This window comes from Solanum lycopersicum, chromosome 5 (genome assembly GCF_036512215.1).
Source record: "Solanum lycopersicum chromosome 5, SLM_r2.1".
Classification (NCBI taxonomy): Eukaryota; Viridiplantae; Streptophyta; class Magnoliopsida; order Solanales; family Solanaceae; genus Solanum; species Solanum lycopersicum.
Window position 1 is genome coordinate 10,042,698 of NC_090804.1, and position 72,089 is coordinate 10,114,786.

The window sequence follows — 72,089 nt, forward strand, 5'->3', positions numbered from 1 at the left end:
AATATTACCAACGAAGTATATATCGGTTGGTAAATATGACAAAAAATTGTTTATATAATTTATTAACATATTACCAATGAATTATTAACCAAACATTTACTAACGACAAGATTGTATTGCTAAATTTACCAACCAAATATAAATGTGTTGGTAAATTAGTAACAAAATGTGTTTTGTTGATAAACTTGCCAACCAATATCAAATTAGTTAAAAATTTTGCAGACGAATAAAGATTGTAGTTAGTAAATTACTAACATCATTAAAATAGTTGATAATACACCAACCGATCACTAATCCGTTTGTAAAATTTACCAACATATTAATTATTAGTTTGTAATATTACATATGAATGTTTATTTGAATAGTAACTATTACCAACTCTGATAAAATTTATTGGTAAATTATTAATTACTAACTTATATTTTAATAGTTGGTAAATTACCAATTGAAGTTAATTTTTTTGGTAAATCAACGTCTAGTGTTGAGACTTTCATATTTAATTTGTGTCATTGGGCGTTTTAACTTTAAAATTTTAACCAAAACTTCATTTTGTTGAATATTTTTTGTAAACGTGCTCAGATTAGAACTCTGTCAATGTCATTAGCTTCAAAAGGTCGTTTTTTTATCTAAAGGAAAGGTTGGTTCACGTTTTGAGGCTTTCATACTTGTTTGTGTCGTTATGTGTTTAAATTTTATGTTTAGGCCAAAATTTGACTTTGCTCAATATTTTTGTGAACGTGCTTAGATGAGAATTTTGTTAGCGTAATTAACTCCAAAGGTCATTTTTTATCTAGTAGGATGGTTGGTTTGAGTTTTGAGACTTTCATTTTTACTGTGTGCCGTTAGGTATTTCACATATAAATTTTAGCAAAAATTTAACTTTGGTCAATATATTTAATAACGTACTCAGATAAGCGAAAAATTATTTTTGATGTAATAAGATGGAGGGTTCGGATTTTGAGGCTTCCGTTTTTATTTTATGTCATTGGGCATTTTAGCTTTTATGTTTTGACCAAAATTTCACTTTAGTATTTTTGGTAATCGTGCTTGAATTGAAATTGTGTCACCACAGTTAGCCGTATAAGTTCAGTTTTGATCTCATAAGATGGTTGGTTCGGGATATGAGACTTATTTTCAATTTGGCTAAAATTGGAATTAGGTCAATTTTTTGGGAAACATCCTCAAATTAGAATTTCGTCAGCGCGGTTAGCTATGGAAGGTAATTTTTTGCTTTATAGGATGGTTGGCTTGGATGTTAAGGTTTTCATAGTCAGTTTATACCGTTAGGCAATTTAACTTTTAACTTTTGCCAAAACTTTGATTTTGCTTAGAAATTTTTGTAAATGTGCTCTGATGAAAATTCTGTCAGTTTGATTAGCTTCGAAAAGTCATTTTTATATCAAACAAGATGGTTGTTTCTATAATGCCCCAAGCTACCCCCGAGACGCGGACACGGAACCTAGGACCAAAACTGATCCCAAGCTAACCCTTCTAGCATGATCATGAGCATACTAAAGATAATAAACTGTTGCGGAAGCTAAATCATACATAAAATGAAAAGATGGGGAATACCCCCATATTCTATAACTGAGATATTTGAAAACAATGAGTTTAATACAAAAGAGATATTAACTCAATACTAAGCTGAATCTAACTATGTTTGGAAATAGCCTCTAAACTAGACTAGAAATACTGGGACAAGCCCCACCTAAATCTAGCAAAAACTGAAACTAAATGACTAAAGAGTGAAATGAAACTCATGACTGTTGTCCTCGGAGAATGAGGACTCACCACTGAATCTGCTGAACTGGAGATCGAGAGGACTCACCACTGAATTTGCTGAACTGGAGATCGAGAAATCGATCTATGTGTGATCTGGATGCTGAGAACCTGAAACTACATCACGAGATGATGTAGCACACGTATGTGTTAGTACTTGAAAGGTACTGAGCATGTAGGATAGAGTAAAGCTGAAATAAAACATAACTGAACAAGCACAAAAACAAGTACAATAATATGAACGTGATGTTCTTATTTCTGAGCTAACTGGATGCAATGACCAATTTATAACATGCTGAAACTGAATACTGAATATACTGATAAATGGTCAATGCAGAGAGTCTGACTGAACTGTGGGAGCTACTAATAACCGATAATAAAACTACATGAGCTAAATGTGGAGTCCGATGTATACGCCCCATTGATAGGACCCAATATACCCTCCCAAAGGTATAAAGAAATGTTGGCGTGATCACTAAATTGATTACCCACATAGGAGACTTACAACCTACATGGCTAGTAGTTCTGGGACTATTGGGTACGCTAAACCATAGTCCAACTTGGTATTATGCTAATCCCAATGAATTCTGTAAATTAACTGATTATATCTGAATTTCTGTAAATATTGGATAGCTCGAAACTGAACATGCAAACTGAGAATGCAACAATTAATTTGGTAATTATGCATTTATAACTGAAGCGTGTATAACTAAAGTGTCTGAAATATATGACCTAGCATGTGTAATTCAAGAACTAAAGAAATACAAAGCTAGAGTTCTGAAATTCATGTGATAATCTGAATAATAACATGATAATCTGATTTGGAACATATATTTAATAATTTCATGAAGTTATATCAAAGTTCTAGAAACCCTAGGTTTAATAATGATAAGAGAATCAAGAACTGACTGAAACTACTTATGTTTCAGGGCATGAACTGCCAAAGCTTGTGGTGTTCTTGAACTAGGGTTCTTGAGATTTTTTCTCCTCTCTTGCTTCTAATTTTCTATGTTTTGATTTAATGATTTGACTTGGATATGTTTTAATTATGTTTCTAGGCTTAAACTGACTAAAATCTGATGATTTAGGGTCAAAACAACATAACTTAGGTTTTAAACGGAGTGGGAAAGGTCGAAAAGACCCCTGGGAAGGTTGGTGTTGGGCCTCACGACTGCCACGACTGACGGTCTGTTGTGCGCCCGATGCCCCGTCGTTGGGTCCGTCATGAGGGCCTATTCGACAGTCCTTTACTAAAATAGGCATAACGTTTTACTCGGAGGTCTGATTTTAGCAAGGTTAGTGGATATGAAAAGATAATTCAATTATCTATATGTGGGTAGGTCATGGGAGACCTAATTCATTTTGTGCTAAGAGTTATTATCAATTTAAGTTGACCCAACTGCATTTCCCCTTAACTGGTTGTAAATTTTCCACCTACGAACCATACTGGTCATCCATGATCTTGTCAGAGAGTGGTTGAAGGGAGTATTAATCGACGGTCACAGACTACGGACCATCGTTTGACCTACGGACCGTAAGTCCGTCCATCATCCAAGACTTAACCAATTTTTCTAGTCTGAAATTTTTGGGAGTTTCTGATCCCATCGACAGTTGTGCAGGACGGACCGTGGTTCAGACTACGATCCGTCGATGCCGCTGTTGGTAGCACTTGCAGATTTTTCTAAAAAACTAATTTTTGATTTGTTTTGATTATGGGGTGTTACATTATCTCCCCCTTGGGAACATTCATCCTCGAATGAAGACTAAACTAGCTGAAATAGAGGGGGAGAGATGCAAACCCCAATACTAAACAATGAGAACTGAATTCTGACTAAATTGAGTTATGAGTACATGCAATTACGCTAAAAATGAAAGTAAAAACTGAGGGAACATGATTCTAAAACTGAATTTACTCATGACTGACTGTAAAACTAAAGAGGAACTATAACCTCAAGCTGGAGTAGAATTTGAAGAAAAAAGGTAAGGATACTTGGCTTTCATGGCTGCTTATGCTTCAAAAGTAGCTCCCTCTACGGACTGAATCCTTCACAAAACCTTGACTGAAGCGATTTCATTGTTTCTCAATTCTAACCTGATGGCCAAGAATCTCAACTGGTACATCCTTATAAGAAATACTATCTTTCACCGCCACACTCTCTAATGGCACTATAGAGGCTGGGTCACCCACGCACTTCTTCAAGAGTGAGATGTGGAAGACCGGATGCATTGCTGCTATTTTGCTGGCAACTCTTACTCATATTCCACCTTGCCAATCCTTTTCAAGATCTTGTATGAGCCTACATATCTAGGACTGAGCTTCCCTTTATTTCCAGATCTCATCACCTCTTTCATAGGTGAGACATTCAGAAAAAACCGATCATCAACTTGAAACTCTAGTTCCCTTCTCCTTACATCTGCATAAGATTTCTGACGACTTTGGGCTGTCTTAAGTCTATCTCTAATAAGTTGCACTTTCTCCATAGCATAAACGACTGAATCTGGCCCTATCAAAGTTGCTTCACCTACTCCAAACCAACCAACAATAGATCTACATCTACACCCATATAAAGCCTCATAAGGGGCCATCTGAATGCTGGAATGGTAGCTATTATTGTAGGAAAACTCAATAAGAGGAAGGAGATCATCCCAACTACCTTTAAAATCGATCACACAAGCTCTCAACAAATCCTCTAAGGTTTGAATGGTACGCTCTGTCTGCTCATTCGTCTGCAGATGAAATGTTGTAGTAAGGTTAACTTGAGTACCAAGACCTTTTTGAAATGACTTCCAGAAATGAGAGGTAAACTAAGGACCTCTATCTGAGATGATAGACAAAGGAACCCCATGCAACTTCACAATTTCAGTATGGTAAAACTTGGCATAGTCATCTACCGAATATGTAGTCTTGACCGCCAAAAAGCAAGAAGACTTAGTCATCCTAACAACTATCACCCAAATTGAGTTATGTTGTCTGCGAGTAGAGGTAACCCTGTGATGAAATCCATATGGATCACATCCCAGATCCAAGTAGGAATATCGATCTCTTGAGTCATACCTCCTGGTTTCTGATTTTCTACCTTGACTTGTTGTCCATTGGGGCACTTACTCATAAAGTCTGCTATATCCCTCTTCATGCCATTCCACCAATAGACTTCCCGCAGATCGTTGTACATCTTAGTGGCACCTGGATGAATAGAATACCTGGAGTTATGAGCTTCTGCAAGAATATGCTGCCTCAACTCTCCCACATTAGGAACGCACAATCTACCTTGGTAGCGAAGTACACCATCTCCCCCTTGGGAGAAAACCTCCACTCTCTGATTGTTGACTGCACCCTTTAGTTCAAGCGAGATAGGATCACTCTCTTGCTTTTCCATAACCTCTACTACCAAAGACGATTCTTCCCCATTCTGAACAGTTACACTGCTGTCTGATATGCTCATAAGGCGAACTCCCAAGTGAGAAAGCCTGTGAACATCCTTCACTAGCTCCTTTATTTTTTCCTCAACATGGGATACACTACCCATAGATAATATACTAAGAGCATCGGCCACTACATTCGCCTTTCCAGGATGATAATGCACACTCATATCATAATCCTTAGGAACTCAAGCCATCTCCTCTGGTGAAGATTCAACTCTTTCTGGGTGAACACATACCGAAGGCTCTTATGATCAGTGAACACATCTACATGGACACCATACAAGTAGTGTCTCCACATCTTGAGTGCAAACACCATTGCTGCAAGCTCTAGGTCATGAGTTGGATAGTTCTTCTCATGCACCTTAAGCTTTCTAGAGGCATAAGATATAACCTTATCTCTTTGCATCAACACACAACCAAGGCCAACTCTGGATGCATCGTAATAGATCACATAACTATCTGAACCCTCTAGTAGAGTCAAGAAAGGAGGTGTATTCAATCTAGTTTTCAATTATGCGAAGCTTTTCTCACAATCTTCTGACCATTGGAAGTTGACCATCTTCTGAGTCAACCTAGTCAATGGTGAGGCTATGGATGAAAATCCTTCCACAAACCTTCTGTAATAACTTGCTAGACCTAAGAAACTTCTGATATTTGTAGCAGAGGTAGGTCTGGGCCATTGTTTCACTGCTTCCATCTTTTGTGAATCTACGTGGATCCCTTCGCTAGATACAATGTGACCAAGAAAAGCAACGGATTCCAACCAAAACTCACATTTAGTAAACTTAGAGAATAACTGGAGATCTTTAAGAGTCTGCAGAAAAACTCTCAAATGACTTGCATTTTCTTCCTCACTCCTAGAGTAAATGAGGATATCATCAATGAAGACGATAACGAACAAGTCTAAGTACTGTTTGAACACTCTGTTCATCAAATCCATGAAAGCTGCAGGAGCATTGGTTAGTCCAAACGACATAACTACAATTCATAATGACCATACCGAGTTCTGAACGCTATTTTTGGAATGTCACTATCTCTGACTCTTAGCTGATGATGACCAGGTCAGAGGTCTATCACTAGCACCCTGAAGTTGTTCAAACAAGTCATTAATCCTGGCGATGGGATACTTATTCTTGATAGTGACCTTGTTCAACATTCTATAGTCAATGCACATTCTGCGAGAACTATCTTTCTTTCTTACGAACAATACTGGTGCACCCCATGGTGAAATACTAGGTCTGATAAAACTCTTATCTAGAAGGTCCTTCAACTGCACTTTCAATTCCTTACGCTCTGCTGGAGCCATTCTGTAAGGAGGAATAGAAATATGTTGGGTATCTGGAAGAAGATCAATTCTAAAGTTGATTTCTCTTTCGGGAGGAACCATAGGAAGATCTTTTGGAAATACTTTTGGAAATTCAAAGAATACTGGAACTGACTTAAGAGATGGGGTTCAAGTCTAGAATCCTTAACCTGAACTAGATGATAGAGATAACCATTAGATATCATCTTTCTGGCCTTAAGGTAATAAATAAATCGAACCATAGGAGTTAGGCTACTACCCTTCCATTCTAAGATTGGTTCATCTGGAAACTGAAAACGAACAATCCTAGCTCTACAATCAACTAAGGCATAACATGAGTGTAACTAATCCATGCCTAGAATGACATCGAATTCTACCATTTCAAACTCTACTAGATCTGCTGAGGTGACTTTCTAAGAGACTATGACAGGGCAATTTTTGTATACCCGTCTAGTTATAAATGGGTCACCGACTGGAGTAGAGACTGAGAAGGGTTCTGATAGAGTTTCTGGACTGACACTGAATTGGACTGCTATATAAGGAGTTAAAAAAGAAAGAGTCACGTCTGTTGTCTTTTCACTAAGTGAACCATATGTGAGTCACATACTTGAGTTTGTAAGATGTCAATATCAACTATAACTACCAGTTACTGACATCACACCAATTATTTTCTTGACCTCATCAATGATCTTCTGTAGGTCCTTACCAACTTGCGATCCTAAAAACTTAGGCGGATTCATCCTAACAAAATCACAAACTTTGGCTGCCACTAATTAGTCATTTCTTTTAGTAGAAACTAGAACCTGCTTATTATTCTGGTTGGTCATATTCTGAGCCAAAAGCTTAATTGGCGTTTTGAAACTATGCATTTGAACTTCCTTATCTGGTACTAGAGGAACTTTGTTAGCTTTGCGTGCATTAGCATTCCATGCCTAAGCTCTACGAGAAGGCATGATCTAAGCGCTCAACGTTGAGTTAGAATGAAATTAGATCATACTTACGCACGATAAGAGTAATAAGAAAGTAAATTTTTTCCTAAAACACTTCATAACCTCCTTCTCATTAGATGGGGTCCACTTCACACCCATGAAATGGACTCTACTTAGTGCGGCTTTTTCAGACATCCTAGGACACTTGAACGTTGTGCTCTTATACCAAGTTTTGTCACGCCCCGAGCTACCCCCGAGACGTGGACACGGAACCTAGGACCAAAAGTGATCCTAGCTAACCCTACTAGCATGATCATGAGAATACTAAAGATGATAAATTGTTGCGAAAGCTAAATCATACTTAAAATGAAAAGATGGGGAACATCCCCATATTCTATAACTGAGATATTTGAAAACAATGAGTTTAATACAAAAGAAATATTAACTCAATACTAAGCTGAATCTAACTATGTCTGGAAATAGCCTCTAAACTAGACTAGAAATACTGGGACAAGCCCCACCTAAATCTAGCAAAAACTGAAACTAAATGACTAAAGACTGAAATGAAACTCATGATTGTTGTCCTCGGAGAATGAGGACTCACCACTGAATTTTCTAAACTGGAGATCGAGAAATCGATCTATGCGTGATCTGGATGCTGAGAACCTAAACCTACATCACGAGATGATGTAGCACACGTATGTGTTAGTACTTTAAAGGTACTGAGCATGTAGGATAGAGTAAAGCTGAAATAAAACATAACTGAACAAGCACAAAAACAAGTATAATAATATGAACGTGATGTGCTTATTTCTGAGCTAACTAGATGCAATGACCAATTTATAACATGCTGAAACTGAATACTGAATATACTGATAAATGGTCAATGCAGAGAGTCTGACTGAACTGTGAGAGCTACTAATAACCGATAATAAAACTACATGAGCTAAATGTGGAGTCCGATGTATACGCCCCACTGAGAGGACCCAATATACCCAAACAAAGGTATAAAGGAATATTGGCGTGATTACTAAGCTGTTGCCCACAAAGGAGACCTACAACCTACATGGCTAGTAGTTCTGGGACTATTGGGTACGCTAAACCCTAGTCCAACTTGGTATAATGTTACTCCCAATAAGATCTGTAAATTAACTGATAAATACTGGATAGCTCAAAACTGAACATGTAACAATTAATCTAGTAATTATGCATTTATAACTAAGGCATATATCTGAAGTGTCTGAAATATATGACCTAGCATGTGTAATTCAAGAACTAAAGAAATACAAAGCTAGGGTTCTGAAATTCATGCGATAATCTGAGTAACAACATGATAATCTGATTTGGAACATATATTTAATAAATTCATGAAGTTATATCAAAGTTCTAGAAACCCTAGGTTTAATCATGATAAGAGAATCAAGAATCAAACTAAAACTAAAGACCCAATGGGTGAAAGGAACCTACTAGTGAAATCCCACATACCTGGTGATGAAATCCACGGAAAAATACTTAAGTTTCGGGGCTGAAACTGCTGGAGCTTGTGGCGTTCTTGAACTAGGGTTCTTGAGCTTTTTTCTCCTCTCTTGCTTCTAATTTTATAAGTTTTTATTTAATAATTTGACTTGGATATGTTTTAATTATGTTTCTAGGCTTAATCTGACTAAAATCTGATGATTTAGGGTCAAAACGACGTAACTTAGGGTTTAAACGGAGTGGGAAAGGTCAAAAACACCCCAGGGAAGGTTGTTGTCCGGCCTCACGACGGCCAGGACTGACGGTCCTTTGTGAGCCCGACGAACCGTCGTTGGGTCCGTCGTGAGGGCCTGTTCGACAAGCCTTTACTAAAATGGGAAAAACATTTTACTCGGAGGTCTAAGCAAGGTCGGTGGATATGGAAAGATAATTCAATTATCTATCTGTGGGTAGATCATGGGAGACCGTACTCATTTTGTGATATGAGTTATGATCATTTTAAGTTGACCAAACTGCATATCCTCTTAACTGGCTGCAAATTTTCCACCTAAGGACCGTGGGTCCAACTACGAACCATGATGATCATCCATAGCTCTTTTCAGAGAGTGGTTGAAGGGAGTCTTGATCGACGGTCACAGATTACGAATCGTCGTTTGACCTACAGATCGTAAGTCCGTCAGTCGTCCAAGACTTCACCAATTTTTCTAGTCTGAAATTTTTGGAAGTTTCTGATTCCATCAACGGTTGTGCAGGACGGACCGTGGTTCAGGCTACGGTTCGTCGATGCCACCGTTGGTAGCACCTGCAGATTTTTCTGAAAAACTAGTTTTTGGTCTGTTTTGGCTACGGGGTGTTACAGTTTCAAGTTTTGAGACTTTCATTGTTCAGTTTGTGTTGTTAGGGGTTTTGACTTTTGGCCAAAATTTATACTTGGTCAATTTGTTTTTGTAAACATGCTCAAATTGAATTTTTTGATATAATGATTTGTATCATATTGAGATTAATTTAACTTGTTATCATAAATTTTGCATTGTTTCATTCAAATATGATTTATAAAATTGATTAATATTTTTGAACTTATATTCTTGTTCTTAGATTTTTAAATGCAATAAATTAATAATAATAATTATTCAGTTAATAATATATTGAACATTTTGTCAATCAATTACTAAGATAACAATGAACTTGAATGATATATTACCAATAAACTAACAATCAATTAGTAAATTTATAAGAAAAATAAACAATCATACTAAAGTATTTTAAATTTATTACAAATAAGGGTTGTGGTGTAGTAGTAAGTACTCCTGAATCTTTAACCAATAGGTCTTAGGTTCGATTCCCACTGGGTACATAATCGTCTTTGTTAGGGATCGCTTTAACACCTAATGTGGGACTTTCCGGGTGAATCCATATTTACTTGGGCTCTAATGTGGGTACTTAACACTGGACGGAAACTTAACACTGGACGGAAAACCAAAAAAATATTTAAAATTTTATTGGTAAATTACCGACACAAATTTTTTGTTACTAAAATTACCAACCAATTATCAATGTATGAATCAAAAATTGAAGAAAAAAATTTACTAACTCCTTTTCAATTTTTTAGTAAAGGTACTAACGATATACTAACAAAACATTTTTGTTGGTAAATTTACCAACGGAAATTTCAGGGTCATATTTCAAAATTTTGTAACAACATCCTTGGGAGTTTACTAACTGATTTTTGGTTGGTAAGTTTACCAACAAATTAAATTCAGTTAGTAATATTTATTGACGAGCATTTTAGTAACAAATTAATATAAGTTGGCATTTGGTTGGTAACTCAAATTGCCAACCGATTTGATCAATTTACCAACTAATTTTTTTGTTGATAATTGAGGTTCCTTTTGTAGTGTGTTATCTATCACACGGGGACTTGATCATGCTTCGTTTGGTCCTTAAAGTAATTGCTAAAGAATCAATCTTCCTCCGATTTATTATACATGTTCTCTCTATTATTCAAATGTAACATTATCTCTTGATCTGTCAAAATAATATTATGAAAATTGTTTTGGAATGATGATCGAATATGAAGATTAATAAATTTCACATCTATTATACATAATAACATTAAATAAGGGGTAGTAAATTCATAATCATTAAGTAAAAATATATTCTCTAACTACTAATGTTTTTGTTTCATTTATATGGCACTGAATAATCATTTCACAATATGTTTTGATGTCACTACGTGCTTTTTATTGGAACACCAATGAGGTTTAACCTTTAAAATGCAACATAGACATCAATATATTTTTTTTCTTTGAATATCGATGAACTATGTTGTGAAATAATATAATACTAACTAAGTACATCATACTATAAATTAATACGGAGATTGTCAATACTATAAAGAAAGGTCCAAAAAATATAAGAAAAGTATTATAAGTTGTAAGTTTTCTCAAATATTGATCAGGGTTTGTATAATTTATTTTAATTTGAAGAAATGAAAAATATCGCACAAATTGAGATTTGTACCTTTTTCGAGTTTCTATGAATTCTGAAAATAATTTTGTATTTGATGTTGTATCTCTCTTCATACCAAATTATTATTAAAGCACTCGTGAATCTTTTTCTGCAATAAAGACACGTTAGCTTACCTAGCTTCTACAATTGTAATGATAGAAAACATGAATAATTAAGGAGTATGAAAAAACGAACGAAAATTAATATATGTAAGAGCTGTAGAGAAAAATTATTTTATAAATCAATAGAGAAATAGTAACAGTTGTTGGAAACTTTCAAGCTTCTTCCATAAAGTTTGTAGCAATTGATTGTGGGTTCAGTATTATTTTGTTAGTAACTTTTAGCATTCTTCAAGTGCATTTAAAATATATTTTTATTCGATGCATTTGTTAAGTTGCAAGTATTTTTGGGTATTTAACAAACAAGATAAAGCAAATAATAGGGGGAAAATAAAAAATATTAAAAATAAACAAATAAAAATCCTTAACTTTTAAGAGTGTGTATTTATGTTTTTGTCCATAAACACAAAATAATGTTGAATATAATGTTACACAATTAATGTGTATTTACATTTTTGTCCATAAACATTATAGTTTACAAGGACATTTTCATAATTCAACTTTTAACTTGGGTGCTTCCCACTTATAATAATAATAATAATAATAATAATAATATATATATATATAAATATATAAATATATATATATATATATATATATATATATATATATATATATATATATAATATATGATTCATTCAATATATATCCATAATAGATATATCAAGCTTCATCATCGATCTATGTAGTCCGAGTTTAGTACTCTTATACACATAAGTTTCGAATTTCTAAAAGCTTACGAATACTAAACAAGTTAATGAAGAAAACCTATGATTTTCACATAACTACTAAAATTTATACACTAAATGTGTTGCATGCTCTTGCCTCTATTAGCATGTAACAAGCATTAAATCTAGTTGAATGAAAATTATTTCTTGGGCATATGCATATATAGTAGAAAAGTTTGTTGACATTTCAAGCTTCAACAAACTTTAATAATTAGTAAAGTAAATCTGCATCTCAGTAAAAATATTAAAAAATCATACTATTTGAGCATTCTTCAATTCAAATTGATAATATCATATTCGTTACACATTGTACATTCAAATTAATAGAGTCCTATAAGTCCAAGTCCTTTTTCCCCCATCGTACATGGTAATTCTCTTCATCACAATGACTATTGCACGGTTTTTTTCAATCTCGTGTCTCATTCAAACTCTTTTGTGCTTTTATCATAATATTTGTAAGAGAGAAACAAGAATTGACCATTAATTCACCAAAAAAGTGAAAGAAAGAAAATGATTGTCAAAAAGAGAATTGATTGTGTGCATGTACAAACACATTGAAAAAAATGATAATTGTATAAAAGTCATGTGACTCATCAAAGTCGTTGAAAGTAACAATGATTTTATATTAATAGTGTAACTCATTGAGTACATTGAAAATAATAACAACTTTATTACTACATCATGTAACTCATCAAATACATTGAAAACAGTAATAGTTTTATATTTATCATGTAACTCATCAACCACATTGAAAATAATGATAATTTTGTATACTATTCATCATGTAATCCATCAAGAACATTGAAAATAACAACAATTCTATATTCATAAGGTAACTAATCAACCATACTGAAAATAATGACAATTATATATGTATCATGTAATTCATCAAGCACATCAAAATTAACAATTATTGTATATTCATTAGGAAACTTATCAATTACATTGAAAATAAAGATAATTTTGCATTCACCATGTAACTCATTATACATACTGAAAATAATGGAATTTCATATTCATGAAATACATTAAAAATAACAAAATTTTATATTCATCGTGTAACTCATAAAGCACATTGAAAATAAAGATAATTTTATATTCTTTGAGTAATCATCAAGCACATTAAAATTAACGATAATTATATATCTATTATGTAACTGAATAAGCACATTTAAAAAGAAAATTTTATATTCATCATGAAACTCCGCAAACATATTAAAAAAATAACGATATTTTTTATAGCAAATCAAACTCCATGTAATTTCTGTCAATATTTTACATTTTCGAATCTAAATACATAATGAAATCCAATCTACGGCAAAAGAATGTTGACTACTATAATAAAAAAAATTTACAAAAAAAACATATCAAATAACATAGTAGAGACTTCGCTCTGTAGAACATTTGGTCGTTATAGTGAAATGTTGATATAGAAGAGGCATAACAAGCCCGAACATTAAGACTTATTACATGCCATATCTTCAGCTAGTTGCACCAAGTCCTGGATCCCGAAAAGAGAAGCAGTAGCACCTCAAAAGAAAAGCTTGAACTCTTAAATCTTTGATTGGTGTAATTTCAACTAGCTAAAACTATCTGAAAAACTAGAAAAGTTTTTTGTGCAATATATGCACTTCTTCTCTTCATCATCATCTTCCACTCGCTTGTGGAATTCAATCATCCTCATGGTATCCATGTATCCCCAGGGAATTTATTGTTTAAGATTTCTCTAGTGATCACAAAGGGCCACAATTTGCAAACAGGACTGAAATTGAGATAATCTTCAATCAAATCTATGTGTATAACTAGTAGAACCAATAGATCATGTTGAAGCTCCAATCAATTTGCCCTTTTTTCAATTTGAACCTCTAGCTAAAAAAAGGATTAACCGAATCTTCATTTTGAAACATACCTGAATTGGAAATGAGCTAGTTCAATAGTATCAAGGTAACAATGTCCAGAGCCAATCTACGAGTCACTAATGGAACTCCTTGGTAGACCCCTAAAAAGCTAGAGAAAAAGGATCCTACTTGTTTTTCAAAGAAATCAAGGGATTCATTAGCAAACTGATTTATTTGGGAAGGGAGATTCTTTTTTTCTTCCATGGTAGATGTGCCAAACGACACAGATGAATGATGAAGATGAATGAGGTAGATGAATGATTCCTTAGGGTTTTATAATTGAAACAATTACTAGGATGGTCCTTTTTCAGGATTTTTATTCAAAATTAACCTGTATTTAAAGGATATGTTCATTTTAATCTTTTAAATATAGTCGTATGCATATTTACTCCCCCATCTTTGTTAAACAAATATAAAGGACCTAAAACCAATAATGATTACAACAAAACACACGACAAAACCAACCAACTCAGCCGATTTGATCCAAAATTAGGAATTAAAGATGCTAAGATATTTTTTGAAGGCCAAGTAGATCACTGAGACATTTTAAACTTAAATCTATTGAGGTATATTATTATACAAGTAGAGAAATTCCACACCATGATATACAAAGTTATTAAAAAAACTATAACAAATAAAAAATGACTTTTAACGGACGGATTAAGTTATTCAAATAGGGAGAGTATATTACATGTGTTTTGTTGTGTATGATATGGTTTCGATAAAAAGAGCAGTTTTGGTGCTAAAACAAATATTTTGATGTCTGAGAAGAAATCTACGAAATTTAATCTAGATTGAGTTCAGAGGTTGAGGACCAAGTATGTACTGAAAAATTGAAGAAAATTGATGCTGAGAAAAATAATTTGGACCCTATAGCGACATGAAAAATGAGGTAGTATAGTTTCTTGTAAAATCAGTCTTCCGTTATGTGAAGCATGTAGCAACGGTTTATTTTGAATCGATTTCCTATCTCATCTATTAAGAGTAGCTTGGTCCGAAAAATACATTTAACTAGTATAAACATCTCAAATATTATTTTGAGGGGACTTTGGATGCGTACAAGATTGAGAGGGCAACTAAAAGATGAGGACACTAGAGATTCATTACTTTACATCATCAAGCATCGATTCAATGCACAAGTTTGTATCGATAGTTGATTGCAGTGATTTCCAGTATTCATTTTTTCTTGACATGTGTTATCATTCGATTATAAATTAGTTTTTCCTTAGGGTATTTTTATATATGATGTATTTAGATTTACTTTTGGAGCAACTTCAAAAAATAGAAGTTCTGAAAATCTCTCTAACTGAGAGCAACATTTATTATATTATTTTTTATTTCAAAAAATTAATCAAATTGCTCAATTTAGAGTGACTCATAACACTCAAATTACTCAAAATATAATTAAGTAAATAAGTGATAGCTAGCAAGTTAAATACTCAATAATAGAGTCTGGAACAAATCTCAGACTGAGTGATCCAAATTCAAGAATTCAATGAGGAAATTAAAGATGCAAACTAATTCATTCTACCAATTATGACAAATGGGTAGATCATTCCACCAAATTCAAGAAAAGAATTTTGGAATTTATTATTACAATTCAACTAAAACAATAGGGTTTAAGCAAGTAAAAGACGGTCTAGGGGTGTGGGAGTTGGTATCAATATCAAGGGGTACAAGGCTTGCTCAATAATCCTAGATAAACATGGAAAAGTCGGGTAATCGTCAATGACACAAATTTTTTTTTGATCTCAATTCCTCATATCATAGAATCTTTTTTCAGGTTCATCCACGTAAAAAATAAACCAACATAATACCTTATTAAAATGTCACATTCAAGCAAAATCTGCAATTAGAATCAAAACTACAACTTCTATTTTGAGAAAAGTACAACAATCAAATTGAATTTGCAAGTATTAAGTTTTACCTACTTCAAAATAATCCTTTTTGAGCATCAATCAACGATCTAAGCTAGGATTAAGTTTGAAACTTTAACCCATAAATTGACCAAATGTTAATTATCTTAAATCCATGAATAAATAATAGAAAAATCTAGCAAGACATTACATGTACTAAATTAAATTCACACCCAACTCCATAGTCACAACCCTAGAATTGAGGTTTTAACGAAACATCATAAAAGGGAAAGAAATTATAACAATTACATTTTTAGCCATCAAATTGTTAAATTATTAGCAATAATCTTCAACATTCACTTTGAATTGAACTTAAATTGTCAACTACAAAAAATTTCAAAACCAAACTCTAGAGAATGAAGTTTCTAAGCTAATACTCAAAACAATGTTTTAAAACACTTTGTTAGGACTTGCCTCGGGGCTCACCCTAGTGCATGGATCTAGAAAAATGTCTTAAGACTCAAGTGTGGGGCTTAGTTTTCTAAGACTTACGCCTTAAGCTATTACGATCGGAGTCTACACCCTAGACGTGGTCAGCACTCAAGAACCATTGTTGGTCCCAAGTGAAGCCTCTTCCTGAATAACTATAAGCGGAAGACCAACTCAAGCATACAAGAGCTAAAAATATCTAGATTAAAATAAAAATAACTCAAAGAAGATACATAATGAAAACTACTCAACTTTGACTATATATGAAGCATCTACTATTACATAAATGGAAGTCAGAAGAACACGCACGACATCCTAACAAATTTGAAAAGTAAATGAAATCATCCAGAAGCAAGAAGGTTCACCAAAGCTAACTCGAACTGCAAATCATATCAACGAAGCACGTGTTGATGACCCTAGTTACCTGTATATGCATCATCTCATGATGCACGCCAAATTGTGTTGGTATATGGAATGTACGAGCATGTAAGGGTAATTATAAAGCATAATATAATCTTGAAATTGTAACTCCCTCAAAACTTAGCTAGGGTAGAACAATAGAAAATTGGTAAAAGGAACCATAATTTGTTGACCTACTCGTGGTTCATACCCTTCCAAAAGTGATGGGTGACCGAGTCCTTCACGTGTCGTAGAGCACAACAAGAGTCATACAAAATCCTCGGGGAATCAAAGAAGAACCACCCAAGTCTAAGGTATTGGACCATGGATCATGGTCTTGATGATTGACTGTTTGTGAGGATCGTAAATCTAAACTAGTAGACCCAACCTCAAGTGACAAATAGTGTTGGCATGCATGATTTGTGGTTCTTCACGTGGTCCGTGAAGTGGACCATAGAAGAAAGTTCCCAGAACATTAGACACTGGACAAAAAACATGACCCACTTGACGCTCAATGGTCCCTTTGGCGGTCCATTAGTGGCTCTGTGGTAGGCCTCGGTCGGCTTTTAGGTCGGGGTCATTTTGGTATTTCCCCTATGATTTGGCAATTTAAACTATGTTATTTTACTCATTTTAAGCCTAATATTCTAGTCAGAACCTACCTTAATGATTAATCACCAAAACTTAGAGCATAAAAAAATAGAGGAGAGAGGCGCTAATTTTCCCAAGAACAATCAGCAAAGTTGCCTAAAGTTTCTAACCCAAAATCGGTGGGATTCTCTCTGAATTTCATTACTAGGTATGTGATATTTCACAAGTAGGTTCCTTTCACCCATTAGGTTCCTATAATTAAGTCAGATTCTTGATTCTCCATTTCTTGTTTAGACCTAGAGTTTCTAAAACTTGAGATGTTGGTTGTGATTTAGCTGTTTTGAACTAAGACTCAAACCATACTTTATTGTGAGTAGTACTTTACCAAGGAATTAAAATTTATTGAGTGTTAATGTCATGTCACTATATATAGCACCTTGAGTTCCAAAAAGAACTAAATTAGAAATAGCAAAATCTGAAATGTTGCAAGTTATGCTTAATTATGAGTTTTGGATCAAGTTCAAACGACCATTACTTTTATTACATGATGAATTATGAGGGATAAAAGATATATAATGAAATTTCTTTGAATTATCTTTCAAAATCCGCCAAGTTTTCTAAGTTTGAAGGACAGATGAGTGAGATATGCCCTTTTGAAGTCAAGTTTTCTAGTTAATGAAAATTACCCGAAAATAGTAAGGGTATTTTGGTCTTTTCCTTATCCAATCAGATTTAATTCATTTTTAGTAAGTTTTTAAGGGTATAATATAATTAGTTTAAGTTTTATAATCCTAATATACTCTTAGGGTTTAAGTTGAGAGTTCAAGAAGAGAAAAGAAAAAAAAAGAGGAGAAAAGAGAAAAAGATCAAGGCGTTCATCAAGGTTCTTCAAATTTGTTGCGGATTTTCACCATGGGTTTGATCACTAAGAGGTATTTAAGTTATCATAGTATTGGGTTCGTTTATCCACACGCCAAAAATGATTTTAATATACAAATTCGTCCATAAAAATTGAAATATTTAAGTTCTTGTTAAGTGTTCTTAAAGTTCATTCTAAATCTTATTTTGTTGGTGTTTTGATGATTTATTGAGATAAAATTAGTGATTTGAGTGTTGTTTTGAGTATATTAGAGTGTACTTATGTTAAGTAATCAAATCCAAGTGATTGAGGAAGAAACCTTCAATTCTAGGCGAGTTAGGGTGACAAAATGGGCAAAGAAAGTCGTCGAGATTTTCTTGTTGGGGCCTAGATCCCCACGCCATCCAAACCACACCGACTACTACTTTTTAGGTAGATGTCTGGCACCCGTGTCACTTAGTGCACCGGGTTCACCTGCCACACCCTTTCTCCGTCGTTTCGCCCGTTTGAATCCTTTAAAATGGTACCTTCAAACCCTATCAATTTTAAACACTCTAAAATACTTCTAAACACCTATAAATCATTGATAACATGATCATAACCTTTAATTCTTAATTCAAATTCAAGGTAATGTTAAGAGTTTAGTCTTGAGGTTCTTTCAAACATTTTGAGAAAGTCTCTTTGAGTCTTTTTTAGGTGTCTTCTATAATTTCTAATAACTTGTCTCAAGACTCGATAAAGTGAGTATAAGGATGAAAAGAATGTTTTCATGAGTCTAATTTATCATCACAAGATCCTTCATTTTATGGACCATAAATCTTGAATTCATAATTCACGTTCAAGAGAGAGTTGGGAGTAGAGTTCAAGAAAGCTTTTAAGTTCAATTGTGAATCCTTTGAGATCAGATATCGATTCAAACAAAGTTTTGACAAATTAAGTATGAGAATTGAAAGATTTATATACATGAGTTCCATTTTGTTATGTCTACCCTTTGGTCGAGTCATTCATGCCCATAATTCTTTATGAACTCCATAAATTGAGTATCTTTGAGCGGAGCAGTATCTTCAGGTTCTAAGTAATGAGTATTGAGTTCATAATACTTTTAAGATTATATTCCTATTAATGGGACTATTTAAAGTTATCCATGAAGTCCTTGAGTTGAGTATCTCATTCACATAACTCCGTATGAACTCTATAAGTCGAGTAGTCTTGAGATTAGAAGTTTCTTTGAGTCCTTGAATTGAGTGGTTCATGCTCATAATTTTGCATAAACCCTTTGAATTGAGAGTTATTTAAATGAATAGTATCATTGAAGTTCTCGAGTCCCAAGTATTGAGTTCTATCTATGGCTATTAAAAAACTTAATTAATTCGTTCACGTCCATAATTTGGGATGAACTCTATTTAAAAGTCTTTTGCAAATGCTTCAAACTTGTTTTAAGACTTGAGACTTGAATTGAGTAAAGAATAAAGAGTGAAGTTCATTTCTTAAAAAAGTATATGGGTACTATATATTCTCAAAGATTAAATGTTTTCATATTAAACAGTAAATAAATGTCGATTTCCAACAAAGCCTTTGAGCTAGTTTTCAGTAAAGCGTGAATGCTTTCATATCTACGCAAGTGAGGAAACACAAATTTCCTAGAGAACCTTTGGGATAGTTTTTGAGTAATTATCTCAAACCACAAAAAGAGTTATGTTTTTGAACATATGAGCTAGTTATATTTTTGAAGTAGTATTGAACACCGATATGAGGGAGAGTTCAGAAAAATCATAGCCCCCATAAACCGTGTAGTCAATGTGGGTAGAAAGGGTCATACTTTTTAGATGATTCCTTAATGTTTTTCTAGCATAAACTAGTGGATCCACTTATTAGTAGATTATATACCCCTGGCAAGGTATAGGACGGTTCTGGCAGCGTGAGGCCAAACAATATATCATCACATAGCTCATAACATTTATTGTTGGTTAGAGAAACTCCTACAAAAGATAATTGTATTTTTATATACTAAGAGTTTACTTATATTTTAATATACAAATAGAGTTTATATTGTATCGTTGCATACAAAGTGATAACATTGGATTTTTTAATACATTGAGTTGTTTTCTACTATTTTAAAAGATTTCCATATATTCCATCTCTTATTATTGCTTTATATTAAGTAAAGTATCAAGATTTGAGTATCCAAAGTTTGAATACCAACAGTCGAGTATTATATTATTGAGTCGAGTCTTATTTCACTGAGTTGAATATCTTATTATTGAGTGGAGCCTTATTTCAATTATTTGCATTCAGTTTTAAGCTTTGTATACTTGAGACAATCTTCCGCTTATAGTCAGCCAGGATGAGGGATGACTTGTGCACCAACAATGGTTCTTAAGTGCAAGTCACATCCTGGGTGTAGGCTGGGGTCGTGACAGTTATAGTATTCTTAATCAAATTATCATGTTTTCGTGGGAAAGTTTCTTAGTTTCTTGCATGAATAGAACCCTAATTTTAAAGATTCTCTTAATTGATGAATTACACTTGATAGGCAAGTTAACCAAATAAACGACTTAGATTTTGAATTTTATATGTCAGTACTAAAATTTACATTCTCAAATTTGCATGTCAGAATATTGAGTTATCCAGTATTTCAGTTATGTTGCGTCATATACATTCAGTTTGCAACAGACTTAACACCGAGTTGGACTAGGGTTAAGTGTACCCTCATCGACCCTAAACTACATGCCCCTGTAGGTTCATAAGTCCTCTATATAATGTATTAGATTTAGTGATTACGCCAGTCATGCCTTTATACCCCAGGCAAGGTATATTGGGTCCTCTTGATGGGGGGTATACATCGGACTTTGCATTTAGCTCACATGGTTTTATGTCGGTTAAAAGCATCTCCCACGGTTAGACTCTAATGCATTTGACCAGGTTTTCAGCTTATACTTTAATATTTATTCTCAACATGTATTTGTTCATTGTATTCAGTTCAACTTTTGTCACTTATAATTCAGTATGTATATTTAATTCAGATTGTATCACTGCTAAGATATATTTTGTTCAACCTACATATTATTTCAGCTATTATCTATATCGTGCATGCTGATTACATTCGAGTTCTGACACATACTCTGTATTACATCATTTCATGATGTAGTTTCAGGCATTCAACATCCAGATCATGCATAGATCAGCTTCCGATCTGTCACGCCCCGAGCCTATACCCTAGGTGAGGCTGGCACTTGAAGACCATTGATGGCCTCGAGCGGACCCAAGTCTAGCTCACTTAACTCAGCGAAAGACTTAACTCAATAAAAACAATCGAATATAATAACTGAAAGAAATATAATCTGGACAAATTAGAAACTTAAGTCTCATAGCAAAAGATCTACAATACAAAGATAAGAAACGCATAACTAACTATTTGACTGTCTATGCAGCCTCTATAATATTAAGATGGATGTTGGGAAATACCCCAAAACATCCTATAAAACAAAGACTAAAATCAAATAAAAGTGTACTCCAAAATGCAAGGAGGCTCATCATTGACTCTGAGTGCTCAACTGGATCAATGAGGTATTTGATGATGTTGATCCTGGTTACCTGCGACTGCGTTATAATAAGATGCAGGTCAAATGGCATCATTACATTGAATGTACAAGTATGCGAGTTGGAATGCTAAAACAACTTAAGCTTGAAAAAGAGTAATAAGGAACACTTACCTTGACTCTACTCAACTCAAAAATAAACTTAACTCAATATAAAGCAGTAAGACATATGCAATATATATTAAGCTTGTAAATAGTGTAAACAACTTAGTTAGTTAAAGAAATGCAATAACAAACTCAACTTTACTTATGTATGAAGTATATAGTTTCTGCAGGAGATTCTCTAACTGACAATCATCACTATGAGCCTAAGTGATGGTACAACGTCTTACCTCACGTTGCAAGAGGACGGTCATATACCTTGCCTTAGTATAGAACCTCAACTACTAAGTGGATCCACTAGTCTATGCTAAAAACCACTAAGGAATCATCTAAAAAGTATGACCCTTCTTCTGTCCATGTTGGCTACATGGTTTATGGGGGTTTGCATTAATATGAACTCGCGTCTCTAAATCGGTGTTTAATACATACTCCCAACAATACTTAGCTCATATATTTTACAAAAACAACTTCTTCTATGGTTTGAGGTAATATCTCAAACTTGGCTTTAAAATCTCTCTGGGAAATCATGGTAGCCTCTTTACTAAAACTAGCCCTAAGGCTCTGTTTGAAGTCTCAGCTTCCCTTCTTGCTCAAAGTGTGAAAATATTTGTAACTCTTAGGGAGTACTTAGTTTCCTTATAATTTTTGAGAAATGAACTCAACTCTTTTACTCTTTGCCTACTTGCAACTTGAGCCCTAAAACAAAGTTAAACATTTCTTAAAGACTCTTGAAAACCTTAAGAACTTACTTTGACTTACTTCTTAACTTTTAGACTTGACTCTCAACTTCTTTGACTTCGATATTAACTTTGGACTTAACTCTTGACTCTCATCGAATGAAATTATGGATAAAATTTTATGATTCGTGTTTTGGGTGATTCCCAGGTGTTAAGTAATCGTGAAGTAGTTCGAATCACTGGAGAGTGTTTATACACTTTAGAAGGACTCAAACAGGCTAAATGACGAAAACTGCGCAAAATATGTTGATTCAGGCGCATCAGGAGCGCGTCGTGCCAGCCTCAAAGTTCTTGGCCTCATTTCGGGAGCAATACAAGCGTGCCACCCCAACCTTCCTGGTGCTATGGGGGCGCGACGCGCCTGGCCACCCTAAGTGTGTCTGACGAACTTCTCCTCTCATTTTTCAACGCTAATACCTCTAAACTTCCATGGTTCTTTCCCCAAACATGTAGGATCATAGTACCCTCAATACCCAATTGACTTAGATCGAAAAACAATTAGTAAATACAAATCAATTCAACACTAAGCATTCAACAATCCAATCAACAAGAATTCAACAATGTTCTTCAAAAACTCCACTTTTATCATTCAACCAATTCTAAAATTACTGAATTGAAACAAGTGTGTGTGTGGGTAAAATAACCCAACACTAAATGATCTCATATATCTTGATAGGGATCACCTCTGATAAATTCCACTCGCAAGCTTGACGTTCTTGGCGAAATTCTTGAATTCTTTCTACCTTCCTCTTCTTTTTTCTCTTCTCCAAGCCCTAAGCGTAATTCTAATTTTTCAAAACTGAATCAAGACTCTATTTTAACCCAGACAAACCTTTAAAAATGAAATAGGAAACTAATTTTTGAAAAGACCAATTTGCCTTTTCTTAAATCCGAATTTGGACTTTTCTCAATCCAACAACTCAACTTCCGAAAAGCATAACTTACTCATACGATATCAAAATTGTGCAAACTCGGCGGCGTTGGAAAGATCTTTCTAAGGGGTTTCGAACCATATCAAGAGTTACGTCTAACTTTTCTTGAGATAGAAGTTATTACCATTTGAAAATAACCAAAACTCACTTTATTAACTAGATAAATTTTCCAGATTTTTCCTTTTCTTTCCAAAAATGATTATTTTTAGTTTCTTAGCTATTTTGAGTTGCAAGATGTTACATGATCCGTAATTAGGCATTTCATGGTGAGTCTTCATACTTCAAGGATAATAAACATGTTTTCATATTCAGACTTTTATTACCATTTTTAGTATTGCTAGAGTTAGTTGGGGGCATGTCCCAGAAACTCTAGTTTGTAGAGGTTCTTCAGACATAGTATTAGATTTAGCTTTCACCTTGAGTGAATGTTCAGTATCATTAAACTCTTAAAAATTTTAGTATATTCAGTTTAATTGGGTAATTCCCACTTTCAATTATCTACGATATATTTAGCTTCTACATAGCATATATCTTATTTAGTTGTTTCTCAGTATGCTTGATATATGTAAGACACAGGGTTAGCTTCGGGTCACTCGTGATCCTAAAAACCATGTTACGCCAAGGGAGTAGCCTTTGGGCGTGAAAAACTTGGTATCAGAGCGTTAGGTTCAAGAGTCCTAGGATGTCTGAAAGTCGAACTAAGTAGAGTCTCTTTCATGGGTGTGAAGTTCACCACATCTATGAAAGGGAGGCTACGAAGTGTATTAAGAAAACAAACATCACTTTATTTGTTATTCTTATCGTATGTGGGTATGATCCAACTTCTCTTTTCTAATATGTCGTTATACGTTTCAGATTGTGCCTCCTCGTAGAGCATACACATGGAATGCTAATGCACGCAATGCTAACACAATTTCTCAAGTATTGAACCATGAGGTTACGAATACAAAATTTGAGAATGCAATTCAACTCTTGGCTCAAAGTGTGACTAACCAGAACAATTAGCAGCCTCCAAATCATGTAGAAACTAATAGTGGATCATCTACATCTAGGGTTCGAGATTTTGTTCGGATGAATCCACCTGAGTTTCTAGGGTCGCAGGTTGGTGAGGATACACATAACTTCATTGATAAGTTCAAGAAGTACATTAGATAATGAAAGTGTCTGGTAAGTGTGGAATTGACATCCTACCAGCTTAAGGATGTGGCTCACATATTGTTCATGCAGTGGAGGAACAATAGGGGTGCGGATGACTTGGGAGTTTTTTACCAGAGCTTTTATAGACAGGTTGATTTGAAGTATTCCACCATATTATTAAATTAATTTTATGATGCATTCTCCAGGCTCTTCGAATAAGCTACTCAGTTTGAGAAGCATTATAAATTTGTGTAACAAAGATTATTGCAACTATGTGAAGTCTTTGATAAACTACATAGGAGGATAATAATGTATATGACGATCATGCTAACGAGACAAATTTTGAATTTTAACTCAAGCAAACAAAGACAAGATATTATTGTACTTAACCTTTCATGTGTGGCTACTAAGTGCGTCCTAGTTCTTTAGGAATGTATGGTGGTCTAGAAATTTATAGTTAAGTTAATAGAAGCTTTTCTCATAAACAAAAAAAAAGGAAAATCATAATTATATTAAAAAAAAAAGGCAAAGGTGTAAGGTAATTTTTAGTTTGTCATCAATATCACTTTGATTCTGCAACTTTAAAAGTTTGAGGCATATTCATTGACAAATTCACATGCTCTGGTTATTTGATTAATATACAGTTAAAGCACTAATTTTGAAGTGGAATCTAAAATCATAACAACATTCATGTATATACTTTTTCAATATTTGATGTGTAATGATTTAAAATTTCATTTTTAAAAATTTTCATAAAATTATTATTTTACTCCTCCTAATAATTGTCCTGAGTCATTTCCGATCAGTGTGTAGAGATGATTTTGAAATTTGATTTGAAAGTTTTGATTTAAGAAGTTTTACGTTTCGGAAGGTCTGGAGGTTTTAAAAGTAAATTTGGGTATCAATCAGAGTTTCAAGTCGCATAATAGAATTTTGTCAATTTTATCTGTACTGAAATGTGAAATTTGGTCTAGGACAGTCATTAGTTTCAGGTTTGGTTGTTTTGTGGATTTGAGCTCTTGAGTTGGAAGTGTTGTTAACATTATACTGTGGGTTTAGTTTGGTTAATGTTTGTAGTTTGGATACTTAATTGTACTTGTGATGGTTTTGTTAGATTCAGGGGATGATTGTAGGCCTAGTGAGGTCTTGGTTGATATTTCAGAGATCTCAAGCTTAGTTTGGTCCTTTTGAATGTTTAATTTATATTATTGTGATTTTCACAGGTTTCTTGTCAAGGAGACATTGAATTGGTATTTGATGGTTCCATTGAGTCTAGAAAGTCAAGTTTAGTTTGTTAGCATATCTGGTTTGTGTACTCAGGGTTCCGAACAAATTCCGAGGATCCATTCAAAAAATTTATACCTTGTGTAATATTTCTGGTTTCTATTTCTAATGCTTTATTATTTCTAACTCCTAACTCCATTACCCATTAATTAGTTCATGATTTTTATGATTAAACTTGAGTTTGATCTGAACTTGTAAAGTTTTAAAAAGGTTTGAGATTTCTGATAAATTAAATCTAAGGCTTCATTCAACTTCATTGTCAAAATGGTTCACCCTTGGTTTCCAAATTCTTTAGGTAACACATTTTCATATTAATTTTCTGATTTACTCTTCATTTTTTGGAATCGTGTTTTTAGGTGGATTTGACCCCACTTTCCAAAATGCTTGATATGGTTGTTGTCAATTGCAAAATCTTATTGTGATTAGTTTTTCTATTAGATTGTGTTGAATGGATTCTTGATGAAAGGGGGAAGCTCAAATTTTTGAGTGATTGTTTGATTAATTAAGGTCAGTGAACTTCTTGACTTATAGCTAAGTTTACTGAACCTTGTATTCCATTGTATGATTGAGAGTATAATGGAATCGGTGAGGGGGATTCATATAAGATTAGTGTATTGTCAACTGATGGTTTGAATTTGCTAAATAACTACGGTTAAAACAATAATTTCATTGATTTATGTGACTTGATTATGTTGCGAAAAATTGGTCGTATGAGATATTCACTTCATGATATGTATTGATTAGTTGTTGGATATTAGTGTTGGATTATCAATCCTCATATTTGATTGTTGAAATGTTATGCTAGCATTGATGTTGTACCACTTTATGATGATATTGGTGAGAATGAGAGGAAATAGGAAACGAGCGACACATCTGTGGTAGATTTATTCAGTGGAACTAGGGAACAAGCCACACGTCCATGGTGTATTCATTGAAATGAAATTGGATCGGGTCACATGCCCATGGTATATGCATGGACTAAGAAGTTCCCCATGGCTCCCGGACACAGGACAATGAGTGTATGTAGTTAGGACAAACATGCATCACTCTATATGACATTGCACATCATTGCATCGCACTTCATTTAATTGTGACCGTTTATTTGTGTGTTGTTGAGAATCTTGATTGTGGAATTCTATGATGATGAATTTTTTGTGTTGAGGTGCAACTTGAGTTACTCCTTTATGTACTTTGTTATGTGGATTGAGAGTTTTTTAGGTTGGGTTGTTTGATTATTGGAGGTTGTAGTTATGGAGGTTCAGATGTAATGGTTGGAGTACTTGTGTTCAATGATGTTTTACTTTGAGTCAATTATTTAATTGATGAGTACTATGTTTTTTGTTACTCACCCCTTGCTTGTATAGTACTTGTGTAGGTTACGACCCCGAATCCTCGTGATTATCCTTCCTCTATATCTTGTCTGAGGCGTTACTATGGAGGCTTCAGAGTTAGTTGCTTACCATTCCCGCATTCCCCCTTGTTCCTTTATTATATTCTTGTTCTACTCGAGAAATAATGACATTGAGACTTGTATTTTCCTACATTCTATTGTAATACATTAGAGGCTAGCACATGTGACAATCATGTTTTGTGAGTTTGTTTAAGTTGAATATGATTTCTGCATTATATTATAGTGTTAGACTTATAGCCTTGTCTTATTTCCGTATATTATATCATATTATTTTTTATTTTAGGCTAACTCGTCTTGATGGGATAAGATGAGTGATATCACACTTATTTTTGAGTTGTGACATGATGAGAACAACTTTGTATTCATTCCAACAAAGTTTCTACCCTTCCATTTATGTAATTGTTTTTATTAAAAGAAAAAAAAACTCTTATAAAACTAAAATAAAGGGACATTGATTGCCCGCGAAAGTCGTAGCCCTTTAATTGCTTAGGGGAATCGACCTTCTTTAGTCAAAGCCTTTTCTATTCTTTTGGTAACGTTATGTATCGGATTCCATTCAACCCACTGTTGGGAATTAATGATTGACTCTATTTATAAAGATTTTGAATTTATGTTTAGAAAATTGAGAGCGACTAAGGAATGAGGACGCTAGAGATTCATTATTTTCCATAATCAAAAATAAATTCAATACACAAAATTCTATTGATAGTTAATATTACAATGATCTCTAATTTGCATTTTTTTTCTTGACATGTGTTTTTATTCGATTATGAATCATTTTTCCTTAGGGTATTTATAGATATGATGTATTTCAATTGCTCAAATTTATTAATGGGTTTTCAATTATCTTTTATGAAAAATTGAAATAGTGAAATTTGAAAATATTTAATGAAAACTCACGTTTAGAGGTATAAGTTTTACCAGTATATGTTATTTTGGTCTATTTTAGAGTTTAATGTAACTTTTTGAGGTATAAATATTGTTGTTTTGTTGAACTTTTTGTTGTGTTTGCTGCAATTCTTCATGGTGCGATTGTGTTTAAGGTTACTTTTTAGTGACTAGTGACAATTTAGATTAAATTTTACAATACGAGTTTGATGAATATTTGATTGAGTTCAAAAGTGTTACTTTTTACAAACTTAAATAATCAAACCTGCTCAAGTAATACTTAAGATATTGAGAAATGTGTAAAATCAAATATAATAATTGTTCATTTCTAATTAGAGTTGGATGAGTCTTTTAATTATGGGTAAAAATCAAATAAATTTTGAGTAGACCTTTAAGACTGAGACATGTTTATTTACATTATAGTTAGATACCATTTACAATAATTTAGGGTATATTTTTCCTTTTTTCATTAGTAATATTTATTTATTTTTTAAAACATTATACGAGCCACGTGTGATGTATAAATTGTTTTTTTTTGTAATAGTATAAAGCGTTTTCAAACATGCTTGTTCTTGAGTTTTACTTACATATATTGCAGGACATTCGATCTGTTGGGTTCGAATTTTCAATTTTTGATTTGGTGATTTTAATCGAAATTAAACTTAAATAAAGTTGATTCAGTTCGATCTTTATAATTTCGATTTGGTCTATTTAGGTTGAGTTTTCGATTTGAAAACATGGATTTCCTAATCTATTTTTTTCATTAGCATTGCGAGTGTAGATTTTATCAGATCAAACATGTTTTTCAATGTAAGTGCCTTACTTTCAGACTTGTTCATCATCTAAACAAATAGAAAATAAAAGTTTAAAGATTATAAGTTTACCCTCTGGGCAAGTATAAACTCTACTCAAAGACAATATAGTCAAATGAACATGTATTGATGTGAGGTTGGGTATATAAATTTGGACTATGGTTGTGATGCGCCGGTGGCCTAGAATATAAAATTGATAAAATTATAATGTATTAAAAATTGATTTTTTATTTAGTCGAAAAATATAATTTAAAAATTAAAAATCAAACCAAATAACTGAAATTTCAAAATTCAAAACTGAAACCAATCAACGCAAAAAAATAAAAAATAGTTTGGTCAGTATTTTTTGATTTGAACCGAACTACGCCAGTTCTAGTTAGAGGAGATTTTTTTAGTAAAACTATTCTCAATCAATTTCTTAGGTCCTATTTGGATTGACTTTTGACTTATAACTTATAAAGTCAAAAGTCATATGTTACGGTTACTAACTTCTGACTTATTTTTGTTATTTTGGCTTTAAAATAAGAGTTTATAAACACTTCTTAACTTCATTCATACACTTCAAAACTTTTTAATAGTTATTTTGGCTTTAAAATAAGTGCTTATAGCACTTTTTAACTTCATCCAAACACTTTAAATTTGCTTAAAAGTTATTTTGGCATAAAAACACCTAAAATAAGTCAATCCAAACGGGCACTTATTTTCTTAAATTACTAAACAAGTATTTCATACTTGGAGAGGTTATTGATCTTTCTTTGGCTACTAAAAATTGCTTATATTTTATAAGTGTTTTTTTTTAAATATAGATTTTTAGAAAAATATTTTTTCTTTAAAGAACAATATATAATTTGGAAAATTCATTTGAGAAATGATTTTGATAAACAATATGTATTTGATTAATTTTTTTAAATGCTTCCAAAGTCAAATTATGAAAAATGGATAAAAATGAATCAAGTTAGGATTATTAGAAATGTTGGGTCTTCTAATGGTTGAGTGGGTGAGCATCCGGAGATCTATCATATTATATTATAAGTAGGAAGATTTCTCAAAGTTGAATTACCATTTTATCCTTATATTAAAATAATTAAACAAATATTATAAAATATAATTAAATATTAAATAAATAACTCATTTAAATTGGCGCATGAATCAAATTCACATTAATAATTAATTACTCTATTGTAAAAATTAGGAGTATTTGAAAAGTTTTTCTATTAAACAAATTTGATATGGAGTAAAACCATTGGACTAATTTAATGTAAATTAATTATCTACTCAAAGGTCATCATAGCTACTTCTATAAATTACCTAGCATGATCTTCATGTAAATGACAAGAGGAGGATGAGAGATTATCATGCGAAAATGAACTTCGCAAATCATTTTGTATGTGCAGTAATTATTTTTTATTTTTATCCGCTCCTTTTTGTCTGTCCTAAGTATTATATATTTCCTTTTTATATATGTTGATGTACTTTCTTATGATTTTATTTTTTTATTAGAATATTTTGTATCCAACATGAAGAAAATAGTAATATACAATTCATGTTCTACTATGTATCTTAATTACTGATGAAATTCATATTTATGAAAGATTAATCAGTTCATTTGACATGTTTATTTGGCTCTCGATAAAGTGTTCTACTTTAGTATAAATATATTTTTGGAATTATTATTTATGAGTAGTGAGAACAATGACTAAATGAAAAATCATATATATATATATATATATATATATATATATATATATATATATATATATCCATATCCTAAAATGAAATGGCCCACCTAATTGGAGATAAAGAATGGATCATACTCTATATATTATATATGTGATTTTGAGGTTGTATTTTTATTTAAACTTTTCGTTTATATGTATAATTTATTGATCTTATTCATTCCTCAAATTGATCATATATCTAGAATAAGTCATTTTGAAAAGTTTATATTGCTTAATTTATATTAATCATTCAAAGAGTAATGTTATGAAAAAAGGAGTATTATTCTTCTCTTCATAAATCATGTGTACGGTACTTTTTAAGATTAAAAAGAAGACATATATGTGATATAATGATAAAATAATTGACATATTAATCATGGTAATGGCTTCAAGTGTGTTTCGTAATATACTAAGTGTTTTTACCATAAGTTTGCATATGTATTACATTGACGAAATCTTTTAGCATTATAAATTTTATGCATCAAACGTTACTGTGATAATAAGCTATTTATTGTTGATGTAAAATTTTAACTATAGCTGAAAAATTGTCAAACTTCCATCTATAGATTATTTATTGGAGTTGGACCCATAAATAGTTAAGTAGTAATTATTTTCCAAACTAGAATGTCTACTTTTGCCTAAGAGATATTATTTTATTTTAATGTGATATTCTTCTGCCTAATTATTGAATGTTAATTCTTTCTCATACACATAATTTTTTAAAATTAAAAGTTCAATGTGAAGAGTCATTCTCCACTATTTATGTAAAAACACTTTGAGAATTAAATTTTTAATATGCTTTTTAAGAACCAATTTACTAAGATTGATATTATCATAGGAAGGAAATTGAACTATTCAACATGAGAAGAAAAGAGAATGAGAGAAGGATAAACAAAAAATAACTAGATATATCATCTATTTAATGTTCTTCATATTATATTTGTTATTATTTAACAAATAAAAAATAAATGGTTAAACTACTATTATTAATTTAAGCATCTTTTTAATTACTTAACTTTTTAATATATAAAAATTTAATAATAATAATAAGGCACAAACGTGCGAGACACGTTCTAGGAAACTGGGGCCCGTTTGGCCATAAATTTTCCAAATAATATTTGGGAAAAATTTGGCAAATAATGTTTGTCCATACAATGTGTCATTATTTGGCAAATATTTTTGGCAAATATCCCAAATTTCCAAATACTAGTTTTTTCTAGTATTTGGGCTAAATCTCATTATTTGGAATATTTTGAAAATTTAAATTTTACCCCAATCTTTTATCTTTTACAAGAACACCCTCTCTAGTAGTTGTTTGCGTTGTATTACATAATTTTTTACGTGACTACCAAAATAGTGATGAAATATTTAGTGAATATTAAATAATGATATGATTGTTGATGAAAATTATTTAAAAATGGCTCTAGGTAACAAAGTCATGTGCTTTGTCTACTTCACGATGTATGTAATAATTCTTGTTGCACTCACTCCAAATTACCACATTGCTTTAGTGTCATGGACATTATTTGTTATTGTTGTAACGAACATCCATTTGACTTGTAATACAAACTTTTAGTTAGTTTTGATAGTTTTTAAAACTTGTGTGTATAAATCATATTTTTCTAAAAATGTGAAATATATTTCTCAAATCCTATGACCAAACATATGGTAAAATTTCACTCAAATTTTCACTCAAACAACATTTGCCAATAATATTTGAAAATCTATGGCCAAACGCTAGCTAAATATGGGATGTCACATTTCATTCTGTTAAATAAAAAGATACATGTGATTCAATAGTAAAAGGAAAATGATACTTTCAAATCAAATAATCCATTTCAAATAGTTGAAGAATAGATTTAGCATGAAAAAAAATAAAGTAAAAAGAACAGTAGTAGCAACTAACAACCTTCAACAAGGTTTTAGTTTGGGAAGTGGTGTGAGGTGTAAACAAGGGTTTGAATCAATCAATGGGGGATTTACCTATAGTACGATTTGAGGAGAAAATCGTAGAAACAGTGAAGGAAAACCCAGTAGTAGTTGTTATTGGTGAGACTGGTTCTGGTAAAAGTACACAACTTCCACAAATACTTTACCGAAGGGGCTATGCTAAATCTGGAATCATCGCTGTTACTCAGCCTCGCCGTGTTGCTGCTGTTTCTGTTTCTAGGTAATTATACTACTTTTTTTCTGCTCAATCATATCTCACAGCTATACCAATTGCCGTTCATTTATCCATTTATTTGTTTGAGTTCAAAATTTTCATTGTATGCGTGCGGGACATTGAAATTTGAGTCAAGAAGTGAATCAACCGAGGGTTCGTTCACCTATCTAACCAGAAATGTTAGTTTTTTTCCCTTTTTGCTTATGCATATCTATGCAAAACTCAGTTCAAAGTTGCAGAAGTAGTTTGTACAGTTTGGAAGGTTGTGGAAGCTATATTGATGTCTTAAGGTTAGTTAGAGTAGTTAACGGAGCTAGTTATAGCTGGCCCTAACACCACTGTCGTCCAAGAAAAAAAGAGAGCAAGTTACAAGCACCTGTTAGTTAGTCCAAAGATGATCTATAACCTTTATATTTCTATGTTCGTAATGTAATTTCATATCATTATATACTTAAACATCACTTTATTGTTACCAAACTTCTGTTTAGAATTATTGCCATCAACTTGGACCTCTTGGAAGTGAACTCCCTGAACTTGGCTGGATTTTTTGAACTCATTGTGCTTCATAATTTCCTGGAAATAAGACTGCATTATTCACTAGTACATGCTTGGATTTAACAGTTGATTTCCAAATTATTGATCAAGAATTTCATTAATTTATTTCTCTTTTATGGAATGGGATGTGACATTGTTTGGCTTGTCTTTATGCGGGGGATAAGATGAATTGGGTGACGAATCTCAGAATGATGAGACTGACTAGGTTATCATTTGCTGAAGGAAATGGCTAACCAGAGGACATTTCAATGGAGATGGCAGAAGGGGAAACAGGATCATATAATAGTAAAAATTAAGCTAATCTGAGATTTTTGGATCCTCTGAACTAGAGAGTTATTGAGGATTATGATAGCTAGTGTTTAGTATGTATTAGTAGACTGGAGACTTTCTTTCCATTAGATGAGGAAAGTTTGAGACCCTTTACATGACTTCAGAAGTGTTGTTGTCTGAGTATTCTTAATTGGGGCAAGGGTAAATGAGGAAAATTGCTTAGTAGTATAAGTACAATTTTTCGTAGTATTTGCAAAACCAGTCAAGGTAACTGACACATTAGCCTGACCAGAATCCTCTCTTGTTGATATGTAATAGAAGCTTGAAAAAGTGCTACTCAACATCTGTTTTATATATTTGTTTTGTGCTGTAGTCAGACCAACATTTAGGTGTTCTCCTATTCTGCTTCATACTTCGAATTTTTAATTTTTTTTCCGGCCCTTTCTTTGATATATTCCTTCAACTTTTCATGGACAGACGAGTTGCACAGGAGCAAAATGTTCGAATTGGAGAGGAAGTCGGTTATGCCATAAGATTTGAAGATAGAACTTCGGAAAAAACCCGTATCAAGTACTTTTGTGGTTCTGAATTATCGTTAATACCTATTACTACCATTGACACTTCCTATGGATTTTGTTCCTTGATTGCTTTTCAGACATTTAATTGGAAGATTATTCAAATTGCAGGTATCTTACGGATGGAGTGCTCCTTCGCGAGAGTCTTTTTAATCCGGAGCTGAATCAGTATTCGGTCATCATATTGGATGAAGCTCATGAGAGGAGTTTGAACACGTTAGATCCACTTTCCATGCCCTTCTATGTTTTAATATCATTTTGACATCTTAGAGATATATCCAACTGTTATATTGTTGTTGTCTTTCTTCTATTATTTATGTTTAGATGGTGTTGCCCATCTTTGTTGATGAATTTTTCCTTGTGAAAAAATCACAGGGATATATTGCTAGGTCTAATGAAAAGATTAATCAAATGGCGTCACTCAAACTTGAAAGTCTTGATCACATCAGCAACTCTTGATGGTGGAAAGGTATCTAGGTTCTTCTCTGACTGCCCCGTCCTTACTGTACCAGGAGAGTTATTTCCCGTGGAAATAGTACACATCTCAGAGCCTCCTAAAAGCTATGTCGAAGCTTCTTTAAAAAAAGCTATTGGTATGAAAATTATGACATCTTCAGTTTGTTTTATAAAATTGTATCTTGATTTTGTTCTTTCGTTTCTTTCTTGTTCTTGCTTAAATCTGTAATGTTTACCTCCCCTTTTCTGTGTAAAATTTCTTGCCTTTCTGAATTTGGTCTGATAATTCATTTGGGTGCATAGATATTCACGTACGGGAGCCAGAAGGAGACATTTTAATATTTATGACAGGGCAGGTGAGTTTTTATAGATGTATATCCTGTCTGATACTTTTTCAGTTTAGTGCTGTCCTTCTGTATCTTCCACTAAAAAGTAAAATGGTTGAAGATGTACTATTTCCTGGAAAGTGAAATTGAGAATCTTATTTAGGATGACATAGAGAAGTTGGTACTGAAGTTGGAGGAGAGAGTTCAAAGTTTAGAAGAAGGTTCTTGTATGGATGCCCTAATCCTTCCTCTTCATGGATCCTTACCACCTGAGATGCAGGCAAGTTGTTGTCCTTCTTAAACTCCTTGCCCTGACAGCCTGAATTTTCTTGATCTGGTTAGTTCAGATGATCTACTGTTGTGTTTGACTTGACCCTTCTGAGTGCCCAAGAGATTTCGTTATTTAAACTTAGTATTTTACTGAAGGTGAACTAGTGTATCATAGTCCTAGCTGGCTTCCAGAATGGATAGTGGCAGTTGTCTGTGCTGGAATGTTTTCATGTTTGTTTCATTTTTAGTTGTGATTGAGTCACTCCATTTGATCACCAGTTGAAAGCAAATATGTTGTTTTTGTTGAAATATATGATAAATAATTTGGTTTTCATAGTTATCGTGGCATAGTTTATATAGCGGCTACACAACATAAGTGCAATATGTGGTTGAGTTGAACTTTCTTAGAGAACATATAATGTATTTGATTGATCATCTTCTTGATAAAACTTCAGATGAGTGTTCTTCTCCTCCTTTTTCTTCTGCCACAAGTGGTTTACCAAGCTGAATTCCGGTAGCTGCATTATTATTGCTCTTGTTAATTCTATATGCATTTGTCAGTATTTTGCTTTCTTTCTCTCATCACAACTATGTATTAAACATTTCTTCTTTTGCTATTTTCTGTTGATGGACAGGTGCGTGTTTTCAGTCCTCCGCCTCCAAATTGTAGGCGGTTTATTGTTTCTACAAATATTGCTGAAACTTCCTTGACTGTTGACGGTGTTGTGTAAGTAGATTTGACACCGCTATGCACATTGTTGGAGGGTATTCAAGTGTTGACATATTTTCTGACTGATTGTTTCTTATCTTTTTGTGACGCTTAGAATGCTTGAGTTTCTATTTTTCAGATAGGATTTGCAATGATTGATCATGCAATATTTGACGGTTAAAAAGAGACTCAGGACCCCTCTGGCCATAAAATTATTCATTTTTCCAGAGTGATTTTTCACTTTATTTGAAAATCAGTTTCTGACCATGAAAATTCCAAATTTTAAAATTGTACTTCAAATATAAAAAACAACTTATAACCTATTTTCTTTCTCATTTTCACTTTTGAAGTTGTATTTAAGTGTTACTCCAAATATTCTTTGCAAAGGGTATAACCAACGGAACTCCATCTTCAACTCCAACTCTATAAATTCCAAAAAAAGTGAGAACTATTTGGAATCTATGGACAAATGCTGCCTACACAGTTCATTGATAACTAATGGCTATCTAGAGAACCAATGAAGATTAATGGGTGAAATCAATGGGATTTTAGTTACCCCACCCCGGTGTTTTGACTTTTGTCTTGAGTATGAACATGTTTTCCTGTTAAAAATTTGGGGAGGCGAGTAATGCTAGCACTTGGAGTGCTAGACCTTGTAATAATTTACATAAGGGGTCATTTGGTAGATGGACAACAAACAAGGTATCCATGTATTAATTTCCGTATAACTTGTACGACGTTTGATAGGTAAATAGAAAATAAGTTATTCATGTATAAAATTAATACGACGTTTGGTTGACAATTTAGAAACCTACTTACTAATACATATTTAAGTTGTGAGGGAATCTATGTATTATTTTATGTAGGATTGAAGTTGGAATAACTAATAGATGAATAACTAATTCCTACATAACTAATACATTAATAACTAATTCCTACATAACTAATCAGAAAGCTGGAGGCCACCTTTTGTGATGATGAATTGCCCCAGAATAAGTCAAGAGGTGCAAGACTAGATGCAGAGACCATTCTCAAAAGAGGAAGTGGTATACATTCTCAAATTGTGTGATGGAGACAAAGCCCCCGGCCCAGATGACTTTACTATGTGTTTCTTCAAGGAGTGCTGGGAGATCATAAAGGATTATGTGATGCAAACAATCCATAACTTCCATCAGAATGAAGTGTTTGAAAGATCCTTGAATGCCACTTTTGTGGCATTAATCCATTAGAAGTATGGAGCAGAGGAACTCAAGGATTTTAGGCGAATAAGTTTGATTGGTGGAATTTACAAAATTATCGCTAAGTTGATCACGGAAAGAATGAAAACTGTTATGGGAAGACTGATTAACGAACATCAAATGGCTTTCTTGAAGGATAGACAGATAATGGATGCTTCTTTATTGGTTAATGAGTTGGTGGACTCAAGGGTAAAGCAAAAGATACCAGGTATCCTATGCAAATTGGACAAAGAGAAGGCATACGACCATGTAAACTGGAACTACCTATTTAAAGTTCTAAGTGACATGGGGTTTGGGAGGAAATGGGTGAATTGGATCAAGTTTTGTGTGTCAACAGTGAAGTTTTCAATCATTATAAATGGGAGTCCAGAAGGTTTCTTTCAATCACAAAGGGGATTGAGACAAGGAGATCCCATGTCCCCAATCTTATTCCTTCTAGCAATGGAGGGACTCAACTACATGGTTAGGAAGGCTAATGAATTGGGGTGGATAAAAGGTTTTGGTGCATATGCTAACAGAGCTATTAACATGGAGATCACACACCTACTCTATGCAGATGATTCTCTTGTGTTCTGTGGCGCAGAAGTGTCACAAATTAGGCACCTAACCATATTTGAAGCCATTTCAGGTCTACATGTGAACTGGCAGAAGAGTTGCATGTTCCCAGTTAATCAAGTCAATAATATGCAAGGCCTAGCCGACAACCTAGGCTGCCAAGTGGCTTTTCTCCCCACCAAATACTTGGGGATGCCATTAGGAGCCAAGAACAAGAAGTGGAAGTATGGAGTGAAGTCTTGGAAAGAAGTGAAAGGAAGCTGACAAGGTGGAAGAGTCAATATTTATCTCTGGGAGGTAGAATGACTCTCATAAAATCAGTTCTGGATGCCCTTCCAACTTATATGCTGTGTCTTTTTCCACTACCAAAAAGTATTGGAAAGAAACTCAACAAGTTGAGAAGGGTGTTCATCTGGCAAGGGAACAAAGAGAAGCAAGGATACAATCTGGTCAAATTGAAAGAGGTGATAATGAGCAAAGCACAAGGAGGTCTGGGCATTAAGAATTTGAATATTCAGAACACTAGTTTGCTGCAAAAATGGCTGTGGAGATTCTGTTGCGAAGATACAGCTTTATGGAGGAGGTTCATAGTTGAGAAATATGGCCTGCAGAGCAATTGGATAACTGAAGATGTGAATGGTACCTTTGGGTGTTCAGTATGGAAAACTATCAGGAGAATGTGGACTGAGTTCAATGCGCAGGTGACCTTCAGAGTGGGGAATGGCCTGAAGATCAGTTTCTGGAATGTCTGGTTACGCGATGTGAAAATGAGGATACTCTTTCCTGACTTGTACATTATTAGCCTACAACTGGATGACACGATACCGCAAATGTGGAGCCCTCAAGGATGGAACCTTATGTTTAGAAGGGCTCTAAATGATTGGGAGGTTGAAAGATTAACAGACCTGCTTCAGGCCTTGAACCCGTTCCTTGGCATCAATGAAGAGCCCGACAAACCAGCTTGGAAATTGCATAGCAGGGGAGTTTTTACAGTAAAGTCCTGTTACTGGGAAAGGAACATCAACCATTTTTTGACAACAGTTTGGCCTTGGAAATCAATATGGAAGATTAAGATCCCTTTAAGAGTTGCTTGCTTCACTTGGTTGGTAATTAGAAGAGCTTGTCTAACCCACGAAGTGCTACAAAGAAGAGGTATACAGATCTGTTCGAGGTGCTATATGCGTGAACAAGACACTGAAGTAAATGGCCATTTATTTTTGCATTGTAGGATGGCTACAGATCTGTGGAACATGTTCATTTGTATGCTCGAAGTTGATTGGACAATGCCCAAAACCACTTTTGAGGTACTAACACAATGGCAAGGAATTGAGAAGAGAGGATCAAAGGAAGATCGGTGGACACTATGGAAAGAAAGGAACAAAAGGTGCTTTTAAGGGAGGACTAGCAGTTTCCAGATGATCAAGATGAGATGTCTTAGCCTTTTGTTTTTTTGGTGTAAGCAAGATTTAGTGGGGAAAGTATATAGTTTAGTGGAGTTTATAGGCCAACTGCAAATTTTTGAATTTTTTTGGATTTGAGAATGATGGCACCCCCTGGGGGTTTGTAAATCCCTCCTCCTCAATTCCTTGATGAGCTCTTTTGTGTGAATACAAATTTACCTATTTCAAAAAAAAAAACATCTTTACAGTATAAACACTTCAAAATTGAAGTTTACTTTCCCAAAAGCGCTGTTATATATGCGTTTCAAGTTAGCATCTTCTCCTGGAAATAATAATAATAATTAGGCCAAACAAACAAAGACCCCAGCAATTGCAGTATAGGTTCTATTAAAGAATTACAGAAGTCCCACGTCGGTGGTTAATGAGATGGGTGAACTCCTTATAAGGCTTGGGCAATCCTCCTCCTTTGAGCTAGCTTTTGGGGTGTGTTCTTGCTGAAAGAGTAATTGTAAAGAAATCATCATGTACTTTACTAGCATTTGTCTTTATGTGTACTTGGGTATGTGTCTTTTTTTTTTAAGGGGCGGGGGGGTCTCATGAATTGAGGGTGTTTGGGCAAGCTTGCATGGACCTCAATTATTCCACATTCACCATATACTTGCCTCCTCCCACCAAAGGAGTTACTCGATAACTCTGCTCAACAAGGCTTAAGCTGGAGGGAAGAAATTATCTAACTTTCTTTTCCCCTCTGATTGGGATTTGAACCCTATCTCTTATGATTCTCATTCAAACCCTATTGACCTCATGGCACGCCTTTGGATGCAACTTGGGAGTGTACTTGAGTGGATCTCTCAAGTCTTTTCCTGCTCCTGCAAGAATGTCATCCCTCTAAGGAAGGCCTCAGCAAGTAGTTTTGATTACTTCTTTCCTTTACTCATTTGAAAATTACTGATGTCAGAATGCCAGTGTAATTTATTCATGTAATCAACTTAGTTTTAGGATAAGAAAGTGTTGTATTTAACAGTCGTGTAAATTTGAAGGATAGGGAAGTCCCTTTTTTATTCGAGAGCGGAGGAGGACTAGTAAAAGAGAAATATAAAGAAAACCTTGCTTATGCTTGTTTGAATTTGTCCCTGTTTCTGTTAGACAGGGATGGTGGAATAATTAAATTCAAAAGATCCTGTGATGTCTGTTTTGCAATATTTGACTGTCACAAACTGAGTATTGTAATGAAATCTTAATCATTCTCTGCTTTCCACTTCTAAAAATCAATGGGAGAGGACGTTGCTTCCTTGTACTTCTTTGAAAGCATAACAAAGGAGAATATATCCTTCCTCTAGTCGAAGAGTCCACTTATCTTCCCCCCCTTCTTCCCCATAGTGTAGCCTACTAACTGCGAACTAAGGTGTGGGATTTTTATTGCATTTCCATTTATGCTTTCTATGTAATGGATATTAAATTCATGTTATCTGCTTTTGGACATCACTAAACTGCTTTTTCATGCAAAAAACTGATGACAGGTATGTTATTGACTCTGGGTATGTGAAGCAGCGACAGTATAACCCATCCACTGGCATGTACTCGTTAGAGGTTGTTCAGATTAGCAAGTAAGTTAACATGTCTTACCTTTTTTTTTCTCTTTATTTTCTTTCAGTTGACCTGATTTTGGGTGCTTAAGAAAGAACTCGTTGTTTGAGGTGTAAAATTGAATTAACAGTTGGAAAATCTAGCTTTTTGAGCATCAAAAGGTATTTTGGGGAAAATATTGTCCCCCTTAGTATGTTGGTCCCGTAGTTCAAAGGGTTTCTTTGATGATTTTGCTGTTAATACTACCATCTTTACCCTGTATGAGTTTAGTCACCAGACAGTTTCTGGATACCTTATTGACTACTTTGTTCGGTCGGCAGTTGAGAAGTACAAAACGTACTATGCAATCTTTGCTTAGTGTCCCATTTTTTGTTCTGTCAAATATTTCTTGATACTAATATAGGAAAACTTCTCTTCAGTATAAGTATATGACTTTTTATTCCGTTTAACATATGTTGATATAACGTACAGGTTAATCTATTTCAGTAAAAATGTGTTTGAGCTTTCCACCTATGAATGACTGCAGGGTGCAGGCAAAGCAGCGTGCAGGACGTGCTGGAAGAACACGTCCTGGAAAATGTTATCGTTTATATCCCTCTACCGTTTACCATGATGACTTTTTGGATGCAACGGTTCCTGAAATACAAAGGTCTTCACTGGCTGGAACTGTACTTTATTTGAAGTCCTTAGATCTTGCCGATATGGATATTCTCAAATTTGATTTTCTCGACTCTCCTTCCGGTAAGCATCAGTTTCTCTTACCTTATTCTAATTGGACTTATTCTCCAAATCTCCTCTACTTTTGTAAAATAGACACCTATTCAATTATTCATTATTTTGTTACTTTTATTGCAGTCAAGTCTTTGGAGGATGCCTTGAAGCAATTATATTTAGTCGATGCACTTGATGAAAATGGTTCAATCACAAGTCTTGGACGAAAAATGGCTGGTAATAGTTCATCTCTATTGATTTATATTCTATTTTAGATTAGAGGTCGCCTGTAATACAGACCCTCCCCTCTCAGATGATAAAAAAAGCCAAAGCTTGCTTGGAAAGGATGAGACATGAATTTTACTTTAAATTGGCTTCCTCCCCTTGAGAACTATGGAGGGAGTTCATCAAGTACACCACAGTTCTACTGCAATCCATAATTTTGGAGATTATGAAGTGATTCATTCAGTAACAGAACTAAAGGAGATCTAACTTTTCAATTTTGTCCAGAGCTTCCACTGGAACCTTCTCTTTCGAGGACCTTATTAGAGGCAAATGAGTTGGATTGCTTGTCCCAAGCATTGACTGTTGTTTCCATGTTGTCTGCTGAGACCACATTGCTTCCCGCCCCAAGGTATACAATTGTCCAGAATTCATGCATGTACTGATTCGTGGTAGAATGATGTCTATAAATCTCATTATTTTCCGTGCAAGTTGACTTGATATTTCTTTTTGAAACCGGTAACTTTGAGTGTGTGTATATATATATATATATATATAGAATCTGAATCTTACAGGAGTTGTAGTACCCCATATTTACAATGTACTACATACATCTATGATTATATGATCCTAATTCCTGTCTATAATGAGTCTAAAACATCAATTATAGAGACAGGAACATTACAAAGTAACTGATTACACCAAAACACAGTAGCAAGATGCAGTAGAGCTTAATCTGTTGCATACTGTTGTTTAGGCTCTCAAAACACCTAGAATTCCTCTCCTTCCCTAATTTCCATCAAATGCTTTCTGGGACTATCCTCCACCTGTCTCTATTATTGGCCAACAACCCAGCTTGTTAAGGCCTTTGTAATCTTCCCAGGCGTGCTCCCTGCTATTCCTCTGAGGTTCAAAAACAATCTCCATAGTTGTCCTGTGATTCTACTAGAAATAGATTATTCACGTCAACACCACACACACACAAGAAGTACCTGGGGCTTAAAATTATCCCCATTTACTTTAGGTTGTCTTGGGTAAGCACTGGCTCCTTTGCCAGAAGCCACACAAAGCATGCCAGTTTATATGGTATTTTAGATTTCCAAATGTTCTTCCATGGCCAACTGCTTGGCTGCTGGTTGTCGTTGTTCATTTTCATGTACGCTTTGCTCACTTTGTATGTGCCTTTCTCATCTCCCTGCCGCCATAGTTCATCCTCATCTTCTCCCAATCCACTGAATTGCTCAATCTTGTTGATGAAATCTTCCGTTCTTGGTATTTACCAATCATTGAGTTGCCTTCTGAAGTTGAATCTCCATCCCTCTATTGTCCATAATTCTGCTATGGTGAACTGTTGGTGAAGTATTAAGGAGTAGATATCTTGGAATAGCCTTTCTAAGTTGCCTTCTTCATGCCATTCATCTAGCCAAACTCTGGTTTTAGCCTTTCTAATCCTGTTCTACATTACCAACCAAGCATCTAGTCAATAGTCCTTCTCCTTCATGGTCCAAAATTTCATCTATTTCTATTCTGCCCTTCTTGCTTCTCACCTCTGCTTCACGAATGGTCTTACCAGGCCATTTACTTTCCTGTATGGCTTTAGCATAGGGGTAGTTGATTTCTGTCAATTTTGGAGGGAGTGCAATCTCTTGCCTTTTGGGGACATTAATGAAGTTCTCAATCTTAAATGCAATGTCGCACCAACCTGCATTTAAGTCAGTTTTCGGTATAATCAAGACTAACCTTCCTCCTCTATTTATTGACAGAATGCTTATAGATCTTCCATACTCATTCTGTTTTCTTGTACTAAACGGTTCAGCATTTTCTCTGTAATTTTCCATCTCCTCACTACCTTCTTCTGGTCCTTAGAAGCTTCTTTGAGTGTGAAGCAAATCCACTCCATGATCTTGCAGCTTATCGAGGTTGTCTTCATCAGTTTGCTACTCCTTTCTACCCATTCATACCAGGTTGAGTTTTCAGAGTCCCATCTCTTAATGTCAAAAGATTTAAAACCAGCATTAAAATAAATCCTATTTTTGTCCATTAGTAGAATAGTGATTTACCGCTGAACTGGTTTAGAAGAGAAGTCAAGGTGGGGGGAACAGCTAAATCAGCAGGAAATAGCTAAAGGAGAGAAAGAAAGCTGGCTGATTCGGGCAAGCTGCCACCGGAACGTGGTAAAAAAAGAGGGATCTCTCTCTCCTAAGTAGTAGGGGAGAGAGTGTTTTTCGGGAGTCTGCCTGAGAGCATTCCTCCTCCTTATAGATCTATTTGCTTAACATCAAGTTAACTTTATATTTATACTAGGAAAAATTTAATAATCCTTCCATTTCAAAATAAGTGGTGTTTTACCATTTTTGTTAAAAATTTAGTGGTGTTTCACAATATCAAGAAGACATATATGATGTTCTTCCAATTTTACCCTTATTTAAATATAGATAATCTTACTTAACCAAGAAACTACTAAAGAGCTATATCTTTTTCAAAATATTTATTAAGGGGAAGTTAGTGAAATACAATTTAGGAATGAGTAGTTTTCTAATTTTACTTAACCAACAAACTACTAAGAGCTATATCATCTTTTACAAAATATTTATTATGGGGAAGTTAGTAAAATGCATTTTACTTTCTAGGAATGAGTAGTTTTCTGTGTGTGTGTGTGGGGGGGGGGGGGGGGGGGGTTGTGCCCAAGCTAAAAACACCACTTATTTCGAAATGGAGGGACTAACTATCTTCTGTAGCAAAGAAATGAAGTTCCTCTGCAGCATTAAAGCATCGGAATATCTGGTGGTGATTTCTATGAAGAATTATTGCATGTGTTTGTGTCAAATACGAGTATCATGTGTGAAGTTTCTCGATAAAGAAGTATTATACTTATTTTGTAATGGAGGGAGTATATTCTTCTGTAGCAAAGAAATTGTGTTTCTCCACAGCATTAAAGCATCGGAACATCTGGTGGTGGCTTCAATGAAAAATTATTGCATATCTTTGTGTCAAATTCAAGTATCATGTGAAGTTTCTTGATAAAGAAGTATAATGAATTAGAGCTGCAATTAGCCTGAGATCTAGAATGGTTGCTTTGTTCCAGATTTTGTATTTTATGGTGCAAAACCTCTGTGATTTTTGAACATGAAGTTTGTGAACTGAAAATGAATGAAGGATTAAGCTGACGGTGAGAAGAGCAGCTTGATTCTTCAAAAATAAATAAATTGTCAACTATATCAGCATTTCTCCTGCTAATACACTGTCAGAAAGATTATATTACTCTACGTATCAAAAGGTCACCACAAGGATGGAATATGATCTTTAGAAGAAACTTTTGAATGACTGGGAAATTCCCACAATGATTGAACTTTTCAAACTACTGGAGAGTTTCCAAGGAATCCAACCAGGTGAAGATTATGGTGTCATGGGCACAACGAAGGAAGATACAGGGTGAAGGAAGGATATAAACAAACAAGTCTTATGGAGAATCAAGACTTCAGATGGCCTTGGAAGCAAATTTGGAGAGTCAAAGTGCCAGAAAAAGTGGCATGCTTCACCTGGCTGCTAGCCAATGAAGCAGTTCTGACATTGGACAATGTGGCCAAGAGTGGTATATATCTATGCAACAGATGCTCCTTATGTGGTAAGGATACAGAGACAGTAAAACATCTCTTTCTACACTGCAATCTCACTGTTCAATTTTGGCAGATTTTCCTTAATCTCAGAGGCATTTCCTGGAGTATGCCTAGTAAGATTGCTGAGACTCTTTTCAGTTGGGAGGAGGCTGGAGTTGGGGCTATAAACAGTGAAAGATGGAGGATAATACCTGCTTGTATATGGTGGATTATATGGAGAATACAGAAATGATAGATGTTTTGAAAATAGGGACAACAACCTTCAGGAATTCAAGCTTAAATGTATTTTGTTGTTCTGTTTTTGGTGTACAAATGTCTACTCCAATGAGACTGAGTCAATCATAGATGGTTTAGGGTCCATAGTTCCTGGTTTAGCATTGGAAGGACTTTAATCTTTTTCTTGTTTTTGTAAATATGGTTTCTCAGTCCTACCTAAGTACTGACTGAAATACAATGTTACTAGTGTAAAAAAAAAAAATGACAGTAATTAGGATTATGTTGTTTCTCATTATAAGGTAACCAAAGTGGTTTGTTATCAATTTCCCATACAGAAAAAAAATATTCCACAGGTCAAAGCCTTTCATTGACTTGACAAAGAAGGCAAGATGTTATTGTGTTGTTCTTGTTGTTTTTCCGTCTTGAAGCTTTGCAATCTTATGTTCTTCTTCTGCATTCTTTTGTCCTTCACAACTTAAGCAGGCAATACTTCAAAAAGGATTAATTAACTCGTTGAACTTGCAGTAAGAGCTCTGAGAAGAAGAGGAGGCACACTCCTTCGAACCTTCCTGATGGTTTTGGCTTGGGTGATCACATCCAGCTACTCCAAATTTATGAGCAATGGTACCAGACCGACTACAACATAGACTGGTGTAAAGAAAACAACTTACAGGTAAATTACTGTATTTCCACGAAGAACCATCACATATTTTTATAGTATACTACTGGTTTTGTTATTTGATTATTTGAATTTATTTTTCAAAACTTTTTATGCCATTTTGACATAAATCATAAGGAGATTTTATTCATTCCAGATCTTGTCAATTGTAGGTCCGCGGGATGTTGTTTGTGAGAGATGTCAGGAAACAGTTATCTCAAATAATGCAAAAAATCACTGAAGGTAATGGTTTCCTGTTGCTAGAGTTATCAAAATACAAGACAATGATAAATTAAGGCCTTCCAGATTGTCCTGTTTGGTAGTTTTGGTATTTTAAGTTGTCCCTTTCATTTTAAACATCATAATATGGCATCTGTAGTCTACTATGCAATTAACTTTGTGCCCCTTAAGTTAGGGTTTAGTTTCTGGTAGTTGTACTGCATTGGTGCTCGCATAATATTTCTAAAAAATAAAGCTTCTAAATGTTTCTTTATGTTGTCTGCTTAAAATTAGGCTCATTAGATGTCCAAACAAGCAATAGACGGAGAGGTGGCCAACAGGAGTACAAAAATTTGAGGAAAGCACTGTGCATTGGCTACGCAAATCAGCTTGCTGAACGAATGATTCGACATAACGGGTATCGGCCTCTTGGTTTCAAGTCTGAACTCGTACAGGTAATTACTGTTTCACAGTGCTACTCCGTGGTGTTTGTCCATTTTTGTGGAGGCTAATAACTCTCAATCGTACCATCATAAAAGAGTAAGAGATTGTCATAGTAATTACTGGAAGTATTTCCTAGTTGAATTCAACAGAGACCAATTATATATGAGGTTGTTAACACTTAGTTCGTTGATTTATTTGTAATACAGTGCCAAATATCTTTTTAAGGTGATTTCAATTATGAATACCAAAAACTACAGATTATAAGCTAACAATTAAGAAAGTGCAGTAAAGAGGGATTGTAATCATTATGAGAGAAACCTAGGGTTCCACCGCCTCTATGAATTCGATCAACTTCGTTGATTTATGTGGATTAGTAATTGGCGACCATTTATTAGTCTATCCTTGTTCATATGACACGGACCACGGTCTTCCAACTTATACGTATTTTTCCTTAACTCATATTCCTATTCATTAAGCATAGGGCTGGGCATTCGGTTGGTTCGGTTTACGAAATTTGGTATGTGTTTTTTTGGTTTGCGGTTTGGTGATAATATTAACCGAAACCAAATTGAAATAAATTCGGTTCAGTTTGATTTTCACAATTTCGGTTTGGGTATCATTTATATTGAGCCTTTTTCTGTGTGTGAACTTAGTTTTTTATATATTAAGAGAACTTCTCTAGGAACTTCGTGATGATACATTAGCTGTCCAGAGACATATATCTGTGTTTGCCTAATTATTTCTTAACCTCTTTAGTTTAAGTGATGAAGATTGAATACTCTTGTGATAAAAGTAACAAAGTAAAGTAAATGGTGTCCATCCATGAGTTCAGAAAATAGATAAAAGTAACAAAGTAAAGTAAATGGTGTCCACCATGAGTTCAGATGTACATCGGCAATGGTGGTCTTGTAGGGACGATGGTAGTCTGGACAGTTTTGTGGCGTCGACAATGGGGTTTTGTGATTTGTGGGACTGTGAGTTTTAGGGTAGAGAGTTGGGCTGGGTTGGTTATTTTAATTAGGGATGTGGATGTATTGGATTTGGCAAACCACTTGGGGGTTGTTTGGTACTGTGTATAAGAATAGTGTCGAATATGCGTAATAGTAATGCTGGCATTAGTAATTCTTGTATTAGTTATGCTAAAATGATTTCTTGTACAGTGTATTAATAAGAACATGCATTGCATAATTTCCATAAAAAATATTTGCTTAAAAAAATACCCTCCACAAATATAGTGAAAAGTATGTGGAAAAGGTTTTGAGGGTTATTGTGTCTTTATCATGCTAATGCATGGCACTCAAGGATGTGGCCTAGTGGTTAATGAACTAATGAAGTGGTTGAGAACCCTAAGATCTTAGGTTCAAAACTCAGTGCAGAATTTGATTCTTTCCATCTGTCCTAGCCTTCGGTGGATAGAGTTGGTGGTGTCTGGTACCTGGTACCTGTTGCTGGTGAGAGGTAGTAGGTACCATGAAACTAGTTTAGGTGCACGAAAGTTGGTCTAGACACCACGGTCATCAGAAAAAAATAATCATGTTAGTGCATGCATTTAAATCCTTTGCATTATTAATACCATTGATTTCCAAGTATTAGTTATACATACCTTAATACTAAATAGAGTGTATTAGTTATATATAGGTTTAAAAAGTGTACAAAACAAGATACCAGTAATACATAAAGCTAATGCATTCATTATTTTTTCTAATGCACTCTACCAAACGACCCCTTAAGTCTTAACCCAATATGTTATGTTGAATGAAAAATTGACTTGCAATAAAATTGATTTTTCGGTTTAACCGAATTAAAATTTTCAAAAACCAATAACCGATCAAACCAAAAAACTGAAACTGTTCAGTTCAGTCGGTTTTTTCAGTTTGAACCGAAATGTGCCCAGTCCTGATTATGCATGCCGTAGTGATGATTCTAAACGATTATTGGTTCGACTCTCCAATTCATTGGGCAGTCTAGTCAACCTGCTGATTAAATCAAACCGTAAATACAATGATTTTTTCCCAATGTAGATTCGAAGGGCACAACCAAGAGCCGGCACTCCTTTCATAGTGGTTAAATACAAATTCAATTGGAATAAGTAAAACACTAACACCTTATACCATAAATGAATCAAGAAATTAAATGAATAACATAGATTTGGCTTAAACCCTAGATAGGTGTTTAGCTGTTGAATGCTAAGATCAACACAGACAAATAAACAATAAGAGCTATCATATTAATCATGAGAAGAAAAGAAAGAGTTTGAAAGCGAACAAAAGATTGGATTCCTCCAGACTTATGTTATTCTCTTGTGTTTTTAAGCAAAAGATACTAAAAATAACCTAAATGTTTATACAATTGGAGAAGACTTCGAATTTCCGGACAAGAACACCCTGCCTGTACACCTTTGCGAGATTGCATAGATGTGTGCGGCTCGCACAGGTCCTCTATGCGGGACGCAGACAACTTCACACAGCTTCACTCATACTTGACAATTTTCAGGACTTTTTCTTTAGTGTTTTCAGTGATTTACGTAAGTCTCTGTTGGATGCACATATGGGACCTCTGTTGGCTGCATAGACCTCTGCTAGCTGCATAGATCTACTCTGACACCACATACTTCATAATTTTCGATTATGATTCCAATTTCGCCATTCTATCTTTTTACATCCTTTCTAGCTTTGACAACATCTATTGATCAACAAACATGAAACATGAAAAATTCCGTGTGATTGAGCATAATATATAGTAAAAGAACTACAAAAGCGTAAGTAATTGATGCTGGATAAGTGGTAAAATCACCACTTACCAAAGGCCATGGTCTAAAGTTTCATCTCTAGTTTGAAAATAAACTCTAAACATGATATACGTGCTCCTTAGTCAGTTATCATATTGGGACGAGCTCTATGTCTGCTGCGTTATTGATGTACCAATATTATAGTTTTATACTTGAACTGGTACATCTATGTCTGCTGCGTCATTGATGTACCAATATTATAGTTTTATACTTGAACTGGTATATTTCAACTTTCAAATCTTGAGTTCCTTATTAATTGTGCAGGTCCATCCATCTTCTGTGCTAAAATCAGATGAGGATGGGATGCTTCCAAACTATGTCGTCTATCATGAATTAATAGTTACATCACGCCCATTTATGCGTAATGTATGTGCAGTTGAGATGCGATGGGTTGCACCAATCTTAGCGAAGCTTGAGAAACTAAATGTGTTCAAACTGAGGTAAGTAACATATGCTTGACATTTGAGGCGATTAACTTATATTATCCTATCCATTTGTTTGAACTTTCTTGTGCATGAAACAGTGGGGGATCTAGCCAGCCTGATAACCAAATTCAAGAAGTAGCTTTGACTGTGGAAAAGAAAGAAATTGCTGCAGTTCAGCCACCCGAAGACCGTGCCAGCATGATACAAGCTGCTCGGGAACGATTTCTAGCTCGGAAAGGTCAGAAGTAGCATTACAATGGTTGTTCGACAGATTAACTGGTTATGCGCATGCACTGTCCTTGCCACAAAATTGGCTGCTACTCAGCTGGAAGTGGAGTGTAACCCTTTCTTAATATTCATGATGGGAGGGTGTAATTCTCCCACTTGATGCAGAAATCTGGCCCATCTGATTCATGAGTGGCACCAAAAGGTTTTTGAAGAATGGTCAGATGAATTATATATACCTTTCTCGGGCTTTGAGTAAGATCAAGTGTAGTGTCTGTTCTATCAGTTTAATATATGATACGTGGGTCGTTGGTCCACAAGATATTAACAAGAATGATCAGATGTATGTTTGATATCAAGTTCTAATGGATGAGGGAACAACAGTTGAGTGTTGTCAAAGTGGAAGGGCTCTCTAAGAAACAATCAAATTGGTGAAGAAACAAGCAAGTTATAATAGCCTGTGTTGTGGTTGAGTGTGTTATTGATGAACACACACATGATGCTTCCTTATCAACCATCAAGAATGGCAAAGTTCACTATGCCCTTGACAGTTTAGCATTTTCGAAGTTTTCATTTGACCGATAAATTTAGAAATTCGTTCTATTTCTTATGACTGAGGAATTTTCAAGGGTCAGTTGGTGCATGGGTTGAAATGGTGTATAATGAGCTTGTCTTTTTATCGTTCTCCACTTAAATACTACTGGCACTAGGTTTTAATGTGGTTGTGTTCGATCCCCTAATGTGTGTTTAACCTTACATTACATGCCAAGGTTTTATGACTCAACTAAATCCCAAACAACTAGAATCTCAATACCTACTCGTAATCAACCAAAATGCACATATGCATTTAACTAAGGTTCATGTGTGGACTGTGGCCCTATTTTTCTAGAAAAAAGATCATTGGTTGTGGGTTGTCTATAGAAGTAAAATTGAAAGGACCAACAAGACTTGCTCATCTTACCATAGAACAATGCAATACTGTTCTAGTTCTACCGAAAGAAGAAAAAAAACTTTATCGTTTTAAGTCGATTTTGAGAAGAATTTTGTTGACCACTTTTTTGAAAAACCATGTAGATTTTTAGCTTTTTCCTATGCTTAGAGAATTGTCTGTAAAAAAATTTATCTAGCCCTCCTATTTATAGTTCTAGGAGGTACGTAATCCAAGTGTAAATGAACTCCTGTTGATCTTGAACTTGAATGGATTGCCAAGTCACCTTGAAACTTTGACATAATTTTGAATTTCAAGCTGAAATCTATTTTTGGACTTAAATTTATGAACTGAATCCAACAAAAATTTTGCGTCTAAAGATGCCCTTATTGTAATGAGATGGGGCTTGAAATACCTGAAAATGAATAATCGACTTACTTCTTTCTCCCTTTTTTCGTATGTGCGTTCATACTAGTTGTTAAGTGTAGCTTGTGAATTATTTTAAACTAGTAAAATTGTCTGCGCGAAGCGCGTGAATTTAGTATCATATAATTTATAAAATAATACTTAAAATCTATCAGTCATTGAAACTAAAATAATATATTATCTTACATATAAGATTACGTAGCAACAAACATTAATAGTGTAAATGAAAATGATAATTATAATATCTTATCATTTATTGTTCAATCAATCATCTTTAATTTGATTTTATTATTTATCCTTTTGCTTTCATGAAGTGTTACTATTTGATATTTTTAGGGAATCAAATGAACATTTACTTGAGACAATGGATAAATAAATTTTAAAAAGCTGAAAAAGTGGACAAATATTCTAATTCTAATCCGTAGAAAGTTCAGCCTTACCATTTGCTTTACATATATCATTTTAAAGTTGCCCGTTTAAATATATCATAAGTATCTATTAAAATAAAAAATGAAAGGGAGAATGTATCATATTGGACAACAATTCAACCTATTATATATACTTGAAAGAGAAAAATGTTACACAAAATTATTCAGTTTGTTCGGTGTTTTGTTAAAATCAACATACCAGAGTGATAGAGTTCAGTTTGAAACTAACTTCTATTCCAATCCCAATGTCGAGAAATACAATCATTACTTCAAGAAAAAAGTATTTACAATTTGCAGTGTAAACTGAAAATTTGACAATACTTCTTATTGAATATGAGCAATTAATTTAATGTGTAGTTATCTGCCTTTGTATAGAAGAACAAGAAGAAGTTTAGAATTTTCGTTGTTTTAAAATGAGAGGAAATTCTCTATTAATAGATAATAAAGCATAGTGTGAACAAATATTTATTATATCTTATTGGAAATGTCACAATTCTTTGGAAAAATTATAACCCTTTGAATAAGTCACAACCTTTCATAAAAGTCACAAATTTTCATTAAAAGACAATTGACTAGTTTTGAAAATAAATAAATAAAAACGGAATCTTGATATGTGATGGCGTCGTATAGACGGATCTAGGAATATATATATATATATATATATATATATATATATATATATATATATATATATATATAAAGCAACCATAACTTTTTGTGTATTCAACACAACGAACTTCTTGCAATTGCTTTCCATGGTTTAACAATTGCAATATCCAAACTCGTGCTTTATCTTAGGTTTCAAAAAGTACGTGAAGCATTTTTCACCAAATTGATTTACTACATAAATTCACACCAATCATGTTTTACTTGGACATAACATCTTTACTTGTAGTTTAGGACTATTTTTTTTATTAGCCTATAGTGTGAACCAACACAAAATTGAACTAAAGTTAAAATACAAGTATTGCATTGTTATCAATGTTTGTCTTGTCAAATTGAAGCTTCGTGCATTTGGCACCAATCCATAAAGAACCAAGAAGCTCGCACGATTAGCACCATGATCTCCGTTATCTTTTTTTTCTTTGTAAGTTTAGAACGTTTATATAAATTGTTAGAAGGAAATCGCTTTGTCAAAAGTAATTTTGCTCTTTTGATTAAAAAAAATTGATATTCCTTATTGAAAATTTTAGCATTTTTATTATATGGAATTTTGATGACTCGTTGAGTTTAGAAGCTTCTTTCCTTGGATCAAACACAAGTGGTGTTTTACATGCTAGCAATCTTGAACTCCTTGTTATGAGTCTGTTGCTAATTCTTCAAAAGTTTGAGGTTTAATCCCTTGGAGGATATACACAAAGTCCAATGCATTCTTTAGATAAAATTTTAACTAAGTTTAAGAAAGTTGATCCTTATAATCTACGTACAACATATGGACGATTGATGTAATTTACTATATATCCATTCTCATTTTATTTTGTGTTTGTCAACTCCATCATGCTTATTGTACGATGGTGCTATAAAAATGATTTGGGAACTTATTTTTGAGTTGCCCCTAACTATCAATTGACTCATGTTTCAAGTCGATATACCAGTCGGATGCATATTTAATAACATTTTAGAAAAGTCACATTTTTTGAAAAGGAAAAAAGAACTGGAATATATTTGAACTTTGACCAAAATTGTTGTTACAATATCGAATTTTGGAAAAAATCTTTTACCCCAGTACTATTTAATACTCCTTCTGTTCTATTTACTTGTCCATATTTCCTTTTATATATGTCCCTATTTACTTGTCCATTTTTACAAAGCAAGAAAGTACAATATTTTTTTTCCTAATATGTCCTTATTTAATTCTAGAAAATTTCTAGTACTACTAAGTTGTAATGCATGCTTTTTGGAACCATAAAATACATTTATTATACTGGAGAGTTGTACTATAATGGTAAAAATGTAACTAACCTATGATAATCATTGGTGCCTTAATGTGTGTGTAACTTCTAAAATGGACAACTAAATAGGGACAGAGAGAGTAATATATTTTAGAGGTATATATTGTCCACGTGGACATAACAAATATTGCATAATTATAAATAGTAATATGTCTGTAATCATTTAAAATTTATTAAATATAAATTTATAAAATGATTCGGATTATATTGAATTCATAAATATATTAATCCAAATAAATATTGTGGATTGATATAATTGAGTTAAATATTTAAGTCCAATAAATATGGATTTAATTAAAGTCTAAATTAATTGATTTGGGCTACATTGGATGAACCCAATTTGTTAAACCCAATCTCATCTCATTTCTAGAGCCCATCTTGGCGCCACGTGTGCAGATGATGTGGCATGCCAAGTCAAATAAGAAAACCAATAGAATCATGACATGTGTCAAAGATGACAAGCCCGCTTCATAAAGCCCAAATGTCATGTCACTTCAATCTGATTGGCTGAAAGGAATCCTATTCCAATCGCAACTCCTCTATTCTAAAACTATAAATAGGGGTCCTCATAATTCAGAAAAGAGAGAGAAAATTCTAAACAAGAAGCTAGAGAAACTCTGTGGTACAAACGCCATTTAATTCTCTACAAAGCTACAAGTTTAAGAATTCAAGCATTGAAGTTCAAGAACGATCAAGATCAAGACCACCGAATTCAAGAACAAGCTCGAAGCCCTTGAGTTCAAATAAAAGTCGAGATCAAGATAAAGTTCAAGTTCAAGTTCATCATAGATTCAAGAACAAGCTTTAAAGCCCTTGAATTTATATTTGAAAAGGCGAATTCAGAGGAATTATAGAGATTATAACACTCGCATTTGAAATGATAAAATCGATTGTTGCTATAATTTTCCGTTCTTGATTATTATTTTCTCGACGTGAATTTTATTGTCTACAAATTCTGGCACGCCCAGTGGGACAATCTCTACCTCTCATCTCAACTTTTCAAACGTCAAAGAATATCAAGATGACTTCCATGAACAACAACTCTCGATCAACCTCCTCTAAGGTCGCTAGCTCCAAGTTCTCTACTGAAGTTGAAGACATCCTTGGAGTTACCTTTGGAAGTTTTGGAGTTGTTACGAGAAGCAAGGCTGCTACACTAGGGCAACAAACGCTTCAAGTGTCGTCTGCATCAACTCCTGTTTTTGGGTCTTCGACTCCAAAAGGATCAAGTTCCTCCACAAATTCTCTAGAAGGAGGAAGTAGTGTTGCTGAAAAGATCAAAAAGACATTGGCTCTACTTGAGCAATCTGGTTCCAAGAACTCTACCACAAGGGAGAACTGTGATTCAACTTGTGAATCATCTCCGCGTATATCGCGTAATGTGAGTCCACTGAAAATTAACTTACGCGATAATCCATGTTACTCGCCTGCATCTCCGATGATCATGCAAACGATGGTGACTGCTGCTTCCTCTCCTGAGGAACAACTCGCAAATCTGACAAAGTTGGTTGAAGGATTAACGAAGCATGTACAACACCAAGAATCTCGAATTGACAAGCTGATGGACAGGATAGAAGGACTTTTAGATGGAGATGCGAGCCATACACCTTGAAAGGGCATTGAAGTTCAAGAAATCGAAGATCCTGCTAAGAAAGCCCGTTGTTAAAGAGATGCCAGTTTCTTTTGAAGGAATGATCCCGCTCGATCGCTTGAAGGAGTTTATTGAAGGAACTATCAAAGATAAGTATGAAGTCTCCACCAAGTCTTCTCATATGTATGCTAAACCATACAATGCTAGGATTGATAACTTTAAAATGCCTGCTGGTTATCAACCTCCCAAATTTCAACAATTTGAGGGAAAAGGAAATCCAAAACAACATGTCGCGCACTTTGTGGAGACATGTAATAATGCTGGAACATATGGAGACTATCTTGTTAAACAGTTTGTTCGCTCTCTAAAAGGAAATGCCTTTGATTGGTACACGGATCTCGAACCTAACTCTATTGATAGTTGGGAGCAACTAGAACATGAGTTTCTCAATCGCTTCTATAGCACAAGGCGCACAGTGAGCATGGTAGAACTCATGAATACTCGCCAAAGGAAGGATGAACCGGTCATAGATTTCATAAATCGATGGAGGAACGCAGCCTTATTTGAAAGGACAGGCTTAGTGAAGCTTCTGCAATCGAAATGTGTATTCAAGGAATGCACTGGGAGCTTCTTTACATCTTGCAAGGAATAAAACCAAAATCTTTTGAGGATTTAGCTACTCGCGCTCATGATATGGAGTTGAGCATGACATCTGCCGGAAAAGATATGACTATTGTCCATGATCCTCGCAAAGGAAGGGACAAACAGGAACCCAAGAGGTGGAGCAAGTTTCTGCCCAGAAATGACAACAAAGAATCCATGAGTGTAAATGTGTCACCCGCAGAGTTCACTACGAATGAGGGCGTAAAACAAAATGTGAGAACGACTTTTCAAGCACGTTCAAATCAAAAGTCGACGCTAAGGGAGATGCAAGAAAAAAAGTATCCCTTCTTGGATTCTAACGTTTCTGAAATTTTTGATGAATTGCTTGAGTTAAAACTCATTGACTTGCCAGAGATGAAGCGACCCGATGAAGCTGGAAAAACTGATGACCCAAATTATTGCAAGTATCATAGACTTGTGAGTCATCCTCTTGAAAAATGTTTTGTCTTTAAGGATAGAGTGATGCGATTGGCTAACGAAAATAAAATTATCCTTGATGATGAGAAGGCTAGTTCTAACCATACCTCTATCACGTTTGGGTCACTGGATCCGGTCCAAATATATATCTCTGAAAAGCATGAAGAAGAGCCAGTAGACCAGGACGTTGACATAGACGATAATGAGGGTTGGATTCTTGTAACTAGGCGAAGACGCAACAATTCAAGTTTACGAAAAGAATTATCCGAGCAACCGGTTAGAGAAAAAATGGTGAAGAAATTAGAGAAGAAAAAATCAATCAAGCGCCCCAAAAGGGCAAAGGTTGAAGTGCATCACTACCAAAAACCTCAACGTCTTGTGACTGTAGAGGAATTCTTGCCAAGCTCGTTCGGTACAAAGTCTACTCAAGGCAATGTTGAGGCGTCATGTTTCAATATGGATAAAGGACAAACAATGAATGTGCCTCCTACTATAAAAGAAGGAACAACGAGTGAATCCTCACCAAAAGTGTCTCCTGGGGAAGAAGAAAAAGAAACAGGGGAAATCTCAGAAATGATGTCTCTTTCATCTTCTGAAAAATCTATTGAACTTTCTTCCCAAGAAGCACATGTCTGTGATACTAAAATCACATTTACGGATAACGATCTTCTATTTGGTGAAACACTACACAATCGTCCTTTGTATATGGTGGGTCATGTGCTAGAGAAGAAGATAAATAGAATCTTAATAGATGAAGGATCTGGAGTCAACATTTTGCCTATCCACACATTGAAGGAACTTGGCATCACGACTGGGGAACTTAGTGAAAGTCGTCTGTTGATACAAGGATTTAATCAAGGTGGGCAGAGGTCCATAGGCTCTATTAAATTAGAGATCCACATGGGATATTTGCGATCAAGCGCATGGATGCATGTGATTGACGCAAAGACATCATATAACATATTACTTGGAAAGCCTTGGGTACATGAGAATAGAATTGTCTCATCTTCTTATTATCAAATGTTTGAAATATCTTGAAGGTAGAATTGAAAGAAAGATAGTTGCAGATGATAATCCTTTCACCGAAGTGGAGACACACTTTGCTGATGCGAAATTCTATATGAGAAGTTATGTTGTTAAAGGGGTCAAATCCAATGACGTCAAATCAATCAAGATTGATAGTATCGTAAGTAAAAGAATTGATGCAGCTATCAATAAGGCAAAAATTGACACTAAAGACTCTTGTCCCATTCTTAATGAAGGGAAGATCCTGTCTTCAAAGAAGAAGCAGACTTCTAGGCTTTGTTATGTTCCAAAAGCGAAGAAAGAACAAGATCAACCATCTAACCTTGAAGAAAATGCATTAAGAGGGCTAACTCTTCCTATCAGACGGATTGATGCAATAAACCTGTCTTCTAAGTTGCCAGAAAAGTCAGTCGCTCAAGATCAAGTGCTAGATATGACTCTCCCTACAAAGCGCACAAGAGAAGGTTTTGATCCCAATGCTTACAAGTTATTTGTGAAGGCAGGATACAACCCCAGCGAGCCATCAGCACTAGGGAAACTCCCATCAGAAGATACAACTAGGAAAGCGCGTGAAGGCCTAGGTTATGGCCAACCGCCGCCAATTCGCATTTCCATAAGAAGGGCCAGTAATAATCATATAACTTTTGAAGATGACGTCACTGCTCCCAATAAAAGGCCTTCTGTCTTTGATCGACTTGGCGAAGCGACAACAAGAATTTCTGTGTTTGAGAGGTTAGGTCCTCTAAATAAGAATAACAAGAACCTGAGAAGTTATTTAAAAGTTACAACGCCTGCTTCACATTTGATTAGAAAAGATTTCAGAAGTTTGATTCCTTCTAGGATGAGGCGACGAGTGGAACTTATGGTTTCCTGTAAAGAGGAACTCAAGGCAAAGATTCATACTGTGGTTTACACCAAAGAGCTCGAGGAAGATGAAGAAAGTGTAGGTTCCTCAAATCATGTTACAATCCAAAATGAGTACGATTCTTTGCCTCAAAAGAAGATTGTGGAAGAGGTAGAAGATATTGTCTCGTGTTGTCATATATCGGTCAATGAAAATGATCCTGTGGAAGAGGAAGATGCTAAAGATGCTCCTCCAGAACTTGAAGAAGGAGTAAAGATCACAATAGATCCTTTGAAGGAAGTTAACCTTGGCACTGATGAAGATCCGAAGCCAACTTACTTGAGTGCGTTTCTAGAAATTGATGAAGAAGTCGCTTACATGAATATACTCAAAGAATATAGAGATATATTCGCTTGGAGTTACAAAGAAATGCCTGGATTGAATCGTAGAGTAGCGGTCCATCAATTGGCAGTCAAAAATGGTTCTCGTCCAGTTAAACAAGCTCAAAGACGTTTTAGACCAGACTTGATTCCATTGATAGAAAATGAAGTTAACAAACTCATTGAGGCAGGTTTTATTCGTGAGGTCAAATATCCTACATGGATTTCAAGGAAGAATGGTCAAATTCGAGTTTGTGTTGACTTTAGAGATCTCAATAATGCATGCCCTAAAGATGCGTTTCCTCTTCCCATTCCAGAGTTGATGATTGATGCCACCACTGGTTATGAGGCAATGTCGTTCATGGATGGTTCTTCTGGATATAATCAAATCCGCATGTCACCAAAAGATGAAGAACTCACTGCATTTCGCATGCCAAAAGGTATTTATTGCTACAAAGTGATGCCATTTGGTTTAAAGAATGCTGGCGCCACATATCAAAGGGCTATGCAAAATATCTTTGACGACTTGCTCCATAAAAATGTTGAATGTTATGTTGATGATTTGGTAGTAAAGTCGAGGAAGAGGGGTGATCATTTGAAAGACTTAAAGATGGTGTTTGAGTTACTCTGAAGATATCAACTAAGGATGAATCCATTGAAATGTGCCTTCGGAGTTACTTCCGGCAAGTTCCTTGGCTTTATTGTGAGACATCGAGGAATTGAAATTGATCAAGCCAAAGTCGATGCAATATCAAATATGCCTGAACCTCGAGATATTCATGAGTTAAAAAGTCTCCAAGGAAAGTTAGCCTACTTGAGAAGGTTCATCTCAAATCTAGCAGGGAGATGTCAACCATTCAGTCATCTCATGAAGAAAGGTGCTCCTTTTAATTGTGACCAAACATGTAGCGAAGCCTTTAAAAGTATCAAATTGTATCTAGCGAAACCTCCGGTTTTGGCAGCCCCTATACCTGGAAAACCATTGATACTCTACATTGCAGCACAAGAAAGGTCTGTAGGAGCCCTGTTAGCTCAAGAGAATAGTGAGGGCAAAGAAAATGCTCTTTATTACTTAAGTAGAACGATAACGCCAAATGAGCTAAATTATTCGCCAATTGAAAAGTTATGCTTGGCATTGGTCTTCTCAATTCAAAAGATGAAGCATTATTTTCAAGCTCATGTTGTCCGCCTTATTTCTAGAGCAAATCCAATCAAGTTTGTTATGTCAAAACCTGTCCTTAGTGACCGACTAGCAAGATGGTACCTCCAATTCCAACAATTTGAGATTGTGTACATCCCTCAAAAATTCGTGAAGGGACAAGCACTAGCGGATTTCTTAGCAGACCATCCTATACCAAATGATTGGGAGTTAACTGATGAGTTTCCTGATGAAGATTCGATGTTAATTGAAGTTCAACCTCCTTAGAAAATGTACTTTGACGGGGTTGCACATCGCGGCGGAGCTGGTGCTGGTGTGGTGTTCATCACTTCACAAGAAGAGATTCTACCATTCTCTTTTACTCTAAAACAATGTTGCTCCAATAATGTCGCTAAATATCAAGCACTGATACTTGGACTTGAAATGGCCGTTGACATGAAACAATTACATTTACAGGTCTTTGGTGACTCTTAATTGGTGATTAATCAACTCTTAGGAAGTTATGAGGTAAAAAAGCCTGAATTGCGACCTTATCATGATTATGCTCAAAAGTTGATAAGATGGCTTGGGGATGTAACCCTTCAACATGTGCGTCGAACAGATAATAAGAAAGCTGATGCATTGGCTACTCTAGCTTCAACGCTACCCTTCCTGATCAAACGCAAGTAACTGTCTGTCAAAAATGGATAGTACCACCGTCAAATGAGGAAGAATATATTGAAAATAAGCTTGATCATATCGTCGCCATTGTTGAAGCTGCGAAGGAAGATTGGAGACAACCCATCATTGACTACCTATGTTATGGGATACTTCCAGAAAATCCAAGAAGAAGAACTGACATACGTCGTCGTGCACCTCATTTCCTTTACTATAAGGATACATTATATAGAAGATCATTTGAGGGTATGTTATTACGATGTTTGGGAGAGGAAGAAGCGATCAAGCTCTACAAGAAGCACACGCAGGAGTATGTGGATCACATCAATCTGGACCAAAACTTCATTTTCAAATAAAGAGGATGGGGTATTACTGGCCAACCATGGTGAAAGATTGCTTATATTATGCTAGAAAATGTGATGCTTGTCAATTTCATGCGAATTTCATTCATCATCCACCCGAAGTATTGCACCTAACCATCGCATCTTGGCCATTTGATGCTTGGGGACTGGATATTGTAGGACCATTACCAAAGTCTTCTGGTGTACACTTGTACATCTTGGCTGCAACTGATTACTTTTCAAAATGGGCTGAAGCTGTCGCTCTTAAAGAGGTGAAGAAAGAGAATGTTGCAAATTTTATCCGAGTAAATATTATCTATCGCTTTGGCATCCCTCGCTATATAATAACAGACAATGGCAAACCATTCGATAACAAGTTAATGAACAAGATTTGTGATCTTTTTGACTTTAAGCAGCGTAAATCTTCTATGTACCATGTTGCCACTAATGGTCTTGCTGAAGCATTCAATAAGACTCTATGCAACCTGCTCAAGAAAGTTGTCTCCAAATCCAAACGGGATTGGCATGAAAGAATGGAAGAAGCTTTGTGGGCATATAGGACAACATATCGCACACCAACTCAAGCAACACCATATTCACTTGCTTTTGGAGTTGAAGCAGTCCTGCCACTCGAGCGTCAAATACCCTCCTTAAGACTTGCTATTCAAGAAGGGCTCACTGAGGAAGAAAATGCTCGATTGCGTCTTGCTGAGTTAGAAGCACTTGATGAAAAGAGGTTACAAGCCCAACAAAACCTTGAATGTTATCAAGCTCGTCTATCTCGTGCTTTTAATAAGAAGGTTCGCTTGAGGTGCTTTCAAGTTGGAGATCAAGTTCTCGCGGTAAGAAGACCCATCATTACTTCGCACAAGTCTGGGGGCAAATTTACCTCAAAGTGGGATGGACCATATGTTGTACAAGAAGCATATTCAAATGGTGCTTACAAGCTTGTTGATGTTGATGGCTTAAGGATCGTAACTATTAATGCCAAATTTCTAAAGAGATACTATCCTTGAAGGAAGATAATGCTCCTTAAGGTACGAGCCTAAACTGCATGTCACTCCTGGTCCGCAAGAGTATAAATTGTGTACGGCACAACCACAAAAAAAAAGAATAATCACTCAAATCCCCAGAACTACGTTGTGACTTGATCCTCTTTATTGAGGTACATAGGCGCTTAGAACCATATTCTAAGTTCAGTTGCATGAGTGTCAAAAAAAAATGTTCCCACTTGATCTATTGCATGAAATTCAAAGCGATATATATTTTATTTTTATCTTTTGTCTCATTAAACTTAAGACTTGCACGAAGTATTGATGGGACTATGGAAGGGGCAAACCCTTATAAAATTTGAATATCTTATTAGTACGGTGGAAGTCTTTAAATTAGATCAAGTATGCAAATTGGAGTCTTTATATTCTTCGAGTTTATTATTTGAAGTATCCAAATTCTCTAACTATACAGGTTGAAGTATTCAAATACTTTAAGTATGAAGGTAAGACTTCAAGTATATAAGTAGAAGCCTCCAAATGCGTATGTAATTGAATTTCATGCCTAATGGTGCGCGAGGTTTGTCCCTTTGCACCTTAAGCTAGCTTTGTTGTGGATTATCCCTCAATAGATCTTTGAATTCCTATGTTTTAAGGTGGACAAACCTGTCCCTTTGCACCTTAAGCTAGAGTTCCGACAGATTTATCTTTAAAAGGATCTTTAAATTTCCATGCCTTAAAGTGGACAATATTTGTCCCTTTTCACCTTAAACTGGTCTTTTCACGGGTTTATCCTGTCTCAAGTTGGTTAAGCATTCAGGACCTTGTAACACCTTGAGTTTATCTTCAAGGCAGGAGAGCTACACGGTATCTTATTAAAGCTTCAAGTTGGTTAAACATTCGGAACCTTGTAACACCTTGAGATTATTTTCAAGGGGGGAGCATTACACGGTATCCTATTAAGCTTCAAGTTGGTCAAGCTTATCCTTCAACGAATCTTTAAATTTCTATGCCTTAAGGTGGACAAACTTGTCCCTTTGCACCTTAAGCTAGAGTTCCGACGGATTTATCTATAAAAGGATCTTTAAATTTCCATGCCTTAAGGTGGACAATATTTGTCCCTTTGCACCTTAAACTGGTCTTTTCACGGGTTTATCCTGTCTCAAGTTGGTTAAACATTCGGAACCTTGTAACACCTTGAGATTATTTTCAAGGGGGGAGCATTACACGGTATCCTATTAAGCTTCAAGTTGGTCAAGCTTATCCTTCAGCGAATCTTTAAATTTCTATGCCTTAAGGTGGACAAACTTGTCCCTTTGCACCTTAAGCTAGAGTTCCGACGGATTTATCTTTAAAAGGATCTTTAAATTTCCATGCCTTAAGGTGGACAATATTTGTCCCTTTGCACCTTAAACTGGTCTTTTCACGGGTTTATCCTGTCTCAAGTTGGTTAAGCATTCAGGACCTTGTAACACCTTGAGTTTATCTTCGAGGCAGGAGCGTTACACGGTATCTTATTAAAGCTTCAAGTTGGTTAAACATTCGAAACCTTGTAACACCTTGAGATTATTTCAAGGGGGGAGCATTACACGGTATCCTATTAAGCTTCAAGTTGGTCAAGCTTATCCTTCAACGAATCTTTAAATTTATATGTCTTAAGGTGGACAAACTTGTCCCTTTGCACCTTAAGCTAGAGTTCCGACGGATTTATCTTTAAAAGGATCTTTAAATTTCCATGCCTTAAGGTGGACAATATTTGTCCCTTTGCACCTTAAACTGGTCTTTTCACGGGTTTATCTTGTCTCAAGTTGGTTAAGCATTCAGGACCTTGTAACACCTTGAGGTTATCTTCAAGGCGGGAGCGTTACATGGTATCCTATTAAAGCTTCAAGTTGGTCAAGCGTTCGGGACCTTGTAACACCTTGAGGTTATCTTCAAGGCGGGAGCGTTACACGGTATTTTAGTAAAGGTTCATGGTTAAGCATTCGGGACCTTGTAACACCTTGAGATTATCTTCAAGGCGGGAGCATTACACGGTTTTCTAGTAAAGCTTCATGGTCAAACATTCAGGACCTTGTAACACCTTGAGGTTATCTTCAAGGCGGGAGCGTTTCATGGTATCCTATTAAAACTTCAAGTTGGTTAAAGCATTCGGGATCATGTAACACCTTGAGGTTATCTTCAAGGCGGGAGCGTTACATGGTATTTTAGTAAAGATTCATGGTTAAGCATTCGGGACCTTGTAACACCTTGAGGTTATCTTCAAGGCGGGAGCGTTACACGATATTCTAGTAAAAGCTTCAAGTTGGTTAAGCATTCGGGACCTTGTAAAACTTTGAGGTTATTTTCAAGGCGGGAGCATTACACGGTATTCTAGTAAAGCATCAAGTTGGTTAAGCATTCGGGGCCATGGAACACCTTGAGAGTTTTATTTATTTATTTTGTTAAGGCATGGACGTTAAGCACATTTTTATGTGATAAATCCTTCGGTTATGTAGCCTCCACAATATATAAAATTCCTTTTGCTGATCTACAAAAAAAGAAGAAGAAAAAAAAGGAAAATACAAGTGAAGGAGAAATTGTTACCTGTTAAGATGTTTGTGACTCGAAAGGTATTAAATCTTGAATCTTGGATGTGTTGTAAACCTTTATGTCCAGATTAGAAATCACCAAGTAGATTGTGATTTCGCTGTTCCAACGTCAAGACACGAGATTTTTAGTAAGTCACACAAATCTGAAAATTTTTAGCATGGCAGAATTTAGAGCTAACTTCAAAAAATCATCTAGAAAGATTCTGAAGGTGTTAAATTTTGAGTTTTGGATATGTTAAAGATCGAAAAGTCTAGTTTCTGAAAAATCAAACGTTTCATGATTTTGATTTTTCTACAATGAGATATCAATTTTCTACGATGAACATGTCAGACTGTAAAAAAGTGACGAATTTTTAGCATGACAGAATCTAGAGCTAACTTCAAAAAATCATCTAGAAAGATTCTGAAAATATTAAATTTTTAATTTTGGATATGTTATATATCAAAAATTCTAGTTTCTGAAAAATCAAACGGTTCATGATTTTGATTTTTCTACAATAAGATATGAATTTTCTACGACGAACATGTCAGGCTGTAAAAAAAGTGACGAATGTTTAGCATGACAGAATCTAGAGCTAACTTCAAAAAATCATCTAAAAAGATTCTGATGGTATTAAATTTTGATTTTCGGGTATGTTGTATATCTAAAAGTCTAATTTCTGAAAAATTAAACGGTTCATGATTTCGATTTTTCTACAATGAGATATGAATTTTCTACGACGAACATGTCAGGCTGTAAAAAAAGTGACGAATTTTTAGCATGACAGAATCTAGAGCTAACTTCAAAAAATCATTAAAAAAGATTCTGAAGGTATTAAATTTTGAATTTCGGGTATGTTGGAGATCTAAAAGTCTAGTTTTTGAAAAATCAAATGGTTCATGATTTCGATTTTTCTACAATGATATATGATTTTTCTACGACAGACATGTCAAGCTGTAAAAAAAAGTGACGCAAAATAAATAAAAAAAGAAGGAAAATTACCTTGAGTATGCTCTTTTCGTCGTAGGCTCAAAATCTGTAATTGAAGATAAAAATATGGAGACAATGTATCTATTTATAGATGTCATGTGGTGGGATAGAATCTTTCTCCTAGTCCAATTACAATTTCTTTTTAGCTTGGACAATAAAACATAATACGAATATGAAATTGAGTAGGATTACAATTCCTAGTTCGATTACAATTTCTTTTTGGCTTGGGCAATAAAACACAATATGAATATGAAATTGAGTAGGATTACAATTCCTAGTTCAATTACAATTTCTTTTTGGCTTGGGCAATAAAACAAATATATGAATATGAAATTAAGTAGGATTACAATTGTTAATTCAATTATAATTCATTTTTAACTAAGGTGAAATTAGTAACCAGTTAATGCTTCAAGCCTAGTCTCTAAAAGATAAAATATCTCGACAAGATTTGAAGCAGGGGGCATTTGTAATCATTTAAAATTTATTAAATATAAATTTATAAAATAATTCGGATTATATTGAATTCATAAATATATTAATCCAAATAAATATTGTGGATTGATATAATTGAGTTAAATATTTAAGTCCAATAAATATGGATTTAATTAAAGTCTAAATTAATTGATTTGGGCTACATTGGATGAACCCAATTTGTTAAACCCAATCTCATCTCATTTCTAGAGCCCATCTTGGCGCCACGTGTGCAGATGATGTGGCATGCCAAGTCAAATAAGAAAACCAATAGAATCATGACATGTGTCAAAGATGACAAGCCCGCTTCATAAAGCCCAAATGTCATGTCACTTCAATCTGATTGGCTGAAAGGAATCCTATTCCAATCGCAACTCCTCTATTCTAAAACTATAAATAGGGGTCCTCATAATTCAGAAAAGAGAGAGAAAATTCTAAACAAGAAGCTAGAGAAACTCTGTGGTACAAACGCCATTTAATTCTCTACAAAGCTACAAGTTTAAGAATTCAAGCATTGAAGTTTAAGAACGATCAAGATCAAGACCACCGAATTTAAAAACAAGCTCGAAGCCCTTGAGTTCAAATAAAAGTCAAGATCAAGATAAAGTTCAAGTTCATCATAGATTCAAGAACAAGCTTTAAAGCCCTTGAATTTATATTTGAAAAGGCGAATTCAGAGGAATTATAGAGATTGTAACACTCGCATTTGAAATAATAAAATCGATTGTTGTTATAATTTTCCGTTCTTGATTATTATTTTCTCGACGCGAATTTTATTGTCTACAGTGTCCACGTGAGCACATATATAACTTTAAAAATACACTATTAAATATTTCAGAAGGTAAAAAAATACACTATTTAATAGTTCGGGAGTAAAAGGTCCTCCATAAAGTTTGATATCGTAAGAGCAATTTTGGCTAAAGTTAAAGTATTTTTTAAACCATTTTCTCTTTTGAAAATGTCACAATTTTTCAAAAATTCAGCATCATTCAATGTGAAAATATGTGTTTTTTTATCGTAAATAAATATATAAATTGATTAGATTGAATGTTTTAGTTGAAGGTATTATACTAATTTAACGTTTAAGTTAAGGGAGTATTTTTAGTTGGGGCTACTGTACTAGTTTAATCGAGTCAGGAAATTCGTGCTTTTAAAATAGGATAAAAAATTGTAAATTAATTAAGTTAGCGACTTCATGCTTTTCGAATAAATATAAAAAATATTAATAGATAGATAGCTCACAGAAACATAACTATTCAATTATATATTAAATTCAAAATATTTTATTTGATATATTTGAATAACCAAATTAAGAAAATCAGACCAAAATAAATTTATTTCAATTGGAACTGAATTTTCTTTTTCCTAAAAAATACAAAATGAAACCGAAAAATGAAGTGCATATCCTTAGTTTTGTGAGATAAGGATTCAAAGTCATTACAAACAAAGAAAATAATGGATACGTGTAACGTCATCTTCATCGTAGACACTTTTTAAAAAAAATAAATATGACGGTGAACGAAAATAAATACGTCCTTACATTTTTATTAAGTTTAGATATTTTTAATATTTTTTTCGATTTTTATAAAATGTTTCATGCTCTTATAGATTTGAGATTACTTGTTATTTCATGTGGTAAATCGATGATGTATCTAAGTTTAGTTAATCAAATAGAAAGATGTCTTTAAGAGTGTCAATAATTTGAAAACAAAATTAACAATTCATTCCAAATTTAGGAGTATTTCTCGCGACTTTAAATTGTTATAGAAAATTATATTTTGCCTTTTGTTTAGTTGAAAAACAACTTTGTACCTAATTTAATTCTATCTTCTTCTTTTACTCAAAATTAAAATTTTGTTCTTTAAATTGCCACAAACATGGTTAGGTATGCCTATATATATCATCAATGACATTGCACCTTATTATTTGTGTGCATTTAAAAGAGAATTACAAGTCAAAACTTTGTAATAATGTTGATAATAATAATAAATAATAAGAGAAACTTTTAAATTAGGAGCACTTATTACTACTATTATTATTATTAAGTATATAACCGTCTATATAGATAGTAAAAGTCTTTGTCCTAATACTTCATTTTTTTCCGCATTTGAAATTCAACTAACTAAATTCATATCTAACATCTTAAATACATTTTATGAGCAGAGCTAGAAGATTGAATACAAAAAAATTATTTGTTAAAATCAATGTACAATGCAATATGGTAAATAAAAAAAGTAATAAGAAGTCAAGAATATTTTTAAATTTAAATCAAATTAGTAATTTCATTCTAATATAACATATTAAAATATGACAAATGATCGGGAACTCTAAAAAGGGGACATGATAATCTTAATAAAAAGTCTAGAAAAGGGTTGAAACTCGAAAGCACCTCTAAATTTACTTATTAATTTAAAAGTATGCTTCTCTCGTATTATAAAATTATCAATATATTTAAATTTCTTAACCAAGTAAAATATATTTTTAAAATTTTTATTAGTTTGAGAATAAAATTAAGAATAATGTACAAGTATCTTTACGCTTATGTCCGAAATCTTAGAGACTCGTTTATACTGTACTAGGGTTCTATTATCTCTGAACTTATTTTATAAATAATTTTCTATCCTTTTTCGGCCTACATGACACTATCTTGTGGGTCTAATACTGATTGACTTTTTTTTTTGTTTAAACTATTGTCATCAAAAATAGATAAAAGTTTTATTTACAAAATAAGTTTAGTAATAATAGAACTTTGATATAATATAAATCTTTAAAATTTCGAACATGAATTGAATGCATTTTCCCTAAAATTAATAATAAGGTTGGAGTTTAGGATGGTGTGGTGTGAAAAGAGGTTGCATGTGAAAAAGAATATAAAATTGTTTTGATTGAAAGTGAGTGAAGTAGACTTGTAAACTTCCAAATCCTCCTTGGCATCTTCTTCATCTTCAAGTTTGTCACAGATCTTTAGCTTTGGGTTTACCTTTTTTCCATTAAAGTTTTCATCTTTACTCTCACTACAAACATACCCACAAAGCTTAAAGTAGCTGACAAGATCTAAAGATTTCATTTTGAGCTGTCTACTGGTAACACACTTTATCCTTTTGCCTTCTGATTTTGTTCTTTGAATTGTTACATCCTATTGAATTTGCTTTTGTTTTTGTGTGTTCTCTTTTGTTGATTGAAAGGTTAGCAGAATGAATGAATAGGAAGTACTAAAAAATTGCATTTTTTATCTGTTCTGTGGTTTTAGGAAAGTAGCTGATTTGGGAGTTCTGAAACAGATTGTGTTGTATTTCTTGACTTTGAAGTAAGTTTTTTTTGGTGTTACTTCACTTTCGAATTGATTAAATCTATCCACCAACACCCTTTTGGATTTAAGTTAAAGCAATGGTTCTTGGTCTGAGGTTAAAGCACAAAAAGGGTGCTTCTGTTCAGGTGGAGTATGTTATTCAGGTAGATGAGATTAAGCCTTGGCCTCCATCACAGTCCCTTAAGTCTGTTCAATCTGTATTGCTTCAATGGGAAAATGATGGTCAGAACTCTGGTTCTGTTGTGTCTACTGTTGGGGATGGTACCATTGAATTCAAGGACTCTTTTACCCTTTCGTTAACTTTGTGTCGCGAAAAGAAGGCACATGACAAGTTCCAGAAGAATTTTTTGGACTTCTATTTATATGAGCTTCGTAAGGATAAGACGACGAGAGGACAACTCTTGGGGACATCAGTAATAAATCTTGCAGATTTTGGACTGATTGAGGAGGTTGTGTCTATTTACACTCCAGTCAGCTGCAAGAAGAGTTCTAAGAGCTCTGAGCAACCAGCTCTGTTTGTTAGCATACATCCTACTGAGAGGGGTAGCTCAAGTTCATCACAAATTGGTGTATCCAGAGAAGGGGATGGACAAGAATCCGTTGCAGATTCAGTGAATGGAAGAAATGAGGATGATGATGAGATTGCATCTTTCACTGATGATGATGAATCGTCACATTCATCGCAAAATGTTGCTGAGGCTGCAAGGTTTTCACCATCTCAGCAAGGAAAGGTATTTGTAACATTTATATTCTTGTTTGTTATTCTGAATCCGAGAGCTTGCTTAACTAGTCATTGTCAAGAAATGCTTTGGGTTATCTCTTCTAATTTAATAGACTTCTTTTATTTAACCAGCTCCAATAATTATTATTCGTGCTCAGTCATTGGAAATGAGAATCAAATCTTAGGCTATTATGTCAAACTGTCAAAAGTAGTCCAAACCATTATACTTATCCATTTTGGTTTAATTCTTGCTGTTGAAAATATTCCTTTCAATTCGAGTTTGAAACAGGTGTCAATTCACTTTTGGTGGCGGTTAGGAGATAATGTTCGCTCTTCTATTTCCTTGACTCACGGATGACTGATTTAGCAGGATCCTGAATTTCACCTTTCATATTGACAAAGAAGTGTTTTGCTATATGCGGAAGTCTGTAGGGAAGTTGTTTGTCTACTAGTTACTCCCCTGTGATGATAAACTGTATGGTAACATATGGAGGCGTTCTATGTTACTGTCAAATGTTTTGTAGGTTGTATGGTGTGTTTCCCTATTTCTGCCTATCTGTCATGGGAAGTTGACACTAATTTTATACCATGATTTTATTTAGGTTGCACATGAATTCATAACTGATAACGTGCTGAGGGACAATCCAGAACGTGATATACTTTTGGGAATGGACTCTGCAGCAATGCTCATGGATTCTACAAGTAGAAGTTCTAGAAATGTGGCTCCAGGGTTGTCAAGTAGTATATCTTTAAACAGAGAAAATTATGTGAGTAACACCACTTCTTTGTCTAAATTTTCTGAAAGAAGTATGACATCAATACAGAAGAAGTCTGCTTCCCAAGTAGCAGGATCCTCTTCCTCATTACAAAGTTATGGAAATAAAAACGTGAAGGCAAGCACCTCTGTGACAGCCCTCGAGCAGCAAAGTCTGATGTATGATGTTCAAGAAGATAATGCTGACAAGAAAGGTCTCCCCAAAGACGGTATCAAACTCTCTGCAGAAAATGGACGTGTTCATAGATTTGCATCCAACACAAGCTATCTCGATGAATCGAATGAGGATAACACTGACCCTGCCGATTCATATAGCGATCGCTGTCAAGACTTCCGAGATAAACCAAAGGGCCACACGGGAAGTACAATACTCAAAGATTTACATGTTGATATGGTGAACGGAAAAGGGATGGAGCTTCTAGAGATTGATCAGGATGAAGGGAGTTTAAAAGAGATTCCTCATTTTTCAGAAGTCAAATCAGGTAGGAAACACAGTTTTTTGAAAGGTGATACTCTTAATTCGAATAAGGTACTTGGATTGCAGGGATCAAGCATCACCAATGGTAAATCAAAGCATGCTAACAGAAGTGGACTTCCTGGTAACAGCCAGAATCTAGAGAAGTCTGCAAAACAGCATGTTTCGGAAGATGCTCGGTCTAATGGTAAAGGTAATAAACCAATGAATGGATCTCCTGACAGGAAAAATGAAGGGAAGTCTAGAATAGAGACACTTGAGGAAGAACTAAGGGAAGCGGCAGTTGTCGAGGTTAGCCTTTATTCGGTAGTGGCTGAGCATGGCAGTTCTGCACACAAGGTCCATGCTCCTGCTCGGCGCCTTTCTCG

The 72,089-nt window shown here is 34.5% G+C and overlaps 3 protein-coding genes and 1 pseudogene across 4 annotated transcripts in view; 3 read left to right on the forward strand and 1 right to left on the reverse strand.

Moving 5' to 3' along the window:
* Nucleotides 1-4,584: 4,584 nt before the first annotated feature.
* LOC138348628 (uncharacterized) lies at nucleotides 4,585-5,222 on the reverse strand. Its single transcript, XM_069298185.1, has 2 exons — nucleotides 4,981-5,222; nucleotides 4,585-4,768 (listed from the first exon to the last, which is right to left on the reverse strand). The coding sequence occupies exons 1-2, from the start codon at nucleotides 5,220-5,222 to the stop codon at nucleotides 4,585-4,587; spliced, it is 426 nt and encodes a 141-aa protein (XP_069154286.1).
* Nucleotides 5,223-32,778: 27,556 nt separating this feature from the next.
* Nucleotides 32,779-51,324, forward strand: LOC101264721 (probable pre-mRNA-splicing factor ATP-dependent RNA helicase DEAH4). The gene is made up of 16 exons (XM_004239149.5): nucleotides 32,779-33,147; nucleotides 34,444-34,536; nucleotides 34,653-34,757; nucleotides 34,917-35,134; nucleotides 35,301-35,353; nucleotides 35,487-35,603; nucleotides 36,229-36,320; nucleotides 41,016-41,102; nucleotides 41,609-41,823; nucleotides 41,938-42,030; nucleotides 42,304-42,427; nucleotides 46,374-46,521; nucleotides 46,680-46,749; nucleotides 47,020-47,180; nucleotides 50,222-50,397; nucleotides 50,481-51,324. Exons 1-16 carry the CDS (start codon nucleotides 32,948-32,950, stop codon nucleotides 50,629-50,631), a joined length of 2,103 nt encoding a protein of 700 aa, XP_004239197.1. The 5' UTR covers nucleotides 32,779-32,947; the 3' UTR covers nucleotides 50,632-51,324.
* On the forward strand, nucleotides 50,843-50,950 carry LOC112941593 (U2 spliceosomal RNA; annotated as a pseudogene).
* An 18,369-nt stretch (nucleotides 51,325-69,693) lies between the features above and the next one.
* Nucleotides 69,694-72,089, forward strand: part of LOC101265024 (uncharacterized) — a 6,335-nt gene continuing 3,939 nt past the window's right edge. For both annotated transcript variants that reach the window (XM_004239150.5, XM_026031125.2), the window contains exons 1-2: nucleotides 69,694-70,481; nucleotides 71,074-72,089. The exon at nucleotides 71,074-72,089 is cut by the window's right edge and continues 114 nt beyond it. In XM_004239150.5, the coding sequence (XP_004239198.1) occupies nucleotides 69,828-70,481; nucleotides 71,074-72,089 (1,670 nt within the window). In that variant the 5' untranslated portion in view covers nucleotides 69,694-69,827. The remainder of the gene's footprint in view (nucleotides 70,482-71,073) is intronic.

What these genes read in the sequence shown, in the direction of transcription:
- LOC101264721 (XM_004239149.5), top strand. Translation starts at nt 32,948, where the DNA reads ATGGGGGATTTACCTATAGTACGATTTGAGGAGAAAATCGTAGAAACA. An exon ending in ACATTGCTTCCCGCCCCAAG is followed by an intron (nt 42,428 to 46,373) that starts GTATACAATTGT and finishes TTGAACTTGCAG; the next exon opens with TAAGAGCTCTGAGAAGAAGA. An exon ending in AATGCAAAAAATCACTGAAG is followed by an intron (nt 46,750 to 47,019) that starts GTAATGGTTTCC and finishes GCTTAAAATTAG; the next exon opens with GCTCATTAGATGTCCAAACA.
- LOC138348628 (XM_069298185.1), bottom strand. Translation starts at nt 5,222, where the DNA reads ATGAGCATATCAGACAGCAGTGTAACTGTTCAGAATGGGGAAGAATCG. An exon ending in GCAGAAGCTCATAACTCCAG is followed by an intron (nt 4,769 to 4,980) that starts GTATTCTATTCA and finishes ATTTCATCACAG; the next exon opens with GGTTACCTCTACTCGCAGAC.